The sequence below is a fragment of the Sinohyriopsis cumingii genome, chromosome 2 (assembly GCF_028554795.1).
Source record: "Sinohyriopsis cumingii isolate HCF-2022 chromosome 2, ASM2855479v2, whole genome shotgun sequence".
Taxonomy (NCBI): domain Eukaryota; kingdom Metazoa; phylum Mollusca; class Bivalvia; order Unionida; family Unionidae; genus Sinohyriopsis; species Sinohyriopsis cumingii.
In genome coordinates, this window is record NC_142962.1 from 157,512,211 (window position 1) to 157,566,462 (window position 54,252).

Consider the following 54,252-nt stretch of genomic DNA (forward strand, 5'->3'; position numbering starts at 1 on the left):
TTTCGATTCGTATTTCTATGCTTTTTATCTTTTATTAAAAGATGGACAGGTGTAATTTTCTACTTTGCTACACAACTAGACAGATATTTTTTCTACTTTGCCACACACTGGACAGATATCATTTTCTACTTTGCTATACACTGGACAGATATCTTTATCTACTTTAATACAAATTGGACAGGTATCATTTTTATTTTGCTACACACTGGACATATATTATTATCCATTTCTCCAAACACTGGACAAGAATCATTTTCTACTTTCCTACACACTAGACAGGTATCATTTTTCTACTTTCCCACACACTGGACAGGTATCATTGTCTACTTTCCTACACACTAGACAGCTATCATTTTTCTACTTTCCTACACACTGGACAGGTATCATTGTCTAGTTTGCTACACACTGGACAGGTATCATTGTCTACCTTTCTACACACTGGACAGGTTTAGTTTTCTACTTTCCTCCACACTGGACAGGTATCATTGTCTACTTTCCTATACACTGGACAGGTATCATTCTCTACTTTTCTACACAGTGGACAGGCATCATTTTCTACTTTCCTACACACTTCACAGGTATCGTTTTCTACTTTCCTCCACACTGGACAGGTATCATTGTCTACTTCTCCATACACTCGACAGGTATCATTTTTTTTCTTTCCTCCACACTTCACAGGTATCATTTCTACTTTCCTCCACACAAGACAGGTATCATTGTCTACTTTTCCATGCACTGGACAGGTAACATTTTTTTTACTTTTCTACACACTGGGCAGGTATTATTATCTACTTTTTCACACACTGGACAGGCATCATTTTCTACTTTCCTACACACTTCACAGGTATCGTTTTCTACTTTCCTCCACACTGGACAGGTATCATTGTCTACTTCTCCATACACTCGACAGGTATCATTTTTTTTCTTTCCTCCACACTTCACAGGTATCATTTCTACTTTCCTCCACACAAGACAGGTATCATTGTCTACATTTCCATGCACTGGACAGGTAACATTTTTTTACTTTTCTACACACTGGGCAGGTATTATTATCTACTTTCCTACACACTGGACAGGTATCATTGTCTACTTTCCTACACACTGGATAGGTATCATTATCTACTTTTCTACACAATGGATAGGTATCATTATCTACTTTCCTACACACTGGATAGGTATCATTATCTACTTTCCTACACACTGGATAGGTATCATTGTCTACTTTCCTACACACTGGATAGGTATCATTATCTACTTTCCTACACACTGGATAGGTATCATTATCTACTTTCCTACACACTGGACAGGTATCATTGTCTACTTTCCTACACACTGGATAGGTATCATTATCTACTTTTCTACACAATGGATAGGTATCATTATCTACTTTCCTACACACTGGATAGGTATCATTATCTACTTTCCTACACACTGGATAGGTATCATTATCTACTTTTCTACACAATGGATAGGTATCATTATCTACTTTCCTACACACTGGACAGGTATCATTGTCTACTTTCCTACACACTGGATAGGTATCATTATCTACTTTTCTACACAATGGATAGGTATTATTTTGTTTTTCCCGGCTGATTTTTTCCATCGTGACAACGACTTTGTGTAAAATTCTAAATTCAAAGTTAATACGCTGTAGAATCTTAGTTTGCGAGTAGTCGGATCTCCAGGTCACGCTTAACGTCAATTGTAGGTGGTCGGATCTCCAGGTCACGCTTAACGTCAATTGTAGGTGGTCGGGTCTCCAGGTCACGCTTAACATCAATTGCAAGTGGTCGGGTCTCCAGGTCACGCTTAACGTCAACTGTAGGTGGTCGGATCTCCAGGTCACACTTAACATCAATTGCAAGTGGTCGGGTCTCCAGGTCACGCTTAACGTCAATTGTAGGTGGTCGGATCTCCCGATCACGCTAAACGTCAATTGTAGGCTGCAAATTATAGTTACATTCAGCCTAAAGTTCAAAACTATCTCGATTACTGTTGACGGTGTATTATTTAACTTTATCCCAATTACATCTGTAGTTAAACAAAAGCCAGCCTAAAACTGTTTGAACGAACCGTGCGTTTTGCTGGCTACTATGAATACTGTTTTCATTTCTTCAATCTTTTGAAATTAAACTCATTTGGATAATGTTGAATTCATTGTTTTTATGAGATGGTCGAATTGACTCGAAACAAAATTTTACGGCTATTCCACTCAACACAATAAAATTATGACAGTTTCTAAATGTAATATTAAGTGTAAGGTTCATCTCAATTTTACAGAGGTTTGTTGGGGGTGGGGGTGCAGAGGAGTTCAGGCAGGAATTCGATGATATTTTGTACCAGAATTTCACTTTGGTTTTTTTTTTTGGTTTTTTTTTTTTTGGTTTTTTTTGGTCACCATTATTAAAGTATTAAACCAAGCGGTATGCGCTGTTTTCAGCTTAAAAAATACAAAACTGTATTATTGTTTAGTGGTTCGTATGAACCACAATGTCATAGTTTTTTTATCCATTATGTAACGCACTAAAATGACGTCATATTTATACAGATGCATTAGAATCCTTCGATTTCATCATTTATTGATTACGCCTTGGAGAAGTCCACTAGAAGAAAGACCATTTTAAATGAAATTTTGCTTCGGGCTAAAGGTTTTTGTTATACCTATTTATCGAAAGATCACTATCTTGTCAGACATTTTTTCGTGTATTTTAGAGACAATGATTTGTAAAATGAAGAACTGCACCACGTTCTTTAATACTATTTCAATACAAACCGTTTTCATTTAGCTCTACTACACGATACATATAATGTTTACAATCTGCTGACAATAAGTTTGATATTTCGCAACGCTCAGTAGATCTTATATCCTGCTTTGTTGCATCAGCCAGAAAAGAGCATTAACTCTCTTGTATATACAGACAAACACATGAACACACACACACATAAACAAATATATTAAAGTATCACGACTGTTTAGTAAACACAGGATACAACAGTAGAGATAAAATAAACTATATATTTATTTTTTCATACGATCGTACTAAAAGCTTACTGTGCGTTTTTGCAACAGTAACTGGCGTATTATCTATCCTGGGAAAGACACATGTTTGTCACAGCTGTAACTGGCGTAATATCTATACCAGTGACACATGTGTGTCAGTCACAGTTGTAACTGGCGTAGTATCTATACCAGGGATAGACACATGTATATCAGTCACAGTTGTAACTGACGTATTATCCGTACCAGGGATCGACACATATATGTCAGTCACAGTTGTAACTGGTGTATTATCTGTACCTGGGATAGACACATGTATGTCAGTCACAGTTGTAACTGGCGTATTATCTATTCCAGGGAAAGACAATATAGATCTTATATCCTGCTTTGTTGCATCCGACATAATACAGAGAAGAGCATTCACTCTCTTGTATATACAAACAAACAAACAAACACACACACAAATATATTAAAGTGTTGTAACTGACGTATCATCTATACCAGGGATACACATGTAACTCAGTCACAGTTGTAACTGGCATATTATCAATACCAGGGATAGACACATATATGTCAGTCACAGTTGTAACTGGCGTGTTATCTATACAAGGGATAGACACATGTATGTCAGTAACATTTGCAACTGGCATATTATCTATATCAGGGATAGACACATGTATGTCACAGTTGTAACTGGCGTATTATGTTTATCAGGGATAGACACGTATATGCCACAGTTGTAACTGGCGTATTATCTATACCAGGGATAGACACATATATATCGGTCATAGTTGTAACAGGCGTATTCTCAATATCAGGGAGAGACACATTTATGCCAGTCACAGTTTTAACTTGCGTATTATCTATACCAGGGATAGACACGTGTATGTCAGTCACAGTTGTAACTGGCGTATTATCCATACCAGGGATAGACACATATATGTCAGTCACATTTGTAACGCGCGTATTATCTATACCAGGGACAGACATATATATGTCAGTCACAGTTGTAACTGGCGTATTATCAATACCAGGGATAGACACATGTATGTCAGTCACAGTTGTAACTGGCGTATTATCAATACCAGGGATAGACACATGTATGTCAGTCACAGTTATTTTCAGTAAAAAGGAATATATTTCATAATTGCTGGCATAGGTGATAGTGATAACAGAAAACAAAAACAGTAATACCAACGAAGTTAAACATTATATTATAAAAATTACTGCATGCATTAGTTCTCAGTTCTATATCAGTATTAAAGCAACCAGTTCACAAATCTGCCTAAGACGTTTTCAGGTGAACCAGTCTACATATTTGTCACATACATTTAGTAGTGGTACATCATTTAATACCCACGAATCGCTTAGTAAATCAGAGCAATAGAACACCAGACTTAAAACATGCAGGACAACTACTAAACCTAATGCATCTAAGCTCATCAGTAAATGTCTTTCTTGCGACCGTAAAAGTCGGAAACTCCAATTCCAAATTCAATATAAAATAGTTTGAGAAAAGGTGTAGAAAATCATTTTTCTCCTGTACATCAAAGTATGAGTGGATGATGGAAATTTATATTGGATGTATAGAGATGGATATAGCTTGTTGGAATTGAACTCTGTTAAGGTCAAATCGCAACGACATTTACCTCCTGAATGATGACTTATATTAATTAATTGTCCAAAGTCATTCTTTTGATAAATTACCATATGTTCGATATTTAATAACACATCAGATGATGCTGTACTTTATAACTGTCAGCGGGTGTCTGTCTCGTGCTAATATTGCACATAGAAGCACAGTATTGTCATCATTACAAAAATAACAAGACAGCACAAGGAATTTTGTCACAGAATAGCCATTCAAACCGGACGGTCTCCTGTTATCCATCTCTTATCTGGACTGGCAAACAGGCATCTGAAAAAAAGGTGATTAAAAGATAATATAAAATAACTAAATTATTTTGTATGCTCAAAACAAGTTCCCACCCCAACTCATCGGTGTTGCTAGGACTGATTTTTGATCGTATGTGTCAGATCTATAATCATATTCCGTTTTGTTCACCCACCAACCCCTTTATTCCATCCTACGGAAGACTAAAGATTTAGAAGGTGGGAATGGAGAAAGTAATTGTAGAATCTAACATACAGTAACGTCTAAAAGAAATCAATGCAGCGGATAAAAGAAAACCATGATTGCAGAAAGAACCATACAGTAACACCTAAAAGAAAACATTGCAGCGGACCAAAGAAAACCAGGACTGCAGCAAGAACTCGGGTTTATGTAACAGCCATTGCCCTCCAGGTTTGAAAAATTGTGCATTCCCGCTTCCCTTAAAATCCCAGTGCCGCCGTTACTTGCAAAACGTCGTATATGCCAAATCATCTGAATAATACTAAGCATTAAAAGATATTAGTCCTATAAAAAAAAAAACCCAGATAATATCGAAGTTTCATTACATTTCGAGATATGCAATTTCTCCCTCGAACTCAGACACCCTGTCACTTTTCACATGTGTACCAATAAACCAAAGTTGATCGGCGACATCCGTTGGTCAACCGATTTCAATCGAAAGCCGGAACACAACACGTGATGACGTCACTGTTGCAAACATACGAAGATAACACCACGCAGTCGGATGCAGTAGGTGATCCTGATGTGAAATGTTATTCTCATTTTGCATTTGATATAATGCAGTACTCAGGCTAGCATTTACGAATAATTTTTCTATAAAGGCATAACTAATGTACATTATTTTTACAAGACCGTGTTGTATGCTCACTAATTAATATGGAAATCCTCAGCAGGTTGGTTCGTTTGCAGCCCAGGTTTGTTCTTTAAAGTATTCCAGCGCCCCATATAATTACGAGTATTCACCCGTCTTACTTTTGTCTAACGCACGCTTGTTTTTCTTAGATCCGCTTAAAAAAGCGAGCTTGCCTCTCTTCGTTCCTTCCCGAATCAATCTGAATGCCACATGGGAATGTTGTTGCTATTATATTATTCAATAATGGAATTATAGAATGCAGATCATAACTAGCTTTGGAGCAATCCCGAAAAAGAACGGAATTACGAGCAACTTGGGTGACTGAATTAAGGGGTGGCACCTCTTACTCCTATACTGAATATCTGAACGTCGTTGAAATCCAACATCTTGATTATTTCAAAGAACGGATGGTATCAGATAGGGTTTTAACAAATTACTTTTTCCTTCCAATCTTTAGTTAGATTGGAAGAATGATGAAATTTATGACAAAATGCGGAATTGGAGCTTTAATATATACCAATCTCTGCAAAGTTTCAACTTCTGACAAATATTTCAACAAGAACAAACACTACTGATTCTGCAATATTTAAACACTTTGTATTTCGATAAACAAAATCCACTCTTCACCAATTGTCCAGTTTCGATTGATATAATTATCAACGGACAGGTTTGTTTTGCGTAAACCTGAAGGATATTGACAACATAAGTAATAAAATATGAGGAATGAGACTTCAAAAAATGTCATAAATTGTGACTTATATTTGTTCTTTCACTTCAGATAACAGTACTACTGGTGGTCATTGGGGTCAAATTATTGACACCATCAGCGTTGTCAGCTTCTACCATGTTGAATGCCCTCTCCTTTGTCAAAATTAAAATATATCTGAAGTGGGTATAACACTTCTCAAACAGGTCCGAAATATGCAGAATTGTATGGCAGTATGAGCTTTCTTGTTTACTGAATACCATATTTCAGAAATGGTTTCCACTTCATTTCACAAAATACAAGTTATATTCAAACTGAATACTTATTACAAGTTTTGCTGCTATCGTAAGTTCTATCAGTGATTACTTAACGTTCCCAATACGTGTGCACTAAAGGCATGGGTTGGTAGAGAAGCAAAGTCATTCACACACTCAGGCTGGATTACAAAACAAACGAAGTCACATTTACAATTTAATTAAACTAGTTGGGATTTCAAGGGTTTACGATGACCATTTGAAAGGTGCTGAATATTTTGTTATAGTTATTTTTCTTTATCTGAACCAGTCAATAAATCCAATGTCGACTGATAGACGAAATAACACCTGCAGATATATGTGTGTGACGTAACACAAGTAAGACGAACAATTCTGTGCAAATTGTGTTCTAAGGGTACTCTAATGGTACTCCGACATACATCAAGGCTGACTTGGGTAACGTTTGCGAATGCAATCCTCTGTCTCAACCTATAAGTTTGAAGAGTTTCGTCATTTTAAAGATGGTCGCGAATCCGTGGAATATTATCCACGTTCAAGAAGAAATTAGTCTGGGATTGGTGAGCGGAAAGCAGCTCTCTGACGGGGTCAACTGATAAAGATGCTCGATGCACAGAGGAATATATTTCTATTATTAAAGGCATTAGACTGCTTCAGAGGAATCATCTGAAGACACAAGCAACTTGTCGAATTGACAATTTTGAAATGTTCAAGCTTCCTTGCCTCAACCTCAACATCTCAGCTCATGCAATCATGGGACCTGAAATGTATTCAGCACTGCATAACGCCTAACTGTCAGACTGGATATTAAAATAATCGTACATTTCATACACAGTGTATTAGTATTCACTAAACATCTGAGACCAGCGATACCTGGCACTGACATATTTGATTGTACCAATAAAGCGTGACCCAACCTTACAGAAGCTATTCATGTTCCTGGTACCTGGTCAGTACATATCCTACTGCAATGAGTTATCTCGATTATCAAGTCTCCTTACTGTGCTATAAACTTACAATGTTTGGGACTTACGACCGTATAGAGAAAACGTAACTTAAAGGTTATGCGAAAGTTTCAAATGACCTTGCCGCTCCGTTGGCCTAGTGGTTCGAGCGTCCGCCTCGGAAGCGGAAGGTCGCGGGTTTCAAACCCCGGCCGAGTCATATTAAACACTCACAAAAATGGTACTAACAGCTGCCTCGCTTGGCGCTCAGCATTAAGAGGTTAGTGTTAGGACTGGTCGGCCTGGTGTCAGGATAATGTGACTGGATGTGACATCATGCTACATGTCTGCGGCATGATGCCCCAGTGCTAGACATCACTACAAACTGTCACACTGCAGACATCATAGCGATGTGAGTGACAAATTGTTAAATCTACGTTAAAAATCTAAATCACACACACACACACACACACACATGACCTTGACAAAGGACGGGAGGGATTAGATACATGGATATAAAAGTGCAATACTTTCATTTCCTAGTTTGACAGGTAAACTATTATAGGAACCCTCCAAATGATTGGGACTTGTGACAATCCAGGAAGATTTTATCCGAACATTTCAATAATATTATCAGTTGACACTGGCTTTAATTTATAGTCAGAGACGTTGATGACGCATGGAGTTAACACAACATTGCTTACTAATTTTACAGTCTACATTTCTCAACAATCCACCAAAATGTTCCGACTTCATGAAGAAACGATCAAAAACAAAAATGATTGAAACTTTAATCAAGATTTTAAAAAATACCTTGTCCTTAATAGGTTACGGGTTACAGGTTGAAAGAGTTGAAAGAGCAATGCATATTAATTATAAAGCACGAGCTAACGGTTATTTAGGCAGAAAACTCCAAACGAGAGCTCAGCTGATATATCCGCAGCTGTTGAGCTGAGTGCCAAAATGTTACCTCTACTTTTACAGGCGAGAAAAAACTCAAATTACATCAAATTACATCAAAATTTATTCCATATCATACCATCTTGTTAAACTCGTTGGTACATGTTGTATACAATAGTAGCGATAGTGTGGAAAAGTAGCATAGAACATGTTATTTTTTAGAGACTTTGATATTCAAAGAAAGCTTTACTCCTGTAAATACGGTGAAATACAAACAATACAGACGAACGACAGGCCATCTCATAAAGTCTTCTGGCTATGGTTAGTAGAGCTAAACATTAAAACTATGCTCGTTCTCATTATGTCCAACTGTTGATAACCTGAAACGTTACAAGCATACAACCATATCGATTTGATCAGTGTCTCAAACAGATTATATCTGCAAATCATATTACCAAAATAATGTGTGTAATTTGATGATTACGTTAAAATAGCCTTGATTTCTTGGGTAAATAAATACCTCTATACTTTGTAAAATAAGCCGCTGCTAGTGAATAGAAACCGAACTATTTAAATGCAATTTGTATTTTTTTAATAAAGAACCACTGTAAGAAAACTTCAAATGTTTTCAAATGTTTATTCCAAGAGAAATGAATATCGAACAATCAATTTTAGTTTTATTTATTTTTATGGTGAGTTGCCATTACTCAGATTATCTCGAGAGTAAAGTTAATGTTAAAGTGCTATCTCTGCCAAAATAACCGTTATTGGCGTACAAAAGTATCAATATCTTTAGGTATACAATAATAGAATATTCGTAATACTTTACATTGAAACTAATACCGTTCTGTCATGAGTTCTAAAAAACGTTTACACATCAGTCAGAAAAAAAGAAATAAAGAAAGGGAGGATATGACTATCTTTTTCTTTATTGCTTATTATAAACTTAAATTGTAAATATTTGCTAACTGCTAGCTAATATTCACATGTAAGAGTGAGAATTAATTTAAGTGGTGCAGTTATTCTTACTATTCTCGATTATCAAACGGTACATGTCATCCAGTTGAGCGAACACATCATCTCATATTAAATTGTTCTAACATTAAACTTTATCTCTTTTAGACTACATGGTGGTTTCGCTTAAAGTCAAATAAATAGCCAGATGGTTCGAATATAATAAGAAAGTCGGTTTATGTAATTATCACGTGTACAAAAAAAAACAACTGCATAACGGTTTCGCTTAATGTCAAATAAATAGCCGATAGTTCGAATATAATAAGGAAGTCAATTTATGGAAATATCACCAATACAAAACGCCATCATGATGGCTTTGCTTAACGTCAAATGTATAGCCAGATGGCTCAATTATAACAATTAAAATGAGAAAGCAAATTGATGGAAATATTACCTGTACAAAAGGCCAGCTATAACTCCTCCAAGCAACGGACCCACCCACCACACATAGTGGTTGTCAAATGAGCCGGACACTGCAGTAAATGATACTATAGCCGGACCCAGAGCTCTTGCGGGATTCATAGAGGCTCCTGTAGTCGGACCCCTAGTCAAAAAATTAAAGCGACTTCAGTACAAACACTAGAATAAGGCAATGACGCCATGGAGATAGAAGAGATGCGACTGCCTGCGCTCAACTAATTTGTCTATGTATATTTTAAAGTTTAGACAATAATAATTCCTCCAATTGTGTAAATACAGTTGATTTCTCCGTTCGTAAAATATCTCAAAGAACATTTGTTACGCACGCATTTGGGGGCAGGGAAGATTCCATCAGAGTGTGGACATAGGCTGATCTGTCCGACAGAAATAGTCATAAAGGGTCTTTACTATTCATGGCGTGTCATTTCCTTCATTACAATTAAGCTCCTCATTAACATTTATATTTCGCCTCGCACAGCGTGCTACGATTTTTTCCCACTCGATCAAGGATGAGCATTTTCAAATATGTTTATTAAGCAAGCATACATGTTTGATGAAAATCCGTTTATTGAAATTCGGATTCCTTCATCATACCATAAACCTTAACTCAGAAAGTCTTCTTATTGTGGATACTACCATTGTAAAAAATGATGTAAAACGAATACAAAGATATCATACACACCCTGACATAATGTCCACAGCTACTGCGAACCCGATGGCAAGTGGTGCCAGGTTAGACTTGGTTGTCCTGTTGACGGCGCTCATAAGGACGGTGAACACAAGTACAGTTGTCAGAATCACTTCCCCAAGGATAGCCCAGCCGGGATCGACCCCCTTACCTAGAGAGTGACTACCGCCTTTAATTTTGATATAGATATCGGATGGTAATACTGCCTGAAATGTTTTCAAAAAATGTTTGTTAACAATAGGAACGATTCCATCCTTGATGAGAACTGCCCCCTATCCAAAAAACAAAGGTTACCTTTGTTTACCACTTTGTAACTACAAAATACATACAATAACCCTAAAACCGGATCATTTTGCTAGATATAATTTTCAAAGAATTTCATGGATCTCTTACAAAGGCAAATATTTGAAGAAAACAAATATAGGCATCTTTATATATCTGACAGCCGAACCATCTTGTATGTTTTCTACGGTCCAGCAAACCGAAATCTCACCAAAAATATCAAATTTACAGTGTTATGCAAAACCAAAAATATCTACTTTAAAGTGTTATGCAAGTGCAAAAATATTCACTTATAGCGTTATGAAAACTCAAAAACATTAACTGTACAGCGTTATGCAAATACAAAACTATCCACTTTAGTGTTATGCAAATACTAAAATATTCACTTTACAGTGTATGCAGATACCACAATATCCACTCCATAGTGTTATGCAAATACAAAAATATCCACTTTACAGTGTTATGCAGATACCAAAATATCCACTCTACAGTGTTATCGAAATTCAAAACTATCCACTTTACAGTGTGATGCAAATAGAAAAATATCTGCTCTACAGTGTTATGCAAGTAGAAAAATATTCACTTTACAGTGTTATGCAGCCACTACAATATCCACTCTATAGTGTAATGCAAATAGAAAAATATCCACTCTACAGTGTTATGCAAATACAAAAATATCCACTTTACAGTGTTATGCAGATACCAAAATATCCACTCTACAGTGTGATGAAAATAGAAAAACATCCACGATACAGTGTTATGCAAATAAACAGATCTGCATTGCAGTGTTGTTACTGAATAAAATTTGGATCACACAGAAAAAGACAAATCAACTTCAGGCAGCGTTAATTCGTCAACGAACAAACAAAACATTCTAAAGACTCAATGTAATATCTAACAATCAATGAAAGCAACTGATTTTGTCGCATGCAGTCGAAAGTATGGTTTCTGTGTATACATTTCTTTCGCGTGTGTATTTGAAATTTCAAGTTTGCTAGTATAAATAAATAAGCATTAAATTTAAGCTGGTCCTAATTTTAGCTGCTCTTTGATATTTCTTTCTTGAAAAATAGTAAGCTTGTTTTCTTGCTCTAAAACTTTATCTTACCCTTACGAAAGCCGCACCAAGCAGACCCCCAAGCAACTGCGCAATAAAGTAGCCCAAAGCAAGCACTGGTTTGATGGCTCCAGCTAAGGTAACGCCCAGAGTCACTGCCGGGTTGAAATGACCGCCACTGGAAAAGATGACCGGGATGCTAATTCGTCTTATGGTCAGTCATTTCATGAAACACGATGCAAACCATTCGTAGGTGTCCAGAACTAATAATGTGGTGATCGTGTGTTTCTTAAATATTTTACCGCCAGTCTTCACATTAGGTAGCAAAAAAGATCTCTTAATGCATTATTCTGATTTAACTGTGATACAGAAGTTTCTTTTCCAAGCGATTGGAATTATTTTATCTGTGTCGTCTTCGTATATAACTACAACTCTTAGGTAAAACAAGGAATAAAGGCTCTTCAACATAAAAATCTCATTATAGTTGAAGACCCTTTTTTCTCGTGTTGATCACTTATGCGCAGTACAGAATATCCAAATTCAATACATTTAATTTGCATTAAGTAACCCAATTTCTTTGTTTACAGCTTAATTGAAACATTCCCCCCAAGCTGTATTTGAGTGACGCTTCTTGAGATGCAGCAGTTCATAATTAATCACCTTTTACGTTTGTCTCTACGTTAACATGTTGCAACAAACACAAACCGGAAGCCGTGTCTTATTCTAATGCCATTTGCTAAGTCAGATGACTAGAAGCCGTGTTTTATTCTAATGCCATTTGCCAAGTCAAATGACTGGAAGCCGTGTCTTATTCTAATGCCATTTGCCAAGTCGGATGACTAGAAGCCGTGTCTTATTCTAATGCCATTTGCTAAGTCAGATGACTAGAAGCCGTGTCTTATTCTAATGCCATTGGCCAAGTCAAATGACCAGAAGCCGTGTTTTATTCTAATGCCATTGGCCAAGTCAGATGACTAGAAGCCGTGTTTTATTCTAATGCCATTGCCAAGTCAGACGACTAGAAGCCGTGTCTTATTCTAATGTCATTTGCTAAGTCAGATGACTAGAAGCCGCGTCTTATTCTAATGTCACTGGCCAAGGCAGATGACTAGAAGCCGTGTCTTATTCTAATGCCATTGCCAAGTCAGATGACTAGAAGCCGTGAGTAGTTAAGGGGGGCACTTTACGGACAATGGGAATTAGCATTACAGACCCCCCTGGGTTAGATTACGGACAATGGAAATTTATCATGGCGAAAAATCGTGGGTCAGATTACGGACAAGGGGAATTAACATGGCGATAAATCGTGGGTCACTCTACGGACAAGGGGAATTTAACATGGCGATAAATCGTGGGTCACTCTACGGACAAGGGGAATTTAACATGGGGAATAGTTTGGGCTTGTTTAGGGACAAGGGGAATGGAACATGGGATTTTTTTCTTTTTTTAAAAAAAAATTTTTTAAAAAAGGGGTAGGCAATTCAAAGACTATCTCTTTTCGAGAAATATGGCTGGCCCTGAAAAGGGCCTTTGGTTTATGTTAATATGCCCTTAACATAAAGGGCATTTGCGACATCTTCTTGTCCTCAAACTTCGTCTTACAGCAGGGCCGTACATCAGAGTCCTCTTGAGGCAACCTTGTCTCTCTATATAGACTCTTCTTATCCACAGGCTGCTGCTGGTCCTGTGGACAACGGTCCACTTGGATCGGACATACATGAGCATGTCCGTCCTGAACATCATTGTTGACACAAGGGTTGAAGATTCAACGTCGGTCCACATGTTGAGGCTCCTACAATAGGTGAATCAATGCAGTGAACTGCGCTTATTTATAGGGACAGAAAGGATTGAAACGGATTGAGTTCATTCACCAATCCGAACACGCGTTACAGAATTCAGTCAGCCCGCATCCAATCCGAAGAGAGCAGTCTGTGACGTCACGTAGTCTATATAGATTCGCTAGCGCTTGTGTGCAGTCAATCTATGCGACAGTGATTCAACATGACGGAAACTCAGAAAACGATCCAATGGGGTGCACCAGCAGGGGAGACCGCCCAAGGGAACCCGGACTTACTTTCAGAAGAGGTGAATTGGGATTTTGTCGATTTTCTCTCCTCGCAAGAATTTGTTCCGGAACCTTCGTTACCTTCTTCATTACCGCAAGTGGAGAATTTTAGACAGAGACAGAAAGAAGAATTGGAGAAATTTATACAACGACAAAAGGAAGCGGAACAGGCTTTTCTCTTACAGCAACAGCAACAAGAAGAAGAAGAGGTAAGAAAAAAACAACAGCAAGAAGAAGTAGCAGCAAAGAAACAAGAGGGTGAAAATCAAACGGTCACGGTACTGTTGGACATTTTAGCGGAGTTAAGAAGTCTGAAACAAATGTATCAGACTTCTTTATCACGACCGAAGAGAATACGACCTTCCCGAGCTAAACACGTCAACCCTGTGACTAAGCCTACCGTACCACCCTTAGTGATTTCAACCCAATCATTATCATCATTACGCAGTCCAGAAGTAGGCCTTGGCCGTGGCAAAGGCTTAAGGCAGTTAAAATTGATTGCTTAAACTCACCCCTGCACCATAAAGAAAAAAGGCCCTTTTCAGGGCCACCCACATTTCTCGAAAAGAAATACAATTTCAATTTGCCAATAAGTCACAAATAAACCCCACCCATTTTACCCTTATAGTACGTGTCTGTGTATGAGTGCGTGAGTGTAGCTTCTTATTTTAAAATCAAAACTCAAAGACTCTTACCTTATATCATTCATTTATTCTTTTCTCCATTTTTTACAATCCAATTCACAATTCACAACTCAACACTTTAATAAAAAGTTCATTGATTTTTTCTTTTCTCCTTGTTTAGTCTCTCTGTTTTTTCAATTTCTTCACCGTCACACTCTTTTCCTCTTCTTCCTCCTCGCTTTCTTCCCTTCTTCTTTTTTTCTCCTGTTTCTTTTTCTTCACCTGTCTTCTTTCTTCCTCAGAAGAATCCCTCTCTTCCTCTGAAGAATTCCTCTCTTCTTCTGAAGAATCCTTCTTTTCTTCTGACTCCTCTTGTTTCTTTTTTGGGCAATCTGGAGACCAATGTCCTTTTTCTTTACAATAATAACAGGTATCTTGACTTTTGTCTTTTTTAGTCCCTGTTTTTGTTCTTTTTTCACGGTCTGGACACTCTGAAGACCAATGCCCTTTCTTCTGACAGATATAGCAAGTATCTTGACTTTTATCTCTAAAGGAAGGAGAGTAGTCCGTAGGCTGGTCTGAAGAGAATTTTCTAATGACCCCTCGCAAAGCTCTGACGAAACGTTCCATCTGGTTAGTCTCTTCCATCGTTGTGCTCGGCTTGAGAGTGAAATGAATAGTGAAAGGACAAGACACACACCCTTTTATATACGCTGGTCTGCTATGACTATAAAGTAGCTTATGGTGTTTGAACTTGAGTCATTTGACTTTTTGATTTCAAGATGAAACGATCCCATTCATTCGAGAAGAAAGAAGAAGAAGAAGAAAGAAGTAAGAGGCAGAAACGTGATCTATCGCCTCGTACCAGGGCTGAAATCTTGGCACAAATTCATGCCAGTGATTTTGAAGAGGACATGAGTGAACCAGAATTTGAAACCTCTAAACCAAGTTTACCACCCTTAGTCAACCCTGAAAAATACTATTCCATTCGAGAGACGGAAAAGCGCTCCTCTAGAAAATTTAGAACCACGGCTTACAAATACACGGTGAAGTTTAAAGATTTCAAGTCCGAAGTGCCGTTAGAGAAAGCAGAAGGGTTCATCACCGGAGTGTGGGATTCTCTGCTCACTGCACTTAAGCGACAATGTCAACCCAAAGAAGACGATCGCTTGAGACTTTCCATACAACACGACGGTTTGAAATCCCCTGTTTGGATCGAGTTTAGCACCCCTGCAGAATTGACTGCTTCCAAAGTCATGGACAAGATTCAACACGTACAACAATCTAATGATCAGTTTGACATCACCGATGGTAAAGCCACACTGGACATGACCCACGTCTCTCCTCCTCAAGGGACAGGACGCAAAAAGATGTTATTGGTGGACGACCTTCGCAACACCAAAAAGAGTCTCGTCCGAATTGACAACCCTCATGACCAGATGTGCTTAGCCCGTGCCATCGTGGTGGGACGAACCTATGCCAACAAGAACGACACGGTAGAATGGAAAAGAACCTGGGACACTATTCAACGTTCCGACCGAGCCAAACAACGAAATGAAGCAGAACTCCTGTTACAACAAGCCGGACTGCCCAAAGACACACCCTGCGGCATTCCTGAGATGCAAAAATTGCAAGATGTCCTAGCTCCACGATACACCTTGAAAGTGCACCCTCAAGAAGTGCGCGGACCTCTATTGTTTCGAGGGCAAGACTTTAAGGACGGAAAATACATTCATGTCTATTATCACGATGACCATTTCGATACGATTACCACTATCACTGGATTCCTGGGATACAGTTATTACTGTGAGAAATGTGACCATGGTTATAACAATCGAGAGCAACACAAGCATTGCGGATCGAAATGCACAGGATGTTTGGCCTCTTCACCCTGTCTGAGCAAAGAACCAGTGCCTTGTTCAACTTGTCTGCGCACGTTTGTCAGCCCAACCTGTTACCAACAACATTTGAAGACGCAAGGTTCACAGAAGAAATGCGCTTGTCAACTGCTGAGATTGTGCTCTACGTGTGAACAAGTCATACGTACCAATAATACCAAGGCACACGTATGTTCAGGAAAGAAAAAATGTCACATTTGTCACCGCATCGTGGACTTGGAACACCAATGTTACGTGCAAAAATACCAACCCCCACCAGAGAAAGAGGACGGTCACAAGAAGAAAGGCAATTTCATCTTTTTCGATTTCGAATGCATGCAAGAGACCGGCATTCACATTCCTAATTTCTGCGTGGCTCATCGAGCGTGCGAGAAGTGCATTCAAGAACCTATCTTCAGTCATTGCCCTCACTGCAGCAAGATTCCCGGAGGACGTGAAAAAATCTTTCGGGGGCCAAACACGTTAGCCGATTTTGCCCAATGGGTCTTAGACCCCGTCGACAAGACGTGGAGCCAAGAGGATATCGAACGTTACGGAGATTGTCATCGTCATGCCACGGTGATGGCTCACAATTTCTCCGGATACGATGGACAGTTTCTTTTGAGGTACTATACGGAACAAGGCACCGAGCGTCCTAAAGTCACTTTGAACGGAGCCAAAATCATTTTCATGCAAGTGGGACAAGTACAGTTTAAAGATTCGATGAGTTACTTGGCCATGCCTTTGAGTCGAATGCCTAAAACGTTTGGAATGACAGAAATGGCTAAAGGGTACTTTCCACACTTTTTCAATACGGAAGCCAATCAACACGCCGTTCTACCCCATTTACCTGAGGCTCACTATTACGACCCCGACAACATGCGTACCGAACAACGAGAAGCTTTCTACGCTTGGTACCAGGCTCACGCCTCAGACCCTTTCGACTTTCAGGAAGAAATGCTAAAGTATTGTCGTTCCGACGTGGACATTTTACGGCGTTGCTGTGGAAAATTTCGAGAACTGTTCATGGAACACGGAGGGGTCGATCCTTTGAAAGAAGCTTGCACCATTGCCAAAGCGTGTTCCTTAGTGTACCGCCAACGATTCATGCCTGAAAACACCGTGGCTGTCATCAGCCCTCAAACGACCCACTTTGTCAAACGTCAATACTCGGTCAAAGCCTTACGCTGGTTACATTACTTGTGTGACAAGGAAGACAAGTGGATTCAGCATGCTCGCAACGGAGGGGGCGAAAAGACCATCGGAACGTATTCGGTCGATGGCTGGGACTTAGAAAACCCCAAGATCGTGTACGAGTTTAACGGTTGCTTATTTCACGGATGTCCCGTCTGTTACCCTGACCGTGGCACTAAAAATCAGTTTTTGCAACGAACCATGGAAGACTTGTACCAGGACACTTGTCAGCGGCGCCTAAAGTTAGAACAGCAAGGATACCAAGTGGTGGAAATGTGGGAACACGAATACGATCACCGTTTGAAAACCGATCCCGAGTTTAAACACCTCGTGGAAAGTTACCAGTTCATGGACCCGCTGAACCCGAGGGATAGTTTGTACGGAGGAAGGACCAATGCCACCTGTTTGCTGTACCAAGCCGACGAAGAGAAAGGAGAAGAAATCAAATACTTGGACGTGTGTTCGCTGTATCCCTACGTGTGCAAATATTGTCGCTTTCCTGTAGGGCACCCGCAATTGCTGACGGAACACATCGACCTGAAAAACATTCGACAATACGAAGGCTTGATCAAGTGCAAAGTTTTGCCTCCCACGAACCTATACCATCCCGTCTTACCTCACCATTGTCAAGGCAAACTGATGTTTCCCTTGTGCCGTACTTGTGCCGAAACGTGCAACCAAGACCAACCTTGTCAGCACAGCCAGGAAGAACGGGCCTTGACGGGAACCTGGGTCAGCGTAGAATTGTTCAAAGCTCTGGACATGGGATACCAACTGTTAGAAGTGTACGAAATTTGCCACTTTCCCAAGACACAACATTACCACAAGGGTGACCCTACTCAGAAAGGCATTTTCGCCGACTACGTGGATGCCTTTTTGAAACTGAAGCAAGAAGCCAGCGGCTATCCTTCCTGGTGTCACACTCCCGAAGACCAAATAAAATTCAAAGAGAAATATTACGAACAAGAAGGCATCACTTTAGACCACATCGAGAAAAACGAAGGCAGGCGATCGTTTGCCAAAGTGATGTTAAATTGCTTGTGGGGTAAAATGGCACAACGCCCGTGTTTACCCAAGACGGAATATTTGACAGAACCTTCCCGCTACTTTCAGATGATTCACGACAAAACCAAATTCATGAAACACGTGGACGTCGTTCGCGAGGATTTGATCTTAGTCAATTACGAAGAAGATCTGGACTTTGTACAAGACGACCCCTTTGGAAATGTCATCATTGCGGCTTACGTGACAGCCCATGCTCGCTTAAAATTGTACGAAGCTTTAGAACTGTTAGAAGAACGCGTCCTGTACTTTGACACGGACAGTTGCATTTACATCCATCACCCGATTCAACAGCACCCTGACATCGAAGGAGACCGTTTAGGAGCCTGGACAGACGAGCATCCCGACGACAAGATTTTAAGTTTCGTCAGTGGCGGTCCCAAAAATTACGGCTACGAATACCGGGACAAACAAGGAGAAGTGCACACGACGTGCAAAGTGAAAGGACTGACTCTGAATCATCGTACCAGTCGAGTGGTCAACTTTGGGGTATTGAAAGAAGCCTTGCAATCGGAAGAGGATGGAAACTTTAAAGTGACCACTTACCAACCGAACAAGATTGTACGTTTACCCACTCACCACATCGTCAGTCGACCTTTGGAAAAAGTTTATCAAATCGTGTACCAGAAGCGAGTGCGACTTCCCAATCATTTCACCTTACCGTACGGTCACGTCGGTATTGGTCTGTATATAAAAAGGAACCCTAGGCAAGATCGATAGTTCATTGGGACTACCAAGACCGAGCGAACAAGATGAATACTTTGAAAGAGACATCGTTCCAGTTTGGGGATTGTATAAAAGTTGTATCTTCCTCTAGTGTGACTAATACTGGATGGATAAGACCCAGGCATTGCGACGGAAAATGTCCAGAAGGAAACTGCGATTGTCCATGTGGTTACCATTGTAATTGCGTAACGGAGTTTGCAGACGAGTGCGATTGTGAGCCTTGCGATGGATACGATGCTGTACGTTGTGACCTGAGCGATGCCGTAAAGCATCATGGGAACTTTATTCTCACTGCCCCTGTCATGGAAAGTGATGCTGTGCGTGTCAAACCTGAGGGATGCGAAAGTGATGCCGCTCGTCCTCTTAGACATTTTACCGGGTTTAAAGGGGAATGTTCACCTTCACGTCTACCCCCCTACGGATGTCATCCAGCCTTGAGCAAACTCCTACCCATGTCACTCAACCCTCATCGAAACGAACCTGTGAAAAACGAATATTCGTTTCCTGTGCGTTTGTCGGAATACTGCGACTTTGAAAATCGTCTTCAATCGTTCAAAGGAAAATGGCCAAAGTATCTGGGAGGACCGACCCCCGAAGAATTAGCCAGAGCCGGATTTTTCTACTTGGGCGAAGGAGATAAAGTCAGGTGCTTCAGTTGCGATGTGACACTTCACCACTGGGAACCGCAAGATTCGGCCTACGTAGAACATGCTCGATGGTCACCGAATTGTCATTACTTACCCTTAGTGGGACCGAGACATTGAAGTAACTTCTTACCATAATAATAATCTGTTCATGGATACTTTACAAGAGAACATTCGTGCTTTGCCTGTGGAGTTGAGAGAACGCATTTACCGAGAGCTGGTCAAAATACAAGTGAAACGTAAAGAACAATTGCATCCATTACGTCACCGGTGTTTGAACCACTGGTACCTGAAGGCTATACAAGGATTGATTCAATTGAAAGTGTTCCATCGGACAGACATTGATCAACGATCCTCTAGTTTTAAAAAGGATTGGTTTGGTATGGACGATTCTACCTACATCATTGTAAACGTACTGCATCGAATTCCAGAGGAAGAGTTAACGAATTACCAACATCTTGAACACAATGTCAACTTAGTGAAAGAGGAAACTTCTGAACGAATTGTAATGTGTAGATTAGTGACTCAACGATTTAAATTCGACACTGAAGTGAAACCATGTTTGTGCAAAGAGTACATTTCTTGTGTCAGACCAAAGAGGATTTAGTATGACCTATTCATGGATACTTTGCTAGAGAACATTCGTGCTTTGCCTGTGGAGTTGAGAGAACGCATTTACCGAGAGCTGGTGAAAATACAAGTGAAACGTAAAGAACAATTGCATCCGTTACGTCACCAGATCTTTAACCACTGGTACCTGAATGGTATAAGAGAACTGATTCGTCAGAAATTGTTTCAGTGGTCAGACCTTGTTCAACACTTTGAGTTAGTGAATGATCGAAATGTTCATTATTTTGGTTCTTTCGAGATTCACCTACAGCAATACATTGAGGAAGACAAGTTAAAGGATTATCAACATATTTTACGTGGAATCTACTTAGAGGAAGAGGAAACTTCTAAACGAACTCTGAAGTTTCGGTTACAGTATGCAAGATTTAGATTCCCTACTGGAGAACGAAGATCTCTGGCTAGAAAGTACGTGTATTGTTTCCGAAACAAAGAGACTATAAAAACAGGCTGCCATGCCACGACTTATGTCACATGTCATCCAACAGATTCCGTGGAAGGAACTCAATGACCATATTCAAACCGTGGATCATTACCATCGATTATTACAAGAACTGTATCCATTCAATTTGGGACGACAAGTGGTGTGTGTCTTAGTGACTTGTTTTTTGGGATTTCGTTTACCAGCCGATTCTTTGTGGACTCTTTACGATCAGTACTTACCACCTCCATGGCCTTAAATGGTCACGAAAAACTCCTTTTGCTCAAAGCCTTGCGTTTTCATCTGGATACTTCTCGACCTCTACGGGAAAAAAAGATTCGTCAACTTTTAGCTACCCAAGACGTGTATGACGATGTGTGTGTAGCTTGTGACTTACATCCCCATTGGACAGATGTCCGTGCCTGGAAAGAATGGGATTTTGAGGCTTGGACCCAAGAAGTGGCCCAGTATGCACGAGAGTTGTTCAAGGAAAAAAGTTACTTTTCAACCCGTGTTAGTGACGGTGCCAGAAGAACCCGTCACCCAGGACAGGACTGTCGTGGACAGACCTGAAAGACCCTTTCGGGAGGACACTTGTGTGACCTTACCCCCTGTTGAACTGGTTAGAACATTACCCAAAAGATGTGATTGTTGTACAGACACTTGTGTTTATTCCACGTTCATCGTTATCATGTGCCTTTTATCCTTGTACTTAAGCCTTTGGCTTTTATGTATTTTTGTCTTTCGTATTCATGTTTGATAAAAAAACATTCAATAAACGTGTTCTGAAAAAGTATATAAACTCTTGTCTTGTTCGTTTTCGTGTCACAAGTGACATTTCTCACACCATGGCTACCTCTACTGTCTCTGCTCCCTCTTCCTCTACTGTCAAAGTCATCGACGAACACTTAGATCGTGCCAGTTGGGAGGCTTTGTATCTTCGCCATCCCTTTAACATGCTCATTGCTGGACCTAGCGGTTCAGGCAAAACCGAATTCGTCAAACGTTTGATCGAACATAAACATCATTTGATCGATCGGCCCCCTCAACGGATCGTGTGGTGTTACAAAGAGTGGCAATCGGCGTACAGCCTCTTGCGAGAAAGTCAAGGCGATTCCATCGTGTTTGTGGAAGGCATTCCTAAAGAAGACGACGGCATCGTCTCTGACTCCCGTCAAACCCATTTGGTCATTTTCGACGACATGTTAGGAGAAGACGAAGAAGAAATTAAATTGTGGTTCACGCGCAAAGGGCATCACCGTAATGCCAGTGTCATTTACATCACCCAAAATTTGTTTCAACAAAGTAAAGCCCATCGCACCATCAGTCTCAATGCGCATTACGTGGTCTTGTTTAAAAGCCCTCGAGATAAATCGCAAGTGCAAGTCTTAGCCAAACAGTTAGGAACGCCTTGGCTGACTCAGGCGTACGACGATGCCACTCAAACGCCACACGCCTATTTACTCGTCGATTTGAAACCTACGACCCCCGAGGATTTGCGATTTCGTACCCACTTGTTTCACCACTGGTGCCAAGACGGAGGGCCTGTCCTGTACACGTCTCCGTCCTCGACTTCATTTCACTCCCCATCAAAAAATCTATAAAAACCTCAGACCCTTTTTCGTCTGTCTCACACAGTGTGAACATGACGTCCCTTCAGTCGCATCTTCCCGTCAAATTGATTCGTGCCTTGTATGGCATCAGTCGAGAAAAAGATCCACAAACACGAGTCCGTGTCTTAGAAGCTAGTCTCAAAGAAGTCTTACGATGGTTCACGGTGACGGCACGTCAATTACTCCAAGGAATCATTCAGATTCCTCATCAAACCAAACGCTTTTTCGATCGAAACAAAGTCGCTTTGGTCCAACTGGCCGATCCCCGCATTGACACTCAAACCAAAAAACAAATCATTTTGAAACCTGGAGGGAGCGGTACTCTAGGAGGGGTCATCATTCGCTCACTCTTAAGATGGGATCCTAATGCCCCCAAAGTTATCCCCAAGACAAAAGTCCAACGAAGCCCCAAGAAGAAAAAGAAAAAGACCAGGTCCCCAAGAAGAATAACTTCTCCAGTGGCAGGACCCTCCTCTTACCAGACACCACCACCCCGGAAAAAGAAAAGAAGCCCCCAGAAAAAGAAACAGAGAAAAAGTCCCCAGAAAAAGAAAAGTCCACAGAAGAAAACTAGTCGCAAGAGAGGCACTTCGGCCAGGACGCAACCTTACACTCGCAAACCACGACCTGCCACGGCAGTGACTGCGTCTCCGGCATCCTCACGTTCATCCACTTCTCCGTTGATGACACCCAGAACTGAAGAGTACTTGGAGACGTTGATCACACCAAGAACTTCTCCGTTGATGACCCCCAAAAGAACTTCCCCAGTGGCAGGACCCTCCAATTTAGTGGCAGTGGCTGCTGCTCACAAAGTACCTTCTCCCAAAATCAAAGTCCAAGAAAGATCGGGCATGTTACAAAGTTTACTGGATTTGTCCAAGGAAGAACTGGCTCGATTTAGTCCGTTGCGTACCCATGCACGACGTGTCATGCCTGTCCTCAAACTGATAAAACGTAAAGACAATCAGTGGCGACGCGTTCCAGTATAAAAAGAGCCTGTGACCAAGTCGGGGTATCAGTGAACTTGTAAAAAAGATGTCACCTCCAAGAAGCCACAAAAGAAAGAGACAAAGGCAGACGCGTCATCCGACAAAGCGCTTAGCCAAGCATCGACATTACCCTAAGAAAAGACACAGTCGTTCCAAGAAAAAGAGGCGTCAACAAAGGGGAGGATTCCTTGGTGATTTTGGGAAAAACATTGTCACCTTTATGACAAAGCGATAGTCCCAAAAAAAAGATAAAAGGGTGTGCGTTAAGTCATCGAAGTTAGTGTCTGTTCGGTGAATGTCCCGGAACCCACAAGCAAAAATGTCACCCTCCAGAAAACCCCAAGTAAAGAAAAGAAAAGGACTGCCACCACGTTTAGCTAAACATGGGGACATGTTATCTGTCCTGTCCAAAGCTTCTTCACCCCTACGAAAAAAACTCATTCAAACGGCCTCCAAAGAGGTCATCGATACCGTGTGCGAATGTTGTTTGAACGTTTTGAAAGGCACGATCCCTTTGTCCAAACACCAGAAACAATGCTTAGGCAAACATCGTCATGTTCTTCGCCAAATGGTTCGAAAGAAAATTCCCATTCGTCAAAAAAAGAAGATGTTGGTCCAACGTGGAAGCATTTTACCTCTCTTGTTAGGCCCCATACTGAAAGGAGTCTTGGGAACCATGTTGGGAGGACTGGTGGGAGCAAGATAAAAAGGCCCTCGGAAGTCCCAAGATCTCAGAATCGACCCCTGACAACCCATGGAAGGACGAAAACTAGCTTTAGTGCCTTACAAACGATGGATGGAATACCATCGATGGCAAGAACAACGCACCCCGCATTTACCTCCCAATCCCAATTTGAGCGAGATGTCCCAGTTACAACACGAATTGCAATCCTTGATGGATCGCCAAGATTTGTCCGAAACAGAAAAATCGCAAAAGTACGGTCAACTCTTGCAACGACTGCAACTCTTTCACCAGAAAGCTTTAGACGAAACAGCTTTACCCACTCTGAAAGATTTTAAGACCTTGATGAAAAGTCCAGCACCATCATCATCATTACCACCACCACTACCATCCCCAAGGGTCACCAGAGATGCTACCCCACAAAGACCTGAGGAAGAAGAGATGCGCGAAGTGTTTCAAACACCGTCAGCAGCTCCCATTTCGAGTAAGATTGCAGCATCCTTGTTGACCCCGTCCCCCACACCCCAACGAGAAGAAATGAAAGCTTGGGTTAAAAAGATGATGTCCACGCCTCCTTCGACAGAAGTGAAAAAGAAAGAAGGGAAACCAGAAGTGAAAAAAGAAAAGAAAACCAAAGCCATTCCATTGCCACCTCCACCACCACCACTACCTTCGACTTCTACTCCCGTAGCCCATCGGACACGTAAATCTGTTTCCAGACCACCCTTTCGTCCCACCCAAAGTAGCATCACCGAAGAGTGGGTGACTTATTAACACACCAACACAAAATAAAAAAATGGAAAAAGTCTTAGCCAGCATTTACTACGATCCCTCGCATCCTGCAGGTTACGCAGGAGTTCAAAAATTGTATCGTGCTGCCAAAACGCGACTGAAAAGTCTCCGTTTACCTCAAGTGCAACGATGGTTACAAGAACAAGCTACCTACACTTTACACAAACCCATTCGACGCAAGTTTGCCAGAAGTCGCACCCGAGTGGAAGGCATCGATCATCAATGGCAAGCCGATTTAGCCGATGTCTCTCATTTGGCCAGCTACAATCGTGGCTACAAATATCTGTTTTGTGTCATCGACGTCTTTTCCAAATTTGCCTGGGTCGTGCCCTTGACTTCCAAATCCAGCAGCGAGTTAGTGCGAGCCCTGCAACGAGTGTTGAAACAAAGTGGCCGTCACCCTCTTCGATGGCAAACGGACAAAGGCACCGAATTTCTGAACCAAGCTTTCCAAAAAGAATTAAAGAAACGTGACATTCATTTTTTTACCACCGAGAATCCCGAAACCAAAGCCAGCATCGTGGAACGTTTTCAACGCACTTTGAAAGAACGCATGTGGAAATATTTTACGCATCACCACACTCTGAAGTACATCGACATCTTACCGCATCTGGTGCAAGCGTACAACCAATCTTACCATCGAAGCATCGGACGTGCCCCGCAAGACGTGACTCCCGACAACGAAGTGCTGGTGTTCGAGCGCCTGTTCGGTACGTCCCCGACGAGGGCTGTCCCCAAGAAAAGTGGAGAGTTAGCCGTAGGAGATTGGGTGCGCATTGGCAAAACCAAACGCACTTTCGACAAAGGTTACTTACCTAACTGGACGACCGAATTGTTTCGTGTCACTGGACGAGTGCATGGCCGTCATCCTGCCGTCTATAAATTGGAAGACATGAACGGAGAAGTACTCAAAGGAACGTTTTATTTGCCCGAGTTACAACGTGTCACCAAAAAAGAAGACGACGTGTACGACATCGAAAGCATTCTCGAACGCAGAACCCGTAAAGTGGGCAAACGACGTGTCAAAGAAGTCAAAGTACGTTGGAAAGGATATCCACCCAGTTTCGATTCTTGGATCGACGCTTCGCAAGTCATCGACTATAAAAAGAAGAAGTGACCATCATGCCCTTTCACACAGCTGACGCAGCTACGTCGACCACTCCTCCTTCTTCACCTAGTTCTTCTGTGCAAGATTTACAAAAACAACCCTTGTGGGTGTGGTGTGGAGAACGTGTGCCTAAAACGCAAATCGTCTTTTTCTGCCAAATCTTCGTGGTGTATTGTGTCATCGGGGCAGCCATCGCCAATTTGAGTTTGCAACAAGGAGACAAACAATTGTGGACCATTTTATTGAGCAGTTGCATCGGTTACCTGCTTCCCAATCCCTCCCTGAAATTCTCCTCGAACGGGAACGTTGTGTCTAGTGCCAGTGCCAGTCACCACTCCAACAACAACCACAACCAGAACCCCATTTTGGGCGGAGACACGCCTCTGACGTCCAGTAACCCCTCGGACAACCACAGAACTCTGGAATTATGAGTCACCAAAACCAATTTTACTTAACCTTACCCAGTGACAGTTCCATGGAGGTGTTTCCCAAGAACACGTTGTGCTGTTACACGGCCAAATTACCTCAGGCCATCCCCTTAGATCACGAAGCCCATTGGGAAGTGGCTTTAGTGGAAATGATTCACCCGACCCAAGTCCTCAATGTCCTTCCCAATCAAAATACATTTGATGTGGAAGTTCATGACGAGCAATTGAAAAAGCACTTGAATAATGTCAAATATGACAATAAAACCTATAATGAAAAAACTCAAACGTGGACCTACCACTTGTTGATTAACCCAGGCTATTATTTTAGTGGTCAACATTTGGTCAGCACCATAAGCTCCAGGTTTAATGTCGTGTTTCTGAAAGCTTTGGAGCTTGCCCAAAAAAAGGTCACCATGGAGTACCACAAAGCAGCTCGTCGCTTCTTGATGAAAATTGAGCCGAGTAAAATCGTGTTCATTGTATTTTGTCCTGAATTGTTTGACATGTTGGGCGGGAACATGGAGATGAGGAAGAAAGTAGAAGAAAAAAACGAATTACCAGTCATTTCTGACAACGATTCTTTTGCCAGGTATTTTCGTTCCCCGGTAGAACTGAACCAAGGACTGAATTTGATGTTTGTGTACTCCGATGTGGTGGAGTACAACGTGGTGGGACACACCTCCGTACCGTTACTGCGTGTCATTCCTTTCAAAGTGGATTCTGCCACAAACGCTGACGAGGAAGGTGGAAACACTTATCACGTCCACCGCGAATTTGTCCATCCTCACTATTTGCCTGTCAGCAAGTCGTATTTGGACACGGTCAACATTACTATAAAAGGAGATTTGGGACAAAATATTCCATTCACCAAAGGAAAAGTCACGGTGAAACTCCATTTTCGAAAACGGTTCTCTCACGACTCGTAAGTAAGTCATGTATCCAGTGTACCGAGGAGTTGCTCGACAGCGAGGACACGGTTTAGGAGATATGTTAAAATCGGCCTTTCGTTCGGTGGCCCCGGTGTTGAAACCGATGGTGACACGCGGATTGCACGCTTTGAAAGATGCGGCACTGACACAAGGCAAAGAATTTCTCCAAAATGTCATCATCGACAAACAAAACCCTAAAGAAGCCTTCATGAGGGCAGGCAAAAATGTCTTGCTGCAAACGGGCAAAGACATTTTGGGTCGCCGAGACACACCTATAAATGCCCTGCACGCTACCGAGTCAGGCATTCAGCAAGGACAAGGCAGAAAGAGACGACGAAGAAAACACCCTTTCACCAGACTTCAAGCTAGAAAAGCCAAGAAAAGAAGAACCGTTCGAGACTTAGACGTTTTCGATTATTGAGACACAGAAAAAAAATGATGCACCGAGAGTCATGTGCTTGTTCCAAGACGGAACTGGATATGTTTGCCATGCCCCCCACCATGATGACGATGCAAGAATCCCAGTGGGTGGAATTTCATCCCGTCTCCTCTTTGACGGATTCCGCTCCCATCGAGTTCGAAATCAAAGGACAACCCGAAGATTACATCGATCTGAATAGCAGTTACCTGTATTTGAAAGTCAAAGTGATCAAAACTGACAACACCAATCCTGGAGCCAATGATAGGGTAGCGCCCGTCAACAATTTCATGCATTCCTTGTTCAGCGAAGTGGACTTGTACTTGAATAACAAACTGGTCAGCAGCAGCATGGATACTTACCCATATCGTGCCTACTTGGAAAATCTCTTGACGTACGGAAAAGAAGCCAAGAATACTCATCTGGATGCTTGCGTGGTATGGAAACCTGACACGGCAGGTGCAGGCACGTTTAGCGACACAGCCCTGACAGAAGATGACAATCCTCACAACGTGGGGTTTAACACACGTAGAACTAAAATTCTGCAAGGGCGAAGTTTAGAACTGATGGATCGTTTGCATTTGGACATGTGGTTACAAGAAAAGTATTTGCTGAACGGAGTGGATATCCGCCTGAGACTGAATCGCAGTAGTGCTGCTTTCCATTTGATGGCTAATGATGCCACTTACAAAACCATCATTCAAGAAGCCAGGCTCTACGTGCGTCGCGTAGAAGTGTTACCTAAAGTAGGTAACGACATCAGTCAGACGTTGAGCAGAACGACCGCCAAGTATCCGATACGACGCGTAGAAGTGAAAACGTTCACCATTCCTGTTGGACAGCGATCCATGATCGAAGATCATCTGTTCCAAGGGCAGTTACCCAAACGTTTGATCGTTGGTATCGTCAGGAATTCAGCTTTCAATGGACTTCACAACGAAAATCCTTTTGAGTTTCGACACTCTAGCGTGTCCAAAATCGAAGTCAGTCGCGACGGCAAGACCTTGTGTACACGACCCTTTGAGCCTAACTTTGCCCAGAACAATTACTTGAGATCGTACTTGTCCCTGTACGAAGCCACGGGACAGTTAGGGACCAACACCAGTCACGGGATTACGTACGACGATTATGTAGGAGGCTATGCTTTGTGGGCTTTCGATTTCACTCCAGACCAAGGCAGCGACGAGGGACATTTCCACCCTATAAAATCAGGCCAGATTCGTGTGGAAATTCAGTTTGCAAACCGAGACCCTGCTGATCCAACGTTGAACGTCATCCTGTATGCAGAATTTGACAATACGATAGAAATCAACAGTTTGAGAGAAGTCATTCTAGACTATTAGAAAGCCATGGAAGACTGTTATCCCTCTTTACCTAGTGGAGAAACTTTGGACATGAAATGTAAGGAGACTGTGGAAGAAGAAGTGATCATGATGAAGTCAAGATGGCCAGAACAAGAAGCCCATTTAGTCTCCTGTTTTGCCAAACACTTGGTCGACAAAATGACGGAATTGATCAAGAAAAATTGCTATGGATGTCAAAACGATCATCCCAGTCAAATTCAACACGATAAATGCCTGATGTTAAGTCAAGAAGAAAAATTGGACGAGTATCTGGACGAAGCTTGGAGTCTCATCTCGAACAAAGACGTGTTGCACCAGTGGTATAAAGACTTGCGTGAACATTCTTGTCCACCATTAACCACTCAAGAGATCCATCGTATCGAAGCTCTCCTGAATCAGAGTGAGGAAACAGAACGAATAACCGTTTATTCGTCAGACATTTTCAAGCAAAAAGTCAGAATCGAATTGACGACTTATTATTACCTGTGAAGAAGAAAAAAACACAAATCAATGGATACCTGGGAACTTTATTACCTTTTGAACCACAGTTCGTATACGGCTTCTTGGAATCATGTCGTCTGTGCTAAAGATGAACTCCCTCATCGCAAACCTAAAGACCATCAAGCTTATGTGATCAACACGGACGACAGTCATCTCCCAGGAACCCACTGGGTAGCCGTCTACTTTCCTCAAGAAGGATGTGTGGAATATTTCGATTCGTACGGATTGCCCCCTTTGGAAGACGATATCATCGACTTTATGAGAAGAAATGCTCAAACCACCCGATTCAATAATGTGAAATTACAAGGCACAGATTCCTTGGTGTGTGGACAGTACTGTGTGTATTTTCTGCATCATCGCAGCCTGGGCTATTCCTTAGAACATTTAGTGACTCATTTCGATCCTCGTTCTTCTGCTAGAAACGATGTGAAAGTAGATCGATGGTTTTGTGACCATTATGCTTATCTTTTGTCTCAAGCTAGGAAACGTAGTGTCCATCAATGGCCTAATGATTTCCAACAGTGGAAATCACAATTTCATTCACAACGTTGTCAGCCCTGTTTAAAGTAGATTGTGCATTGAGAAAAAATGTTTGTGATTAGAAAAAAATGGTTAGATGTTATAGTGTTGGATTATTGTTAAACATGTTAGAGTTGTTGTTTAGTGTTAAGTGATTTTTGAATAAAAATGTTGTGTTTTGAAAAAATGCTTTTGTCTTTTGTTTAGCTATAAGAATGTTGGATTGATGCTCTTTCATTTCTTACTATCCCTCTCATGACACTCACTGAACGTTGCGACTCGAAAACCGTGTGGGGGATGTTTTCCTTCACGTCCGCGCTTTCACTATAAGAACCGGGGTTGTTTCCAGTCTAACCATCCATTGTCGACTCATCCTCCTAAGAAGATGTGTTCCAAACTAGCCAAGCTCAACGAAGCCTACGTGAATTTGCATAGGGTCAGACACAGGCTGATACCGAAGCCAGAAGAAATAGAGAATGTGAGAATGTTAAAAATCACTGAAGACCTGATAGAAGAGCTCTTCAGAGAAGAAATGAACAGGGAAAAAGAAGAATGGACAGAGAAGTACAGACTTCAGAGACAGCAGCAACAGCAGCAACAACAGCAACAACAGCAGCAGCAACCTGAACCTGACAGAGGCTTTGTCGATTGCCGTATCGACACCAAAGAGTTCTTCTTCTCTTTCCGAAGAAGCAGACCTATCGCCAGAAAGTCTATCCTCAGAGGACATCGCATTCTTAGAAACTAAAAAAGATTGCCATAGCAAAACAAAAAAACAGCCCTTTTCAGGGCTACCCAATACTCTAGAAAAGAAATAACGATTGATTTGCCAATGTGTGTAGGTAGAGTAGTGTGAAAATAAACACTAACTCTTTCTTAAAAAATGTGAGGGTATGTGTTTGTGTGTTTGTGTGATTGTGTTTGTAAGTGATAAAGTAAGTTGGTGTGGATAGTAGATTAAAATGATGTTTTTTTTTTTTTGGACTGTTTGAGGTGTATATTTGGGGTTAGATTGGATTGCCTTGCGTATGTGGATAGTCTATTGAAGTGATTTATAAAAATTTTTACAATAGTGATGGGTAGCATAAAAAAGTGAGTGAGTGTTTCTTTTAGGTCCGCGCGTTGTTGTTTTTTTTTTGGTCATGATCTAGGTAAGATGAATTTTATGTTATTAGGGGGATGTTTTCCTTCACGTCCGCGCTTTCAGTATAAATTGAAACTCGTTCGGCAGTCCAGCTACCCTTGTTGATTGATCAACACCAAAAAATGAACGCGAGACTTGAGAAACTGTTGGAGCTTCATGTGCATCTGGAATATGCCAGGCGCATATTAAATGAACTGGCCGCGGAAGCCATTGTCGAGGAGGGAAGGATAAGAGAGGAGGAAAGAAGAAACAAAGAAGAGGAGGAGAGAAGATATAAAGAAGAAGAAAGAAGATATAAAGAGGAAAGAAGAAACAAAGAAGAGGAGGAGGAAAAGGAGAGAAGAAATTTCAAAATCCCAGAGAGCGAAAATTGGGATTCTGAAGCGACATATCCTGCCTCTGCTCTCTCCCCCCAAAAGGTAAAAAGTAACTGGGGGATAAGATGTGTATGTGGCGCCAGGCCTGGAAGGTGCCACCATTAACCAGGTGTCCATGAAGTTCCAAACAAAACAGCCCTTTTCAGGGCTACCCAATACTCTAGAAAAGAAATAACGATCGATTTGCCAATGTGTGTAGGTAGAGTAGTGTGAAAATAAACACTAACTCTTTATTAATAGTGGAAGTGTATGTGATTGTGTGTTTGTGTTAGTAACTAATAAAGTAAGTTTGTGTGAATAGTAGATTATGGGTTTCTTTATTGTTTCTTAGCGTATGTGGAGAGTATAGTTAGGGTTATATTATATGAAATGAGAAAAGTGGGGATGTTTTCCTTCACGTTCGCGCGTTGTTGGGTCATGATCTAGGTAAGATCCATTTTATGTTTTTTAGGGGGATGTTTTCCATCACGTCCGCGCTTTCACTATAATAACCCACAGTGTTCGTCGTCAAAACCATTCTGCAAAGAATAAAAAGAAGATGGCGTCAAACCAAATCGACAAAATACAAACCTTGCAAGACGTTTTAGACAACTTAGGAATAATGGAACAGATGCTATTAAGACTGGTTGAAGACCATTATTCCTATAGTCCCCATCGTGTGAAGATGGAAATTAATAACTTAAGGAAAGCAAAGGACAAGATTAGTGGTGTCATGAAAGAGATTAAGGAGGAGAAGGAGGATGAAGAGGAAAGAATAAGAATACGCAACTGGAACGAAAAAATTGAAAAAGAAGAAGAAAATGAAAAGAGGAAGAAAGAAGAGGAGGAAGAGAAGAAGAAAGAAGAGGAGGAGAAGAAAAAAAAGAAAGAGAAGAAGAGTGTAGGAGATAAAATAAGAACTTGGTGGAGGAAAAGAAGAAATTAGAAGAAGAAGAAAACCCAAAGGCCCTTTTCAGGGCCAGCCATATTTCTCGAAAAGAGATAGTCTTTGAATTGCCTACCCCTTTTTTAAAAAGAAAAAAATCCCATGTTCCATTCCCCTTGTCCCTAAACAAGCCCAAACTATTCCCCATGTTAAATTCCCCTTGTCCGTAGAGTGACCCACGATTTATCGCCATGTTAAATTCCCCTTGTCCGTAGAGTGACCCACGATTTATCGCCATGTTAATTCCCCTTGTCCGTAATCTGACCCACGATTTTTCGCCATGTTAAATTTCCATTGTCCGTAATCTAACCCAGGGGGGTCTGTAATGCTAATTCCCATTGTCCGTAAAGTGCCCCCCTTAACTACTGCCGTGTCTTATTCTAATATAATTTGCTAAGTCAGATGACTAGAAGCCGCGTCTTATTCTAATGTCATTGGCCAAGTCAGATGACTAGAAGCCGTGTCTTATTCTAATGCCATTGCCAAGTCAGATGACTAGAAGCCGTGTCTTATTCTAATGTCATTTGCTAAGTCAGATGACTAGAAGCCGTGTCTTATTCTAATGCCATTGGCCACGTCAAATGACTAGAAGCCATGTCTTAATCTAATGCCATTGGCCACGTCAGATGACTAGAAGCCGTGTCTTAATCTAATGCCATTGGTCAAGTCAGATGACTAGAACCCGTGTCTTATTCTAATGCCATTTGCCAAGTCAGATGAAGATATTCATTTTCGCCGGCTTTGTTGCATTTTATCAGAGTAGTGGTCATATTTTTCCATTAGTTTTTCGTTTCGGGAGTTGCTTGTTGTCCATGTCATTGTTTTCAAAACATTTAATCTAAATAGGTTTATTGTTATTGTCAACAATAGCAATTCCTGACATATACTTGCCTAACGTGTTTCCGATGACATTTCTCACAGGTGCACGCGTCTTTTCAATCTAGTTTGCATTCTGTTTTTGAGAGAGAGAGAGAGAGAGAGAGAGATTTGGATTTTTAACGTAGCTTTAGCAATGTTTCAGTCATATCGCTAAGATGTCTGCAGCGTAGCAGTTTATATTGATGTCCAGCACTGGGACATCATGCCGCAGACATGCAGTATGATGTCCCACCCAGACACATTATCCTGACACCAGGCCGACCAGTCCCTACACTAACCTCTTAGTGCTGAACGCCATGCGAGGAAGCTGTTAGGACCATTTTTTATAAGTCTTTGGTATGACTCGGCCGGGGTTCGAACCCGTGACCTCCAACATCGGAGGCAGACGCTCTTACCACTAGGCTATCAGAGCGATACGCAGACTGGAAAGTAATGCTGGGGGTGCTTAATGGCTGGCTTTTTAAGGGGGAAGTTTTGAGTCAGTCACGTTCGACCGCTTTACTGCTGTCATATTTCCCAATTATACATTTAACGTGGATAACTGATGACTCAGTTATGGCTGAAGAAACAAATTTGGTAACATTATTGTCATATGTTTTCTGCTGCCGCTGTATGAGACGGCAAATTTGGCAACATTATTTTCATGTGGTCTTCTGCCGCTGTATGAGACGGAGAAGCCTTAAACATCAGAGAAGAAGCTAACGTTGCCGAATGTCAGGTGAAGGAGAATGTAGCTGGTGAGGCACAGACGTATGCTGGGCTCATAATTGGCTCTATCCATCACGGGTAGTATTATTAAATACAAATACATGTTACTCCGCATCACATTTATTACTTCATACTCTTAGAAAGTTGTTCACATGTCTTTATCAATGTGAAGGTTATAGTTACTAACAACTTGACACTACATTTTGAGCGATAGTGATATGTACTTTGCAAAAAGTCAAATGTAAAGTTTGTTTGGAGCAACTCTTTGCAATCTTTTTTTCTTAAATACAAATGCGACAACATATAAATATCTGGTGCAAACATCGTTTGCTGACTAAAACGCTAAACAATCATCCGTGCATTTGTAAACGTTACAAAGGTTCGCCATTTCGAATTATAAAGTACACATATGTATAATTCGTTTCAAAATTACAAGTTTCCACGCTTTGTTGTTTTTGTGAGCTTAACAGCATTTTCCAGTGCATGATATTCTATATATGGCGATCAGTGTAACTGGTGGAGGAATAACCCAGAAAACCCCCGGGAAAAACCACATACCCACGGGGATCTACTGGCAAGCTTTCTCACATACCAGCAAAGGCACAGGCCGAGCCTCTAACCCAGGTGGACAGAGGTGAGATGGCAGTAATCCGTAATGGCTATGGCTTTGGACCACTCGGCCACCTGGGACCCCTTTGGAAATATTCGTATAAAGTAATTTTAGATACCGTTTGCATGGGGATGATGTGCATGTATTTTACGCGTTTTATAAGCTACTTTATCAGTATTTCTACCGACTGTGACAATAATTGTGGAAACGAATTTCTCACTTATCGAGTCATGTACTATTAATTTGCATTGCTACAATTCATCACCAATTACCATTATCCGCCAACATGTATACTTTTTCCACAACGCCTATATATCTTTTTGCACTTTACGCTAGTATCCCCTAATGGGAATGAAAGATCCTCAGTAACTGTGCACACAAATGTCAAGGTGAAGATCAAGGCTATGCTGTAGCTATATTCTCTGCTTGCAATGACCAATTATCACTAAGTACTAAGTGGGCTTCCAAATGATACTCACCACACAGGTTAAATTTCAACATTTAAGAAAGTTGTGATTCCAGTTTTGGAGCAAGGTTCACTCTTCTTGAATGTACTATAACAATTCGATTTCAATTCCTGTTGCATTATGTCTGCTGTCTCGTTTGATCTTTCCTGTGTACTCTGGTAATGACTAAGTTGTTTTCTAAGTTTACATATTATTCCACGAATGAAGGGCGATACCAGGTATTGATTAATGACGTTAGACGCTGTCTCCATACTCTGAATAGCTCTAGACTGGAATAACATAGAATGTTATATTACAATAACATGTAATGAAATAAAATAAAATAAAACTAACAAAGTAAATTAAATATACATTATTATTATTATTATTATCATTATTATTATTATTAGTATTGCCTTGTTGTAAGGGTCTATGCTCGTGAGAGGTTATAAGAATAGATACAGTACATCTGAAAACTCCATCTTGTCTATGCATATATATTTCTCGACAATGGGTGATGATTTTGTAAGGGTGAGTCATTATCATCAGATAGGAATTTACATTCATTCTGCAGATTATTATTTCCTTGAATTCCCTTGCACACAATTCTGTCTTATGGGTATCCTAAAGAGGAAATAAACACAGCTTGTTTCTGTTCCAGTCTCATCGAACAGGCCACAATAACAATTTTGAACCGCTCCGGTGGCCTAGTGGTTAAAGCGTCCGTCTCGGAAGCGGGAGGTTGTGGGTTCGATCCCCGGCCAAAGACTTACAAAAATGGTACTAACAGCTGCCTCGCTTGGCGCTCAGCATTAAGAGGTTATTGTTAGGACTGGTCGGGCTGGTGTCAGGATAATGTGACTGGGTGGGACATATGCCACATGTCTGCGGCATGATGCCCCGCTGATGGACACCACTATAAACTGCCACACTGCAGACATCGTAGCGATATGACTGAAAAATTGTTTAAGCTATGTTAAAAATCATAATCACACACACACACACACACACACACACAATTTTGACTGAGGGAAAATTTCCAACTGCCTCAGAAGACCAATTTTATATTAGAAAACACAGCAACAATAATAACAGCATAAAATGAGATCAGTTTGGTGCAGGTGAAGTTGAGCTAAATACATGTTGAAACCAATACACAACTGTGATATGTAAAACACACTACACACAGGTAACACACATTAGTTGTAAGCTCACCTGGCCGTAAAGTCGAATGAGCTTATGGCATGGTTTGGCTTCCGTCAAGTGTCGTATGCCATGCGTATGTCAATATTTACTATTTGGACTTTTTTTCCTCAAAATCCAAATGGCCGAGTTCAACTTAATTTTACAGGCTCTTCGGAGTAAATTGACACCAGGAATTTTCAAGTATGTACAAATGTTTCCGAAACATCATAAAATATGGCAGCGATTACTACCGACAGAAAACGTTTAAACAAATTCGCACAAAAACATGCAACAGAACATAACCAATTCAATACAGATTATTCTGATATTAAAATCTTCCAAATTTATAAAGTAAAGCCAATATGCTACTCAATATAGGCAACGTTACGAAAACCAGACCAAAATTTAAACATTTCCAAAAACAAAAACCTTCATAATCTTTGCCCCATCTCGAAGAGAGCAAACCATTATAAACCTTCCGTTTTTCTTAAAAACAGCCACCCAGAATTGGATTCAATCTGAAAAATTGCATCCTTTTGCCAAAAAGCTTTCAAATACAAATGGTTCAATCCTTTTGCTAATCTCTTTCAAATACAAATGATTCCTATACGCTAAGAAATGTTATGGCCCTTTTCATTTCATCAATAAAATCAGGACCGCTCAGGTGGCCTAGTGATTAGAGCGTCCGCCTCGGATGCGGAACGTCGTGGGTTAGATCCCCGGCTGAGTCATACCAAAGACTTACAAAAATGGTACTAACAGCTGCCTCGCTTGGTGCTCAGCATTAAGAGGTTAGTGTTAGGACTGGTCGGCCTGGTGTCAGGATAATGTGACTGGGTGGGACATCATGCTACATGTCTGTAGCATGATGTCCCAGTGCTGGACATCACTATAAACTGCCACACTGCAGACATCGTACCGATATGACCAGAGGCGTAGATGGGGGGGGGGGGGCAGGGGGGTACATATGTCCCTGGGCGCCAAGATACAGGGGCACCAAAATGAGGCTTACAACGTTACATTATAATAAGTAAACAAGGGTAATATTCAAAAATGTGATTAAACGGGGAGGGGGCTGGGGCGCCAATTTTATAGTTTGTCAACGGGCGCAAAATATCATAGCTACGCCTCTGGATATGACTCAAAAATTGTTTAAGCTACGTTAACAATCCAAAATACACACACACACACACACACAATACAATCAAATATTTTCAATCCATATAAATTGTCAATAAACGAACTTTAATATTCTTGGTAATCGCGATGCTCTTTTCACAGTGGATAGGTGGGTGAATTTTATTAACTCTGCCATGATAAAGATATAAACAAGAAATCAAACTAGCTGTTCTTGGACAGATTATTCATTATTACATTAAAATACCATAAATCATGTTAATCAGCGGTCCCTCAAATAACATATAGAAAAATATATTGATTTCGTTGTTCTAATATATCGAAGTTTAAGTCTGTGTGAATTCAAGCATTTCCGTTACACAAGGGATCAGAACAGTATACATCGTGATTATGCTCCTGGACATGTTGAGCTTTAAGTATCGATGATGCAATTGCTACTGCTTGCGCCTCGCTAAGCTTTGTTGTCCACCGAATGACCCGGGTCATTTAAATACATGAACAAATGCATTGGTCATCTACGTGAGTGCTTCCAGGTTACATATGTATCTTGTTATAACGATAGTCTTATAGTCTTGCCAACAGTCTGTGAACAGTGTCATTATGCCTGATCATTCTTCCTCCTCCATCAATAAAACGACAGTAAACCAGGCCACATGGTGTACTTCAGGAGGTGGAAACGCATTCAGACATTATTGAAGTCAACGTCTGCCTGGTACAAGCAACATTAACTCGTGTTTTGAATTCCTCAGGAGCACGCGGGTAATAAACTGTAAGATTTAGTCTAAAAACCACAAAGGGCCCATTCATAATGGTTACAAAACAATATTTCTGAATGATTTCCTTCTGTGACAAACTTGGATATTTAAGCAAGAACACATACACTTTACAACTGACTCCGTTACACAAATGTCATGTTGTCAATTTTAATACAATACAGGAGCTTAGATACCGAACATTTAATGGGATAGGGAAGGGAACGAAGGGAGGAAGTTGGTTCCTTCCATCCAAGATATTTTATTATACTTTAGGCAGATAGAGAAATATATGCTAATGCATGCATGCATATTCTACTGATTAATCCCAGTAGCTTATACTGGAATATCACTGGGTAGGGGGTTGGCTAAATAGTTAGGTAAAGCAACAGGTTTGTGGGTTGGAACCCCAGGTGGGAACTAAAAGGTTAAAATACCAGAAGCTCCTGTATTTTAAGTTTTTTTCCAGGTCATAATGTTAGCAACTCAACTGTAAGGGAAGTTTGCAATTTACAAAACGTTCCGGTTGTAATCAGCTTATATTTGTTTTGTTTTGATTTTTCCTTATTTTTGGTGGGTTGGTGGAGCGCTCCCTTCACCAGGATCCCCCTCTTTTTTGGTGTTGGTATATGCAAGGCATACGTGTGCATGAGTTGTATATTTACGTGAGGTGGTGCTTGTGTGCGTCCAAGCGTGTGTTTACGCTACCAACCTGATAGATCCCAGACCGATGATCAGCAATGCGATGGTCAGTCCATGAGCTAACGCGACAGCTGTCAGTAAGTTATTCTGTGATACCATACAGCCTATAAAGACAAACAAACAAACTCCGACAAATTCCGCCAAAATCGGTTGAACAGTGGTCTTCAAACCTCCTGTCGGGAAACGCTCGCTATTAATTAAATTCTCGGTTTCGCTGTCTGACACTCCTTTCTCTGTTTCGCTGTCAGACATTTTTTTTTTCTCTCAGGCTGTTACGTATTTATTTCCTCAGTGCAAGCGGAAAATAATCCAACATATTTTGTCTATCACCCACAATTGTTCAGCTACAGATCCACGCCGTAGTTGTTACCTTAGAAGATTACATGCAATGTACTAGCTGTTAACTTGAATACCTGTATACATGACCTCTATTTACAGTTTAGGATCCGGTACGCGAAGATTTAGAGAAACTGGCACAGTGAAGACCGGAACTCACAGTAGCTTCTTAAATGCGTTGTACTCGATACAGGCATTGTCGGTGAAAAAATAATAATAAAATAATGCAGCATATCAACATTTTTTTAGCGAAGGTTTAAAAAGTACACCCATGAGCGTGCAAAGACACACGCACACACACAAATGCATGAAGTTATATTAAAGCGCACGAAATATTGATGTCAATCTGAAGTGCTTAAATATCAATTTAAGAAAGTTAAAGAAAAAATAACAGAAAAAATGAAATTATTATACATATTTTAGATATATCACCAGCGAAATTATATTGCAAAAATTGGCATTCAAACATATACATATCGAACCAGATTATCTGACATTGAAGAGAATTTTGTTTCTATTTCAGATCCATATTGAATCTCTATAATCTGTACTCCGTTTTCAACCAACTCGCTTGGAACCAAATCGATCCCATGTACCTAATTTTTGTTTTTCGGGCATTTCGATCTGACCCACCTAGGTCCGGCCTTAGGATGTGCGGGGCCCAAGGCCGCATGCGGGGCCCAAGCAGCAAAAGCGATGAGCGTGGCCCAAAGCCAAACAAATTGCATTGCGGAGTTGATTTCCTGAAAGCGCTGGGCCCAAGGCGGTTGCCTCGTTCGCCTTGCCCTAGGGCCGGGCCTAGACCCATCTCCAGTGCGATCGAACGTCATCAGTCGAGCCTTCCTGCCTATTAAACAGCAGGGACTAGTCCTAGGCAAGGTGCTAGTTGTAAGAGTCAGACAAGTCTAAATTGTAATTCACATATTCAAGAAGGACCTGGGGATATTTAAAAACTTTAGAACGTTATGTTAAAACTGTTCAGCATTTTAAAATTCTGTCCGGGGCCCTGGTGGCCGAGTGGTTTAAAGCTCTCGCCTTTACTGATCACTGCCATCTCACTTCTCTCCGCGTGGTATCGAGTCTCAGGCTAAGCCAATGACTGTATGTGAGAAAGATGCCAGTATCTTTCGGTAGGCCGGTGGATCTTACCAGGGTTTGCCCTGGTTTTTCCTCCACCAGTGATAATGGCCGCCGTATATAGTCCAACCAGTGCTCAGAAACGGCACTAAACCCCAAACAACAACAAAGTTCTATCCAGTACATTTATCTGAGAACTATGCAAGTACATGAGCTTGCCAAATCTTTAACAACTTGCGATACATTAAAAGATTAAAACAATAACAGAATCCTGCATGCTCCTCATTTTATAAATTCTTCAAAAATGTTTAAACTTAAATTTTATAGAAGTTGGTCATTTGTCAAGATTGTAGCCCATCAAAGTTTTTAATCATGACCCCTTATTTTTTATGCGGTCGATTTTTAACAAAAAAATTATTTTACAGTGTTTTATAAGCTTGAGTTGGCCATTAGCCCATGAAGAGGACTTGTAGCTTTCAGATCTAAGAAGAGCTTTAAATGCTGTTAAAGACCTGTTAGCCCTGTCCCTCCTTCATGGGGAGATGCTTGCTCCTGAAATTTGGAATTTGCGGATTTACTCGAATTACATGTAGCCTATCTGCTTTACAGTGTAGAGCATAGGATCTCCTAGTTATCGGACTTCTAGACTCATATGAATTATAAGTTCTGCACTTGAAGTAAGATGTTCCAATATGACCCTATTCTGATGTTTAATAGTCCAGACGTGTAAGTTACGATGCCATTGACTTCTAATTAACATCTTTTGTCTGCACCCCCCCCCCCAAAAAAACGAGGAGATAAAAAAACATATCCGTGTTGCTACATATGTCGTTTAGGCGTCATATACATTTATCGCATTATTGACTTGGAAGAACCAATGTATTTGTGTACAGCCTGAAAGAACCATAGTTCAACTCGTGTCGTGACAGCGTACATTTGGACGGAAGTACAGTCATTACTTATGAACATTTTACGTAACATTCATCGCAATTTTATTTTTATACTTTTTTAACGCCACTTGTAACACATTACTGCAGACATCGTAGTGATATGACTGAAATTGTTTTAAAGCTATCTTAAAAATCTCTCTTTCTCTTTCTCTCTCTCTCTCTCTCTCTCTCTCTCTCTCAATGTTTTGTTTTATTTTCCTCGTTTTAACGACACTTTTAAGACATTTTGGCTTTATCAGACCGAGAAAATGCGAGCTAAGTGCCTTTTTCAAGGACACAGGAAACCGCAGGCTGGCCAGGGTGGGTATCGATCATGCAACCCTTTGATTACGGATCTAAAGCTCTACCAAATTTCAAACGCGCCATCCATCTGTAAACGTGCGTGACTCGGTAATTAGTGAATATATGGATGTGTGGAGGACCGGGACGTGGTCTTTTCACTAATTTTATTGTCAACATTTCTACATGTATCAGATAAATATAACGTAAATTTTCCTTACAGTTTATCGTTAGGGCTTACGATTTGATAGACTTATTGATGAACCTTGCCATGAGATAGATGCCGATATTGTGCGTATGAACATGTTCCTGGACGACTTATCAAATAACATGCTCATACACGAATTCACTATGAGATAACAAGGTGCAAATATGACCATGCGGATTTGTGATTGTTAGTAAAAATATAACATGTAATTAAGATCCTGAATGAAAGCTCATACTGTCAATTATGCTTTTCATGCACTGCTTTTCCTTTATTTTCTTTCAGTTTGTGTACCGAAGAGTTAAAACACTACATCGACATCAATTTCTATCTGCATGTCATCGATTCTACTGCCGAAACTTGAACGAAAGCGCGTTACATTCAATAATTTAGTAAAATGTATTTGTCACTGCAGTTACTATTGTTAGTTTATTGATTGCTTGAACACTTGATGAGAGAGAGAGAGAGAGAGAGAGAGAGAGAGAGAGAGAGAGAGAGATGGGGTTCCATACTTATCCAAATGAAGGAAAATTACATTTGACAATAGTTGCATAAGGTCCTGCTGTTTTGCTCAGAAAAAAAAAACACATCCTTCGAATTTTACCATACAAATGCATATGTACCGCTCCGGTGGCCTAGTGGTTATAGCATCCGCCTCGGATGCGGGAGGTCGTAAGGTTCGGTCCCTGGCCGAGTCATACCAAAGACTTAAAAACATGGTACTAACAGCTGCCACGCTTGGTGTTCAGCATTAAGAGGTTAGTGTTAGGACTGGTAATCCTGGTGTCAGTTTAATGTGACTGGGTGGGACATCATGCAGTATGTCTGCGGCATGACGCTCCAGTGCTAGACATCACTATAACCTGCCACATTGCAGACATCGTGGCGATATGACTGAAACATCGTTAAAGCTAAGTTAAAAATCACACACACACACACACACACGCGCGCGCGCGCGGAGCAACCTATAAATAGTCCGCATTGCATATACTAGAGTAGTATGAAAGTGGAGCTTTTGCCTTTTGTCACCTTTGGGGCCATTAAATCCGAACCTCGCCTCTACCGCCCATGACATTTTAGCCCATAAATGACCATTGCCTGTTGATCAATTTTAATTTTGTCCGCGGGAGCGCAAACACTACACACACACACACACACACACACGCGTGCAGGCACACACACACACACACACACACACACACACACACACACACACACAAAAACACACACACGTGACGTGAGCAATCCAATCATGGGGGAAGCGGAAAATAAAATTAGGGCACAGTAAAATGTCGGCACCCCACTTCCAAAATCCATTGACAGAATACTACAAGAACCACCCGAAGAACAAAAGAAGTTTCAGCAATGTATGCATATCCGAACCAAAATGGGACATATAGTTTGACAAGAAAGCAAAGGAGGAATAACCGAAACAGTCCGCGAAATCAAACAACGAAGCAGTCAGCGGACATACCAAAAATTGAGGGAACTATGTATCAGCAGCAACACCAGCAACAGTACAGCGGTTGAGCTATTTGTAGCGAAATGTGAAGTGTCCCAAGTAAATACAGACTTGTTGCTGACCAAACGTTTCGAATTCAAGCAGTAACTGCTTCCAAGCGGATATGCCTTGTACTCCATCGAGCACACCCAATACTTTTCTGCTACTCTGGACAGACCAGCACTGGTACACATTTTGGAGAACGAAGGCTTTCGAAAGCAAGGGGAACCTGGAGACAACAACAACGAAGCACCATGAACAATACTAGACGACACCGATAGCGTAGGCAACCATGTACTTTCCTACACACGAACATTGCCATTTGGCTACACCATGCGATGAAAAACTAAAACAGATTCGTATCCAATTTCGAAGCTGCGGAAATATGCAAAAGTTTTGTCGGGCATCCAGCCGACTATGCAGACTGTCTGAACAAATGTTTGCAATATCTTTTTTTTTCGCTCCAGGATGTTCAAGCTCGCGGTTGCACTCGCACAGAATTATAGTTGTACGCATGTTGACAGAGAGCAGAAACAGACACCAGTAGAGAACAAAATATTGTTCTCGGGAACGTTTTCGAAATGGCATGCCCGCAGAGCACTTGTGCTCTATGCAACGTGGATTGACATAGTGGGTCGTTCGTGGTACAGCCTACCTACCGGCAATGGTGCGATCTCGACAAAAGTTCTCGATAGGATGATGGTACTTGCAGACAAACATAGAAAATCCATCTACGTGGCCTAATATGTACCTATGAAAACTGTTCACGTATCGCCCACCACAGAAACGTAATAGGGATGGGACAAAGATATATTGGCATGTATTTCCAATTTTTGGATTTCCGGGTGTCCAATATTTCGAGTAGATATGCATGTAGACGACGAAGGTATTGATTTTGCTTCACTTCGTTGCTATACAAAAAAAAAAACAGATTCGAAAACCATTTTGGCTTCCTGCAATGGACCAATGCAAGTCCACGATACAAGTACTGTTACATCGGAAATATTGTCTGACACCAAATTAATATGCTGGGCTTGAAGAACTAAAAAGGCAAGTGCATGCGGAAAAAATGTCATACCGTGGCCAATAAAAAATATAGACAAATCCATTGTTGTATTGGCTCTCCCTTCATCCATCAGAAACAAAAAAAAATGGTCTGAAGCACAATAGTCTCGTTAGTTCGTTGTGAAAACTGGGATGGATTGTTGTACTCGACAACAAGTCGGTCGATACAGCGTACATTATCGATGGTATCACATCCAAGGATCCACTTGCTTTTCACAAAACCAAAAGCTACCAGTATTCCACTTTGCTTGTTTCTGTCACTTTGTGTCACAGCTCGTAAACAAGTTCGACACAAGTATCCACATCCATGTAGCCTCCAATAGCCAAACGGCAAAAGATCGTGGCTGCCTCTGCCACAAGTTCAGGGATCCTGTTACCAGCAGGAATATTCCCCCACAATCCTTCCCACCAGTGTAGCTGTCATACTCCCGTCTCGTTCTAGTTTCGGCTGTTCTGCAAGGATTGTCTTTCCCCATTCTTGATGTGTTGTCATAACCAACCGATTCTCCTCATGGACATTCTGCCTCACAAGATGCTGTACATCAATTTCATCTTGGCCACACGATCATCCAGTGGATCTACCCCGTCTTCCACTTGTTTTTGTTCCACTACATGCTCTTCCAGCTTTGCTACATGATCATCTATGGAGCCTCCCTTGTTTTCATTTGTATTTTTTTCTGACACATACTCATCCAGCCTGACAACACGACCCTCCTACTGGTCTGGCTCGTCTTCCACTTGCTGTTATCCGCCACATACTTTTCCATTGCTACAACACAATCATAAAATGGGTCTGCCTCGTTCTCCACAGGTTCCCCAACAACATCCTTGTCCGAGTTTTGTTCGGGATAGTTATTGTTGTTGTTGTTGATTTGGCTATTTGCACTTTTACATATCCGTAAGAGCTGGTTGGAACCAATCCCATACCGTTTTTTGGCTTCTGTTACAGCGATCTTTCCACGAAGGTTTCTTATCTCTGGCTCCTGCCCAGGTAGAAGGACCCATGCAACGGGAATTCTATAGATCTGGCGTATGTCCAATATACCTAGGTATTGCGGTAGACCTAAGAATTCTATATATCTAGGATATGCCTAGTACACCTAGCTGTTGCGGTAGACCTCGTTGTTGTGCTGGAAAAATAGGATGTTTCTAGATGCCACCATAAAACCATCGCAAACCAAACCCAACCCCCCAAAACCAACCCAAAACCAGACCCAGACCTCTTGGTTTTGTGGTGGCGCCTAGGAACGTCCTGGTTTCCAAGCACAACAACGAGATTTACCTGCCGTAATTGTTGTTTTACGTGCACGGACTACGGATCTTTAGTAGGACACGCCTCTTAGGTTGCAAGTAGACAGTATAGAAGATCGACGATCTATGTCTTTTGTCGTCATATTCCATGAAATCCTTTTCGCACAACTGCAGGTTAGCATCTATACATTATGTGGCTTAGATTGTGTGGCGACTACTTGTGGTCTGTGAACTGCAATCAGTCTGTTTATACATCGAGAACGACTCTCGCCTCAGCAGTATTGTAGTTCTTGAAGCATCGAAATACTGGCAGTCCAACCTGTTTGGTTGTTTGGATGATATTTCCAATTTTTCTGGTTTTTGTGTTGACAATGCATCAGAGACCATCTCTAGAGCGCGTTTGAAATAGTCTTTTATTTTTTGTGCACATCCAGAATTGCCCATGCTGTCTATATTGTTACGTACATTTAATTTAATTGTTTGTAAGTTTTAATTTTTTTAAATTTCATTACATTGTATTGTAATGTAACATTGTTTGCTGGACCTGATCTTGTCCAAAATTTAGTTCATTTCTGCTTGACCTGATTGACATCTTTTATTTTTTTTATTTCATTTATGTAAACAACTAATAATAGGTTTTTTATTCTCTATGTGAATGATTTTATTAACCGAATTATTATTCAGGTAAACATGTTGATTTGGGTCATGGTTTCGGTGATTCCAAAGTGAATTTTATAGGCTATTGTCTTGTAAGTAAACAAGGCTCATTTGATGATTCTAGACGGTTATTTTCAATTAGGTAATGGTTGTTTTTAGAAACTGCTAATTTGTGACCTGGGTTCAAGCAGAGAACTATATTATCTTGCGACTGTGAGGATTTTACCAGTCGTGCTGTAATACCTAGCACTAAAAGTTTTCATATATTTTGACCAGTTTGGGCTGAATTTTATATTCATCAAATTATTGAATTCAAATGATTATATTCTCTGGAAATATAAAAGTGCTCAGATAAAATTTTTGGATAAAGACATTCATTGGAATTTATACTGAATTTAAAATCTGGAATATTTCTGTGATTCGATAAGAGACTGTTGACACATCAGCACTTTGCTGACCATAACAGACAAGTCATCGCCTTCAATTTTGGATCTGTTCGGGACTTGAACTCAGTTCATTCATGACTTTTTATTACCAGGACTTTTGTTTTGAATTCTTGGAATACAATTTAGATTTAATTCGCAATATCGTAAGTTCATTTTTTCTCATTTTTCACCTTGTACTCTAGGAAAATAAATTATTTGTTAAATTTTACAAAGCTTGTTGTCTTCACTCTTTTCTGTTACTTATTTTAAGAGCATAGACTCGTAACACTATTTTCTTCTTTGCAATAGGGACTGCGTAAATTTTCTACTGCCTTGTGTTGCAATAGTATCAGCATTTTTATATATGCAATCTCAAACAATGTTTTGTTTCTTTTTTAGTAGACAGCAGCGAAATACATCGATCGGTTGCAATTTCTTCGAGAAGCCAGACTATTTGCTTTACAAGTCCAAGATCCATGTGCGGAATCTGGTAGTTAAATCTATGGATCTGGTACGTTGTATAGTTTTACCGGACGGCGGCGAGCGGCCAATGTGTTTCCCTTTCTGGTCCTTTGTGTAACATCGTAGTGGTTGCAGCGAAATACCACTATCGTCCCCTGGAAGTATGTGAGCTCGGTAAATTGCACAGCACCGAAGTCCAGTCTCTGACATTGCTCATACGGCTTTTACTCGCATCGTCTTTGACATTCGCTTTTGTAGGTCGTATCCGTATTCGTTTTTGTACGTGCGTGTCAGGCTTTGTAGATTGTGCCGTTGGGCAGATAGGCTAGTGCCATGCAACAATTCAACGCGTTGGCAAGATTTGTCCATTGTCTCAATTTTGAGTTCGGCGATACAAATTGCACTGCTTTGTTGACAATGATTTGTGCCGTTTTTTAATCGAGTTCGACAACTTGTCGACATGCATTCAATTCTACTTCAGTACGGGTGCATTCTCATGCTTGTACATCCGGGTGCAGAAACTTTAATTGCAAATACAAGTCTGGACAGTCGGCGTAGACTGCAAGGTGGTCTCCGAACGATTTGCGAATTTCCCCGGCCTCGAATTTGGAAACGATTTTGTTGTACAGTTTGTATCGTACTGAGTATGGTTAGAGGGTTTGCCACAGATACTAAAGAGTGTGTTCTTCAACCATATTTGTATTTTTCAGAATTTTTCCTGCTGCATCGTACACGGGTGTGTTGTTGTTTTGTATTTGAAACCTTTGCCGAGTAGGTATTGTACAAGTCACGGTCAATCACGAACACCAGAGAAATACGGCGTGTAGTTTATAAAGTAGAGTCCATATCCATGGGCGAGTAGTCGTCGATCGAAATCTGTCAAACATGTCTGCAGTTGTTTGATAGGGATTTCGGACACATCCACTTTTGCACCAAAAATACAGCAACTACAGATATACTCGAGTTGGGTTTGTTTGCGTTTCCCCTACAAATAGATCTGGTTTGTTTGTATAGGATTCTATCTGCGAAATTGTCGATCTTACTATACCTCAGCTGCTACCAAGACCAACAGTATCCAAAATACAAATGTTTGGGCAGATATTGTGGTTTGCACGATGGTTCTTTGCACCGTACCCTGGATATTGTCAACAATTGTGCTGGTAGATTCACCATCCCCGGTCAAGAGGAGCCATGTTTACAATCAAAAGAGGTGGCGTGATCTGCCGATGATCCATGGATGGGTCAAGTGAACAACGAAACTGAACAACAAAAGTGGGAATGAATCTGTGACCAGTTCACCATTGAATATGTGACTTAGCAGTCTCAAGCAAATGTTGGGAAGAAAATTGGCGAATGATCCCTGGATGAGATAGGTGAACAACGATCGGCGAATGGGTCAAGTGAACAAAACAAAAGTGGATGAGTTCTTGTCAAACAAAAGTGAAATGGACCCGTGACTGGTCAAGCAAACAATGAATCCGTGCCTGGTCGAGTCAGTATAAATCCTTGATTTGTAATGTCAACATGAAGCCATGACTGGGTCAAATGAACAATGAACCCGTGACTGAACAAGTGAACAATGAAACTGGAGTCGACCCGTGAATGGTCTGTGAATGGATCTGTGAACAAACAAAAGTGGAATGGTCAGGGTCAGCTGAAGTAAACAACAAAAGTGGAAATAAATCCGTGACCAACAAAAGTGGTCCAGCAAAAGTGATTGATCCGGTGAACCAACAAAAGTTAATGGTCAGTGAATGGGGCAAGTCAATAATGATTCATGAATGGACCCATTGACAATACAATTTGAAATAATCCTTGAATGAGTCCATTGTAAAACGATCTGTGAACACCAAGAGTGGAAATGAATCCGTAAACAACAAAAGCGAGAATGGTCCACGAATGATTCGTGGATGGGTCCGGAGAACCACGAGCAGTGAATAAATTTGTTCATGAGAGGTAGCCCAGTGAACAAGCAAAAGTAGAGTAGGTCTGTGTAAAACAAAAGTGAGATGGGTCAGTGAGAGCAACAAGAGTAGAACGGACCGTAAATGTGACACCATTGATCCGCGTCAAGTGAACCATAAAATACGGAAGAATGATCCACAAATGTTGTTTAGTGTCAGTGGCTCCAACATTCGTGGGAAAATGATCCCTTAATGTGCTAAGTGAACATTCGTGGAGTGGTCCGTCGATTATTCCAAACTGACTCGAATCACAAAAACGTACACAGTAGAGCCAATAGTTTTTATTTATTTTTTGTGGACTATTAACATATATTACCTTTTTTCTCACACTCACAAAAATGTCAGTATCAAGAGCTGAAGCACTGCTAAAAGCAAAAGCAAAACTGGAAGCCATGAAACAGCCACCTCCACCTGTGCTTGTGAATACCCTAGCCGAAGAAGCACTGGAGTCACAGAAACAACAACCACCTCCAGTATTTAAGTACACACTGCAGGATTTCGTTTTTACAGTCCAACAGAGTAGTATCAAATGGCGGGATTTGTCATTTTTGGAAACCGTTTGATTCACCTCTATCCCTCACGTCATGTGAGTCTGTGTGGAGTGCTTGCACCCCCGCGGACAAAATTAAAAGTGATCAACTGGCAACGGCCACTTAAAGGGATAAATTGTAATGGGTGGTAGAGCCTAGGAAGGGTGGAATGACCCCAAAGGTGACAAAAAAGGCGAAAAACACCTTCATACTACTACTAGTAATCACATGATACGATTGCAACATGTTTAGTAGTCTAATAATAGTTTTATAGTCTAATCATAGTTAAATAGTCTAATAATAGTTTAATGGTCTAATAATAGTGTAATAGTTCTCATTGCGCGCACTAGTAAGATATAGTTCACTCTTGAGATTATTCACCATCGGGTCTCGATGGCCCCTAACGTTTGCCAGGATATGCGATCTTGAGATAAGCATAACGTGCAGAAACCATTGTTGTTTCTTATTAGACTTACTATTACGGTGACCTGTGACATTTGGTTTATTTACTACCCTGATTGCAAGCAGTCCTCTATCTTCGTAAAGGAATATCACAAAAGATATTTTGCAAAACCGATTTTATTTGTCACATTAGCCATGACCACTTAACCTCGAAATCAATAAGCTTCTTCCATACCTGAAATGCGTGTCATCCATACAGAGTAGTCAAGTGCATGGGTCAAGAACTAAATATATTATGCAAAAATCTTGTTTTCACTCCTAGTGACATTGACCTTTGATCGTATAACCAACAGATCAACACGGATCTTGTTTCCACAAAAGTTGGTGAAGAAACATGGTTAATAACTGAACTTTTCATGCAGAAACCATTTTATTATTTACGTCACGAAGACATTTTGTCCCCAAAAGGTTATTTCTTTATACAAATTGCAAACGATCTGTAAAGTTTGGTTCAGCACTGTGATATACTATTAATGCTATTGCACAGAAAACTATCTTTATTCCTTCGGTCATAGTGACCATCACTTTTGACCTTTTGACCCAGCGCAGGCCATCCAAAGTTTTTATTTAAAAAAATGTAGATTGTAGATCAATTGGATTATTGTACAGAAACAATTAGTTTCTTCTTTGAGTCACAGTGACCTTGACTTTAGCTGGTTTCTTTCTTTCTACATGTGCAAGCTAACCAGAGCTGGAAAGCCGTAAAAGGTGGACAACTTGAGTTATTGGGTGCAAACGATATTAGTAACATACTGACAGACCCACAACACAATAACATAATGCGCTCAGCCGTATGACAACGAGGTGATATACTGAAATCACAGACACACGTTGGAAGAATGATGAAGAATTATCATGGAACTGAATGATGCAGTTTTGTACCTAGATTATTTTACTATTCCCGCAGATTTCTTTTTCGAACTTCTTTTGATGTAGAATGTCTTCCTTAACAGCGAACGATTGTATCTTTGTTTTGCGAATTTGTGCAGTCACCAGTCACCTAGCGTTGTTACTGGGTCTTGTTAAGAACCCGACCGATTCATTGACATAAGCGAGCTGCTAATAAAGTCACCTAACCCTGATACTGTACAAAAAAGCCGACCCGTTGACCTTTGTAAATATATCATAATTTCTTGAACTATTCCGTTAATATGCCAATCAGTTTAACTTTTCAATGAATTTAACATAAATTTACAAAGTTCAACTGGTCTCTGTATACAAATCTGTAATATAAGAGAAAAAAACAATCCTAGCTCCGTTTCAATCTTTTGTTGTGGGTTCGAGTTATAGGCATTTTTTTTTTTTTCTTCTTCTTTCTATAAATGGCAATCTTGCAATGTTTATCAGTGGAAAAAGTACCTGTTACAGAATAAAAAGGACCTACTGAACCCAACTACTTTTGATTCGGCCATTGTGACAGTATATTTTGAAAATATTTGAATTATAAATAGGGTACAGTGACCGCAGTCCGCCATCTCTTTTGATTACATTTAACTAACAAGTGGAACAAAGCGGTGTTAGTCTGGCATATCAATAATAATTCATATGCGGTGTTGGTTTGGCATATCAATATTAATTCATATGCGGTGTTAGTTTGGCATATCAATAATAATTCATATGCGGTGTTAGTTTGGATATCAATCAATAATAATTCATATGCGGTGTTAGTTTGGCATATCAATCAATAATAATTCATATGCCGTGTTAGTTTGGCATATCAATAATAATTCATATGCGGTGTTAGTTTGGCATATCAGTAATAATTCATAAGCGGTATTAGTTTGGCATATCAATAATAATTCATATGCGGTTGGCTAGGTCTTGTATTTTGAGACTTTTTATTCCATAAAATATAGGAGACAGTGGCTTAATCTGGTGTGTCCTTCTATTATATTTGAATAATTAACAGGACACGACTAACTTCGACTATCATACATCATCATTAGTTATAAGCAACGCGCAGGACACATCTGATTTTGTCTAGTTTGTCTCTTGATTATTTTTAACAAGATTGAGGACACGATGGTCTTAGCATGGTGTGTCTCTTTATTTATAACACAATGACCTTAATCGGCTGTGTCTCTTTATCTATTACGAAATGGTCTTAGTCTTGCGCGTATCTTTATCTATGATAAAATGGTCTTAGTTTTGGTGCATCTATTTATAGCACAATGGTCCTGGTCTGGTGTGTCTCTTTATTTATGACACAATGGTCCTGGTCTGGTGTGTCTCTTTGTTTATGGCACAAAGGTCTTTGCTTGGTATATCTATTTATAACACATTGATCTTAGTATGCTGTCTTTTCATTTATGGCACAATGGACTTAGTAACGTGTGTCGTTTTTTATGACACAATGGTATTAATTTGGTTTGTCTGTTTATGGCATAATGGTCCTAATATGGCGTGTCTTTTTAATGACACAATGACCGTATTCTGGTGTGTCATTTTATTTATGACACAATGGTGCTAGTCTGGTTTGTATCCATTTATTACACAATGACCTTCGTTTGGTTATCTTTCATTATACGTAATATGCATGTTCAAGCGGTATTCATATGATGTGTCTTTTGTGCTGATGTAATTACAACGCGCCATAGATGTCTTAATCTAATCTGTCAATTGGTTATATTCAAACAATACATAGGACAATGCGGCCTTTGTCTGGCATTTATTTCGATATATTTTAGAATTATGATGGACACAACAGAACCTTTTCTCAATTATATTAAACTAAATATGCAGGGAACGGTGGCATTGGTCAAATATGATGATTAATTAAAAGTTACACTTTTGATGCATCCCCATAACTCAGTTATTTCATGATGATGATGTGTGTACCCTTTATCTGGCACGTGTGTAGGTCATAGTACCCTTTACCTGGTATGTATTTCGATATCTTTGTAAGAGCTAGGACAAAGCAGATTCATTCTTATGTCATTATTCAGCATAATGTGAGGAGAGTAGGCTTAGTCTCGCTTAAGGCACAGCGGCCATAGTCCGGTATGTCGTCTAGTCATATCAAAGTCTCGCATAAACCACATCCTACCTTAGTCTGGTATGTCGTCTGGTCATATCAAAGTATCGCATAGGACACAGTGGCCTTAGTCCGGTTTGTCGTCTGGTTATATCAAAGTCTCGCACAGGACACAGTGGCCTTAGTCCGGTTTGTCGTCTGGTTATATGAAAGTCTCGCACAGGACACAGTGGCCTTAGTCCGGTTTGTCGTCTGGTTATATCAAAGTCTCGCACAGGACACAGCGGCCTTACTCCGATATTTCGTCGGGTCATACCAAAGTATCTCATAGGACAAAGCGGCCTTAGCCTGGTATGTCTTCTAGTCAAACATAAGTGTCGCATAAGACACAGAGGCCTTAGTCTGGTGTGTCTCTTGTTTAGGTCACATACACATATCACGACACAAAAGCCACTTTTAAAGCATTATTCCTATTTTAGATATGTGTTTTGATTATGCTGAATAAATTTTTAACTTTTTTTTTTTAAATTTGTGCTGATATGACCAAAGCTATAGCCTGGACACTAAGAATTTAGTGTGGTACGTCTCTTTACTGTGACTAAGTAATAGGTAAAACGCAGTTGACTTAGTCTGGTA

At 40.6% G+C, this 54,252-nt stretch overlaps 1 protein-coding gene across 1 annotated transcript; it reads right to left on the reverse strand.

The window, feature by feature from the left end:
- Nucleotides 1-4,541: 4,541 nt before the first annotated feature.
- LOC149806176 (aquaporin-8-like) lies at nt 4,542-39,874 on the reverse strand. The gene is made up of 5 exons (XM_089951089.1): nt 39,489-39,874; nt 12,104-12,230; nt 10,708-10,919; nt 10,000-10,149; nt 4,542-4,919 (listed from the first exon to the last, which is right to left on the reverse strand). Exons 1-5 carry the CDS (start codon nt 39,728-39,730, stop codon nt 4,865-4,867), a joined length of 786 nt encoding a protein of 261 aa, XP_089807215.1. The 5' UTR covers nt 39,731-39,874; the 3' UTR covers nt 4,542-4,864.
- Between the last annotated feature and the right edge of the window lie 14,378 nt (nt 39,875-54,252).

Excerpts from the sequence above, each read along its gene's own strand:
- LOC149806176 (XM_089951089.1), bottom strand. The coding sequence starts at position 39,730 with ATGTCTGACAGCGAAACAGAGAAAGGAGTGTCAGACAGCGAAACCGAG. Across the intron at positions 12,231-39,488 it reads ATCGGTCTGGGATCTATCAG|TGGCGGTCATTTCAACCCGG; the intron begins GTTGGTAGCGTA and ends CATCTTTTCCAG. Across the intron at positions 10,920-12,103 it reads TTGGTGCGGCTTTCGTAAGG|GCAGTATTACCATCCGATAT; the intron begins GTAAGATAAAGT and ends AAAACATTTCAG.